This window comes from Hibiscus syriacus, unplaced genomic scaffold, assembly GCF_006381635.1.
Source record: "Hibiscus syriacus cultivar Baekdansim isolate YM2019G1 unplaced genomic scaffold, ASM638163v2 tig00110813_pilon, whole genome shotgun sequence".
In the NCBI taxonomy this organism is placed as follows: Eukaryota; Viridiplantae; Streptophyta; class Magnoliopsida; order Malvales; family Malvaceae; genus Hibiscus; species Hibiscus syriacus.
Window position 1 is genome coordinate 144222 of NW_024062871.1, and position 72089 is coordinate 216310.

Below are 72089 nucleotides of genomic sequence, written 5' to 3' on the forward strand. Positions count from 1 at the left end.
AAAGTTTAGAACAGCAAGGAATCAAAAGCACGATCAATGGATGCAAATAGACAGATCGACGGCTCTGATTCAATTGACAAGCCAACTTTTCTCGCCATCCTAATTGCAATTATTGTTCCCCCCCCCCCTAAAAAGATTGAAGTTGAAGCTTGAAATTTCACTTATCGAAACATCTTCAAATGTTATTAATTGATGAATCAAGGAAGAGTTGAAGTGTGGAGGGAGAGTGCATTGTTATATACAGAGGAATTATTTTACAAATCATGTGCTGTATTAAAATAATAAAGTGATAGTTTGGTCCTACAAATATCAGTTCAACTATTTGCTCAGATACCATGAATGCATTGAGATTACAGATTCAAGTTCGGTGTTATGAGTAAATCACGTTAGGAACTTTAGAAAAAGAGAGAAAATCAAAGGACAACCACCAGGGCATGGAGTTGAACAGATGTTTTGGATTTGGTTAGAGAAAAAGAGGAAAAAGCAAAAAAAAATTAAAAAGAACCCGACAACGACCACCAAAGACAGATTGTGAGATTAGGAAGAATTGGAAAAGAAAGTTCATGTTCTTAATCATTGAAAGGGCAGACCGTTATTATGAAGTTTGAAGCATCTGATTCAGAAAATTATATACAATAATATATATAAAAAGTAAAGTCATATACAATAAATAATGGGCTTTTGAGAGAAGTGGCAGGCCAAATTCGCCCATTACGACACCTTGGTAAATTATTTAGCCTATTAGGACACCCAAGCATTTAATTTGGGATCTTCGATAAATTGAACAGTTTTCATGAAACTCGTCACACATTTTTAATGGGCAGTTTCAGTGGGCCTCACGGCCAGAATAAAAAAATATCCTGAGGGACTCGTCACTCCGGCGTGATGAGTTCCAACGACTATTTTCAGTTTGAAAAAACTAGCCGTTGGGTAGAGTAATATAAATAGAAGTTTGTGTTAGATATATTTTTCACTTGTAATCAAACATTCTACTGAGAGCAAAAACCTTTGTGTTGAAATGACATCAAGAGATGAAATGTTACGTCTTGATGATGTTCATATTTCGTCGATCGAGTTGACAACGGTAAGTTTAATTTGTTTTATTTCATTTTAGTTTTGACAAAATTATAGTATTAATAATAATTATTTGAAATAATTGTCTTAAATAATTTATTTTCAAATTGTAGCGAGAAGAACAAACCATTCGTCATCGAGGAATGACGAATGAAGAGCCACATCAGCGGATGGTGATATATCTTTCATAATCCGAATTATATGGAGTGACATTTCTTCGCGGATTTAAGGTGATGTCGGCATTATTATCGGCGTTGATTGAGCGTTGGAGACCTGTTACGCATACGTTTCATTTATCTTGTGGTGAAGTGACGATAACTTTGGAAGATGTTGCGTATCAACTTGGCGTTCCGATTAATGATATGCCATTGGTGCTTCGCAACACTTATAAGGTAAATAATGTTATTTCAAAATTATTGGGAAAAGAGGCTCCAACCGATGTCAGTGATGGGTTACGGGTACGAATGACGTGGTTGGAAAGAGAATTTAGAGTAGATGAACAATCAACGAGCAATAGGTGATATATGCAGCTCGAACATATCTTTTGATGTTGATTGGAGAGATCTTGCTACCAGATAAATTGAGCAATTTGGTGCACACTCAATATCTTCTGGTAATGAAGGATTTCGTTGTATGTCGTCAATATAGTTGGGGTTCTGCAATTTTGGTGTTTTTGTATCGTGAACTATGTAAGGCGACCGTAGTCATTAGAGGAAAAAAAGCAGATGCAGCGGGTTGTTTAGTTTTGCTCCAATCATGGGCGTAGTATCGTCTCTCGTTTATGACGCCTATTACATCCGCTCCTATAGTTTCCTCTCGCCGCAAGGTAAATTCATATATTTAAAGTTTTCACATTTTATAATATTTATTTAAATATTTTGAAAATGAAATAAATAACATAACTTTTTTAGATGGCGACACCGAATAATCGATACAAAGTTGTCAGGTGAAACCAAAGTAGATATTCTGATGAGAATAGATATCGCCGGTAGACATGCGATAAATTTTCGTATTTTTGCATTAACTTTTAAATTGTAATATTAATTGTTTAATTATACTAACATTATACTTTTGACAGTTTAATTATATGTCTTATTATGAGTTGGATATCCAATAGTGTCTACCGCCAATGTTCTTTGGAGGAGCGAACACATGGTGTGCCATAACACCATTGCTCCATTTCGCAATTGTTGTGATTTATGCCGCCGATACAGTTTTGCAACAATTTGGGTTTCACCAACCCATAGAAATGTCAATACATAACATTTACGATTTGCATAAAGTAGATGTGCGTGAGAATCATAGCGAAGATTGGCCGAGGAAGCATGCTACATTCATATATGATTGGAAAAATAGACATTTACGATTGCCTAATTGTTCCGAGGTACAACCCGAAGATTTTGATTTCAATGTTTCTCCTTACTTCCAAAATTATGAAGCAAATGAGAAACCATACTTGACAACGCCGGAGTAGCGGTCCGAGTGGGAAATAATAAAGTAAAAATATGGGGGGAAATCATCATCTTCGTCAACATCTTCATCTTATGAAGCCAATTATTATCCATTGCAAGAAAGTTATGGTAGATATGGTGCATATCAACCATCGATGAAGAGTCGAGCGGCGTGGGAAGGAAGTGGGTGGGATCAAGTGCCACCTTCACAACAATTTTTCTCAGAATCAGAAGAAAGAAGTCCATGGGATCATATTCTTTATCACAGACAATCTCAATTTGAGGCGATGACGTCAAATACCTTGAGTACTCCATCGTTTTCACCCGAAGATGTATATCAAAGTGGTGGAGTAGTGTTCGGAACACCGAAACCAGAAGAAGAGGAAAATGAAGAAAGTGAACGACCACGATGAAATCGACGAGCACTACATCATTACCATTCTACCACGCTTCGACATTGACAAGAATTGTGCAAATATAAGTAATAAATGTGTTTATTTAAGGTTTTGTAGTCAATATTTAATTGTATCAAAAATTAATTTTTAAGTAATAAATTTGTTTATTTTTTAAATTATAATTAAATAAAGTGTATTTTTGCAAAATTATAAAAACTTTAGAATTGTTTAAATTTCATTGATATTTACTGTAATTAATAAAATTGAAAAATATTAATTTTTTAAATTTTGAAGTTAAAAATAATATGAAACTAAAAACCTTTTACAGATTGTATCAATACTCCTAAAGGGAGTATCGGTACTACCTTTGTTATTTTTAAATCAACTAGTCGTTACTACCCGTTGGGTGATAACATGGGAACGTAAGTTAGAGAGAAAGAAATTCCAAGTTTCCTTTGATTCATTTTTAACAATGGCGAAATCAATGGGGAAAATATTTATGTCTCCATCTTGTGCAACGGCTATCATCATGATGTGTCTGTAGAGCCCATACAGAAAAGTGCCATCAACTTGAATCATTTGTTTGCAAAATCTAAACCCTTTGATAGCTGGCTTAAACGCCCAGAACAAGCCACCAAAAATTCTCTTTATAGGGATAACATCTCCCTCATGCTTGACTGCAGGATGAGTATAGTATCTAACAATGGTTCTAGGGATGAAAAATTATATTGCTTGCAGCAGACGTGGTAGCTCATTATATGACTGATCCCAATCGCCATACAACAAGGTCATTGCTTTCCGTTTAGCCATCCATGCCTTGTAATAAGTCGGAATATAACCAAATGTATTCCGAATGAATGCCACTAACACAGAAACAGACACTCTTGGATTTTTTCCCCACCAACAACTTCACATAAGAGCATATGACATTTGAATCTAAATGTATGTGGTATTGTGTCAAAGAGGTCATTATACATGCGTGCTCTGCATTGAACCTTGTGACTTCCCACAACATCTTTCGTTGTAGGTATGATACTTGTATCCTCTATTTACAGCCAACATTATGGTGTATACACCTTACGAAATAAGTTTTTTGATCCGACTTCGCGACATAGAATTTAAGATGAGTTTTGATACAGTACTTCTTGATTGTTAGTTGTGCCTCTTTTTTTTCAAACTGAGACCCAATAGCTAACTCAGATGACCGCTCGTCTGAATAACCCCAGTGGGTAGTAGATAACTCTTGCATATCAAATATTTCAGGATTCTGCATAGTATCGTAGTTAATGTCATGCATTGCAACTGCATAATGATACCGAGGTAAGGCTTTCACCGAACCGTCCAACAAGGTTCTCATCACCATAACTTCCATCCAGTTGAGAGGGTCCTGCTTCTTCTGTTCTTCGAGCTGGTACTGATGACGTCGGAATATCAGTTGCATTCATCGTTTTGACATACATCTCCACCATATTATTATCTGATGATTGATGAAGTCCAACCATAACAACAACATCGTCATCATCATCAAGCAGAACTTTTCCATATGTCATTGGATTTGAGGAGATCATGTTCCGATAACTTAAACATGAAACAGAAGCTCCAAGTTTTCTCTCAATTTTTTGCTTCATTTGGCGATGCGATACATCTACAGGGAACATCATATTAATCGACCTGTCTGACTTAAACACAACACCAACATCAGTTTGTAGAATTTCACCATTATAATGGATAACTGAGACGAATTTGTTGCTCATTGTTTGAAATGTTTTTGGTTAGATGAAAAGAGTTTTTTGCGTAGGAGATTGAAGATGAAAGGAGTGCTAATGTAAGAGATTGAAGATGACGAGTTCTATTGAAATTTTTAAAAAATCGACTTTTATCAACGGTCAAAAATTTGAAAATTATACCCGTTGGAACTCGTCAAGCTGACGTGACGAGTTCCATGGCCATAAAATATTATTTTCTTTTAAAAAATTAAAAAAAATACTTTTTGCGTGACGAGTTCCATGGGAACTGTTCAATTTGCCGTAGATCTCAAATTAAATATTTGGGTGCCCTAATGGCTAAATAATTTACCCGGGTGCCGTAATGGGCCAATTTGGCCGAAGTGGCATGTCCTTAACTCAACCCAAATCAAGCCACCCAGAAGAAAGGCTACGGGTTTTCCGTTTTGAAACTTTGGCAATGCATCCTCTCCATTTTTCTCGAATCTATCCAGGTAGCCTCAGTCCTTGAGCAATCTGGCCTAGAGAGCTTGTGACGAGATGGAGACGGTGATCACTCTAGCATATAGAAAAATGTGGAATTAGTTGGTTTAGGTGTATGATAACATGTGATGTGGAAGTTCACAAGGAGATTTTATCGTTGACTTATAACTCTCATCTTTTGAATTGAATAAAATGTCGTTGCACAAGGAGATTTTATCGTTGACTTATAACTCTCATCTTTTGAATTGAATAAAATGTCGTTGTTCGATATAAGTCTCATTAAAATAATAGAGATAATTCTAAAAGAAAGTGAGAAAGAGAGGAGACATAGTTCCTCCTCTAAACTAGAAGATGTTGATATTTATTTTCTCTGTGCACGATGTTACAAGTGACATAATAATGTAAGAGGGAAACAACTCTCCTTTGACAAATTTCGTATAGGTCACAGTGGTCTTATCCTTTTATCGTGTTATTTATCTTGTAAGAATGTAGCTTCTCTAAAATGATCTCTTTACATAGGAAGAGAAATACAACACTTATTTTTTTTAATTAAGCTAAGATGATTACAAAGTAATATATGTTTTAAATACATTCAAGCATATGACAATAAACGCCCAATCACTGATGTTCGAATCTATAATCTTTAAAGATAATAATGATTCCTTTAACTACCGAGGTAAGTTGGTTTGTGCAAAAATACAACACTTACCCTCTTAATATATGTCACGTTACATATTAATGTGACTGTTAATCGTCTATAAATTATTAAATTATTTAGATCATGTGAAGTGAATGTATATTAGGCTCAAAGATTATTTGAGATGATTCTCGAATAGTTCATTATGAGTAGGATGTCTAAGGTAGAAGATTCATTTCGTACTATAATTTTAATGTTGTTGATCCCTCTTTCTTCAGTTTCAGTTGCGGAATATTTCACGAATTGATATCTTCGATCACATTATAAGATAAGTTTTCATCCTTTTCATTTTCTATCTTGCTCTATTTCAGTTTATAAAATACTAAAGAAAAGATACCAAGGATGTTGCGGTGAAGCAACCAAAATGAAATAGATAACCCGTTGTGGTTCAAGAATCGATGGTCGCTGTAAAGTTTGAAAAAGTGGCTGAAAATAATGAAATTAGAGAGTTGTTTAAATATCGTGATCTGCTAAAATAAATCATTAGTACACCTTCAAAAGGGTTTTGGGTAAACACTGCCAGTGGAATTAGGGGTTCATATCGCGACGGCGATAGAGGTTGATTTTATCTACCCTTATATTCACTCTTGAGGCTGGACTTCACCTACCACCTAATGAATTCCTTAACAAGGTGTTGCAGTTTTATGGAATAACTCACCAGGATCTCTTAGTGATTACTTATCAATTTTGTTACCCTTCATCGGGAACGAGGTTGGAGGCCCTCTTTGAATGCCTTGAGAAATATGTATTCTCTCATCGTCTCCGGCAGAGGCTTTGCAAACAAATAGTTAGTTTAAAACTTTTTAATTAATGAAATGAATTTTCATTACGAACTTGCATACATCATACTGTCAGCACATTTACTTTATTGCCGGTAAACATAACAAAACGATTCACTGCTCAGTTACAACAACAAAAGACTACCTTAGGATATCCAGTTGCCTGACCAGTTTTGCAACTATCAGGTTCAACTTCTAAATCCAGAGAAGATAGCCGTAGCCAAATGCCTGTGTCAGCAATATGATTCAATTTAAACACTTCAGCGAGGCCATACCCCAAAATTATTGGAACTGAAAAGCATCCATTCTCTGTAAATCCGCATATCATAACAAAATTATCCAGTAACATTGAATCCCAAGAGAATTTTCCTAGAAAGGAATTATCGACTCCTATGCAGTTTTTGGGACTTTATCAGGGAGAACATTATCAGGAAGGATAAGCTCAGGAGGTATCTCACGAACAACCCCAAGCATTGAATCATACTCTTCGTCACGACGAGCAAATTTCTTGCGCAGCACCTTCTCAAATTCAATTTCATCAAAGCTCTTGGCATTTTCTGCTGCATGAACTCGCGCTAAATTGGAATAATTTAAGGCTGACTGTGAAATGAAGGCCATCTCTTCTTCCGTCAGCTTCCTTAGGAACTTTGCTGGGTTTCCTCCCCAAACCTGTAAATTACAAAGGCGAAAATCTGTTACCAAGTGTAGAATAGCTGGATCAAAGCATACCATTAATAATGGCCTTCAAAGCTTCATGCCAGAGTAATATAAGGTTTCCTATCCCTCCAAAACACCCAAGATGTATGTAACCTTCATACTAACTGGTATGAGAAATGCAGGTTGTGTCACGCTTCCATTTCAAAGCAGTACAGGCAACCAGAACAACAGCAATCTCGACCATTTTGCCAATAAATCTTATCTATTGCTACACACCTACTCATAGAGTACTAACTAATGCATCTAATTTCAAAAGACCCGTTATGTCTATTTAAAAAATAACACAATTACCTATTTCATATTTATATAGAATCTATTATATTTGAAGCAAGATTAACACCCCGAATGTCAGTGAAGAAGTGTCCACAAACCTCTCCAAATGGGATCCTAGTGTTCTGCCTCACAAGAGCTCCAGCAGCAACCATGGCATGCTTCTCAACATAAACTCCATCTAATAGGGTAGCCCCCATACCAACAAATGCTTCATCCTCAACGGTGCATCCATGTAAAACAGCACTATGACCTGTCCAATTTTTATCAGTAATTACATCTTCAATTAAAACTGCAGATAAGCACCACTTTAAAGGACAGGTCACTCACCCACAGTAACATTACTACCAATAATAGTTGGTAAAACCTTCCCGCTCAAGTTAGATTTTGCAACATGAACAATCTTGGATATTTGTCCCAGATCCAATGCTGATGCTATTGACATCACCTGCACACATAAAAAAGTAAGGTTCAGAAAAGAAAAATCAACATTAACTTAGCATGCGACAACACACAGAGATGAGACAACACTGGGAAGATACAAACTAATTACTCGGAAAGCTTACTGGGATATGAAATTGAGAACATTTACATCAATCTCATTTTCAATAGGGGAAACAAAAATGGAGGGATCAAGTTTCGGTCATGAATTTTTGAAATTTCTTATTACATTCAAAAGCTAGATAATTTCTAGTGGGTTTGTACTTATATTCTTCTTAAGAACAATATGATCCAACATGTAGTGAATTATATCTGACATCAAATGAACTTAACTATTTTGGTCGTTAATTACAAGTTTCTAACAAACTACAGCTAACTTAACTAATTCGGTACTGAGAGCTCAACATAAAAGAACATGGATATCATGTGCTAAGACACATTCTTTCATCTAACCACATTATTGCGTTAAATTATAAAACATCATCAGTGTTCTCAAACATGGATCTTGTTAGTAAAATGTTTCATCTTATGAATGCGACACGCAATACATCATATCCCTTAAAAAGAAATCATGATAAGATTCAAATCTCCAAAAACATTTGTTGCGCCCACAAAAAGGTAACAAAGCACCATTAGCTTCAGTTTCCTAAGAACGAGGCTAGTTGAACTCTAAGATAAACGAAACTCTAAAATTGGACAAGAGCAGTAAATATACAATTGGAGTGTCAACCTTTCATCAATTAGTTAAAAAAAATACCGCTTACCTCTCAGTACGCATCCGTACCAGATAGAAGAACCTCGTCCGACCTGAACATCGCCGATGACAGAAGCGCTAGGTGCCACAAACACTCCCTATCAACAGCAGGACCTTTGTCAAATACGTTCATCAGCGTCCGATTGATGAAAGAAATGGTTATAATATCACGAAATAAAAGAGTTGCATCTAAAAATGAAGCACAAATTCGTAGGGAATTCAATCCAAAAGTAAAATTGAATGAGAAGGTAGGGTTTTACGGTACGTACGTTGTTCTTGGAAGTAGTAGTTTCCTTGGAGACGGCAACCAAGGCGATCGAGGGCTTGGCCGGTTTCTCGGATCCAGAAACCAACGGTGTAGATTGCTTTTCCCAGTGTTCCCATTTTGTTCTTCTGATGCTCTACTTCAGATTGATGGAGAAAATTGTTTTTCCTTTAATTTTAGAAGACGATTTGAGGGGGGTTTCATAAAAAAAAATTCAGCTGAGAAAGTGACGCTTTGTAACCGAAGAAAAATGGAGATAGAGTCCCAGCCTTCAGCGACCACCTTCTCGTTCCACACGGTTACTTGTCCTATAGTTCTCATTGCGAATCAGTCACTTTCTGCTACGTGTTTTCTTCTTTCAGTAAGCTGCGATATGTGAAAGATAAAATAACTTACGGAAAATGTATTATAATATATTATTTTAATTAATTTTTTTGAATTTATAAAACTAATCAACGAATTTACAACGTGATTTTAAATTCATAATATGAACTCTAATTTTGTAATACAAGTAATTCGTAACGCGAATTTAATTCGGTTTACCGAAATTATCGTAATTGAGTCGCGCTTTGCAGGATTCGAGTTGCGAAATTGGCGAATTCGAGTTGTGAAATTGGCGAATTCAATTTTTTCTACCGTGTTGACCTATATCGATAATTGAGTTGCGAAATCAGAATTCGAGTTACGAATTTGGTAAATTCGTGTTGCGAATTTAGAAACTGTGTAGCGAAATTGGAGTTCGTGTTGCGAATTTGAAATCGCGTTGCGAATTCGTTGGTAATTTTTACAAATCCAAAAAAAATTGGTTAAAATCGTATATTATAAGGTATTTTCGATCACTGAAGTTATTTTTTGTATGTGAAATGCTATACGTTTGTTTTTTCCTTTTAATTTAAATATTCTTAAAGGAAGATTTATTTAGACTTAATATAAACAATTTTCTTTTTTAGTGTTTATATTATTTTTCGATTCATTTAGGTGATTGACGTTATAAACGTTACTATTTTAAGTGTCTGACTGTAACGATTATTAAAAAAATTTGTTTAGTGACATGTGTCATATTTATATAATACTAAAATTTAATTTAAAATACAAAACTTAAAATTATAATTTTAAAAAAATATAAAATTTGAAAACTTTAATTCCAATCCATATACCAACTCCAGTCGCTTTCCTTTGTCACCGTCGTTGTTGTCAACTGAATCTATCCCCGACTGCGCCTCTACCAGACGAGCAACCACTCTACCCGCCCGACGAACAACCACCGATGAACCCCAATCACAATTAAAATCCGATGAACGGAATGAAAAAATCGTGACATTTGCAAAACTTCAAGAGACTCGAAAGAAAAATAATTTAGACACATAAATGAGAAAAATATATAATTTGAATGATTTTTTATATTAAACATTTTATTTAAGTAAAATCTGTCATTTTATAAAATTAAATATTTAAATATATATTATGTCAAAAAATTAATTTTAATTGATGTAAAAATATTTTTTAATTGAGTAAGATTCAATAATAGAGTATGACGAGAATTTATTATGATGCAATATAGATATAAAAAAGTAAAGATCATATAAAAAATTAGAGAAAGACTATTTAATTCTTGAATTTTATATTATTGACTTCAGTTATATCTATATAATTTTCAATTTATAGAACCAAATAGAATCAAATTATAATTTTGATCTATGTAGTTTTACTTTTTAAGAGTATAGAAAGGCGCAACTGATTAAGAGTGTTTTTCATTATGATTTACTGATTGAATTACTATCTAGGACTAATGCATGCATAATCAAATATGGCTTTTAAAAGTGCGACTATTTGGACAAGTTTTTGTCTTATGTGCGAGATAGGGTGTCATTTTAAAAATTAATCTTAACAACAACAACAACAAAACTCAATTCTCATATGCAATGGGATAAGGGGAGGTAGGGTAGTAGGCTGCCCCCAACGCCAAGTTGAGAGTAGCTTCTGTGGAAGACCTCCGGCAGTCAGAAAATAAAAAATATAGAAAAAAATGTAATGCATATATAAATAAATACATAAATACATAGTTGAACAGTATTCATATGTAGTCATTAATATCCTATGCGCGTCTTTAATGTGAAGTAATCCCTACAAATAAAACCCTGCGAAAACATCTCTGCATATAGACAGTAAAGTTAGAACCGGCTAAATTTAAAAGAGGAAACATGAAGAGAATGATACACAGAAGCCAACGATAGCAAGCCCAGTTCTAAGCCTTCATAAATACCAATAACATAAACGTATAAAAAGTAGAAGTCATGGAAATTACTACAAAGGCATTAAAAGAAGACAGAGATGATACACCCTAATGATGTGACCCACACTACTCGACTACCCTAGTCTTAAGTCTTCATACTTTCCTATCAGAGGTCATGTCCTTGGTAAGGGCTAAATCCATCAAATCAGATCTCAAGCAGTCTTCCACTTCCGCCTTGGTCGTCATCTCCTTCTGGCACCGTCGACTGTAATCGACTCTACCCTTCTGACCGCATCCGACGGTAGTCGCCTAAGGACATGCCCAAACCACCATAGTTTTAGAGGTACCTTCTTGTCACACAAAACTCCAGTAGCGGCCCTCGCTTTAGCCATCCCGCCTTTATACGGTGTGTAACGTCATCATCTACACCCCCATCTTTATGTATCATAGACCCTAGGTACTTGAAACAATCCTTTGAGGGGAGAACGTGTCATTCTATGCATACTTCTACATCTTCATCGTTTTGGTTCCCACTAAAATTTGAACATAAATACTTTGTCTTTTCAATATTGATCCTTAGACCTTTTTCTTCCAAAGTAGTCTTCCAGGTAGCCAGTCTACTATTCAACTCAGATTTTGTTTCAGTAACTAGGACAATTTCGTCAGTGAAAAGCATACACCATGGTACATCGGCTGGTGTCGCACAAAAGATGTCGTCCATAATCAAGGCGAAGATGTAAGGGCTAAGGGTTGACCCCTGGTGGAGTCCGATTTCCACCGGAAATGCCTCGGTGTCGCCAACTGTAGTCCTGACGAATGTAGTAGATCTACATTACATATCACGAATCGCCCAGATATAAGCAGTTGGGATCCGTCTCGTTTCCAAAGTCTTCCAGATCGTATCGCGGTGAACACTATCATAAGCCTTCTCAAGGTCAATGAACGCCATGTGAAGATCTCTAGAATTTTCCCTATATTTCTCCATAAGCCGTCGAAGTAGATAAATCGCCTCCGTGGTAGACCTGCCTGGCATAAAGCCAAATTGGTTTTCCGAAACCCTAGTAACTTGTCTCAACCTTGCCTCTATCACCCTTTCCCATAGCTTCATGGTATGGTTGAGTAGTTTAATACCTCTGTAGTTACCACAACGTTGGGGATCTCCTTTATTCTTATAGATTGGTATCACCGTAGACTCTCTCCACTCCTCTGGCATCTTGGAAGTCTCTAAAATAATATTAAAGATGTTGGTCAACCACTTAACTCCCTCTTCTCCTAGGGCCAACCACACAGTAATAGGAATTTGATCAAGACCGACAGCTTTGTCCCTTCCCATCTTTCTAAGGGCCATTTTGACTTCCTCAAACCCAATCCTACTTGTAGGGCAATCATTGGCCGTAGTATGATGGTCGGCTGACCCATCCACGGTACTATCTTTACAGGGAGAGGCACCGTTATTAAATAAGCCAAATAAGTAACTACCCAAACCCTCTTAATATCATTATCTTTCGCTAAAAGAACACCATTGTTGTCCTTAATAAACCTAATGCTACGTAGATCATTTTTCCTATTCTCCCTAGATTTTGCAAGCCTGAAGATGCCATTTTGTCATTCCTTGGTGTCTAATCTCTTGTACATTTCCTCGTATGCCTTATCCTTTTATTTAGCCACCGTTTTCTTGGCTTCCCGCTTTGCCTCCTTGTATCTTTGTTTAGCTATCGACCTTTCTGCGTCGTCATTGCATTGTAGAAACTCCTTGAAGCAAGTTTGCTTTGTCTTCACCTTAGTTTGAACTTCGTCGTTCCACCACCACGATTCTTTATGTTCCTTGGGCTTCCCTGTCGACAACCTCAGGGTGTTTTTGCCCACCTCTCTGATGGAATTTGCCATATTTTTCCATAACAAATCTGCATTATTTGAGTTTGTAGTTCCAAAACCATGTATTAGACAAAAGCTTACTCCTAAATTCATCAGTTGTCGCTTCATGTAAGTTCTTCCAAAGGATCCTAGGTTTACCAAGTTTAGCCCTCCTATGAGTGCTCCACCCGTGGGGTACGAGGAACACCAAAACCAACAATTTGTGTTGTGATGCACATGCCTCTTCAAGGAACACCTTACAGTCAATGCAAGCCCATCGATCCCAATTTCGAACCAGGATGTAGTCGATTTGGGTACAATGTCCCCCGCTATGAAACGTAATCAAGTTCGCATCTCTCTTATTAAAGAAGGAGTTAGTGACCACCAAATCGTGTGCACAGCAAATTCAAGCAACGTACGCCCCTCATCGTTCCTGCTACCATAACCGAAACCCCCATGAACACCGTCATACCCGTCGGTTGCACTACCTATATGGCCATTAAAGTCTCCCCCTATGAAAACTCTTTAGTCCTCCGGAATGCTCCTAAGTACATCATCTAACTGATCCCAGAAGCAACGTTTCTCCCCTCCCCTAGGCCAACGTGTGGGGCGTACACTGAAAAGACATTCACTACTTCCGCTTCTATAATAACCTTAATCATCATGATCCTATCCGGTATCTATAAACTTCAACTACATTTTCCTTGAGTCTAGAGGATACCAAGATACCCACCCCATTTCTAGCGTTATCTACGCCTGATACCACAACTTGTACCCATTACACTCTCTGGCGCGAGCCCCTTTCCACCTAGTCTCCTGTATACACACAAAATCTATTTTTCTATTATTAAGTACGTCGGTCAGCTCCAGCAGCCTGGCATTTAATGAGCCAACATTCAACGAGCAAACTCTAAGTCTAGTCTCATTGTCACCACTTTGTCGAGCCCTCCCCCTATACGCCCCATTTGATCTAAGAAATAAATTTTTAAATGCTAATATTTGTGTAAATAGGTCTTTCTTACCATTTATTGGTTTATATTTTTCTAAAATATCTTTAAAACTCGATCAAAAAATTAAAGGAAAATGATTCTGATATGTAATCTTCATCGTTCGACTAGCGTAAAAGCATGATAATGATATATAACATATCTCTTCCTTCTTAGTCTTCACATTGCTGAGATTTAAAAGAAAATATTTCATAGTCAGACAATAAAAGAGAATTTAGAAAATCAAGGTTTTTTACATAAAAAGGTTAAGACTCTTTCGTAAATCCTTTTAGAAAATAAATGCTCAATCATAATAATATTAATTATTTCATTGTTGGGTGATAAAATATAGTAGTCTATCTTTTATTTATTTTTATCTAATAATAATCATATTTTAAATATGATTATTAATATAAAATGAAGCTTTAAATATTTTTTAAATAAGAAAATGGGTTATTAGGCGAGACGGATCGGTAGAACGTTGGGCAAAAGAGGTTTGATTACAAACTTTGCACGGCCCCCAAGGAAAGGCCACAAGGCCCAAAACCACACGATTTTGGTCTCTCTTTGATTGTCAGTTTGTCACGTAGCTCCTAACTTTATTCATACAGAAATTTGGGAACCCTTTTTCACAGTTATTTGAAAGAAAAAAAATGGCCTTGTTACCATATGTACCTCAAGGGTTAAGAACCTTATTTGAAAGATGATGGAAAAACCAGAGAATCCAGAAAAGTCTTGCTGAAAAATACTTGCCCGATTTCAACTCGAAACCATAACATACGTAACTCTCAAAGACTCAAAACTTTCTACCTTCAGACCACTAACTTTTGTGTCTTTTGTTATGGAGGGGTCGGAAAGTGACGGCGGTGTTACGCCGATTGCGAAGTGGAAGAACGACTTCTCTAGGACATTCCAGTATTACCTCGATAGGTCAACGCCGCATACGATAGAAAGGTGGCTAGGGACGTTGGCGGTGGCGATGATCTACGTTTTACGGGTTTACTACGTTCAAGGGTTTTACGTAATTTCATACGGTTTAGGGATTTACGTATTGAACCTCTTGATTGGATTTTTATCTCCCAAAGTTGATCCCGAGCTTGAAGCTTTGGATGGTGCTTCGTTGCCAACCAAAGGTTCTGATGAATTCAAGCCCTTTATTCGTCGCTTACCTGAGTTCAAGTTCTGGTAATTCCTTGTTTTGCTGTTTTCTTGCCCAACTAAGATTATATTAGAAAATTCCCATTTTGACATGATAAATCAGCATTATGTTTCGAAATTTGGACGCTGCTAATTGGAAATTTTACTATATCAGTTAGAGGTGAAATTAGCTGTTTTGTGTATAGACGTGAACAAATTAGCTGTTTTGCTTGTGGATTGATTTGATTTATTCCATTTACGTAAGTTTTAAAGTTTTCCGATTTCTATTCTTTTTGCTTGTACACTGTTTTTTTTTGTAGTATTTTTACGCTAATTTTTAATTTTGGTCTCAGGTATGCCATCACAAAGGCCTTTGTAGTTGCATTTGTATTGACTTTCTTCTCCATGTTGGATGTACCTGTTTTCTGGCCAATATTGTTGTGCTACTGGATATTTCTCTTTTTCCTCACAATGAAACGCCAGATTCTGCACATGATCAAATACAAATATGTGCCCTTCGATATCGGAAAACAGGTATTAACCGACTAACTTCAATTATTGCCTTGCGTTCGGTTTCAGTTTTCCATTCTTCTTGGAACTTATAGTATAACATCTATCCGTATTGGCAGAGGTATACCAATAAGAAGTCTGCAAGTAGTAGTGGTACACAAGAAACTGAAGGGTGATCACTGATCATAGAAGGGAAAACTTTGGATAACAAAAGCAAAAATAGAACATGCATGTATTGGAGTTTAGAAACTGTCTGGATAGATTGCTAAGGTTTTAGTTCGGGGTTCTCATGTATGTAGTTGACCAGTTGTACTACTTACTGATATGTGGTGAAACTAGGCAAAACATATATAGCCAACATGAAGGTTTTAGTTAACCACTTGTACCTATACTTTTCTTTCCTTGTGCACAAAGTTTGGGTTTGGGTGGAAATCTTAATGAGACTTGATTGCCACCATCATCTACTATGTTATTCACACTTTCATCATATTTGTGTCGGACATAAACTCGAGTTTGTAACATATATATCATATTTGAGCTCGATCGTTCTTATCTTATCCAACGGATAACATATTTCTACGAGAACAAAGATTTTCAGTATTTACTAATTGCAACAAAATGATTTGAACAAAGGCATAGTTAGCCCCAATGTTACACACACTGACCATTGGCAGAACTCTTCCTATGTATGCCTATAAACTTGGCCACGAACTCTGCCAGGAGAAAAAGAAAAAGGAGCATAAACAGAGGATTCTTCTCAGAATTTAAGGCGATGAAAAAAGAAAGAAAGCATCATAAGAAATGACAAAGTTCACCTTCTAATTTCAACAAAGCACTTGTTCCCGCTGGGAGTCTCTTTTCCTGGAACAAATAAACTTTAAGTTACTTTTGCTTGTCTGCAAAACAATGCGACAATTTCAGGAACTAAACTTACGTAGTAAGCATGCCAGTAATAAAGTTCTCTTTTTAAATCGGCTTCAACTTTCTTTAAAAACTCTTCTACCAGTTTCTGCGGCTTGGAAGAAAACAACTATATCAGAGCAAAAAATTAGAATTCTTAGCAACTTTTCCCCCCATTTAATGGTTTCAAATTCATCACCTGAAGGATCAGTTTAGGATGAACAAAAGCCCCAAGAAGCTTTTGAAGCTTTGTCCTTCCAGAAGGTAAGCTGACGATAATATGGAGTGTCACTGCTGTTTTTTTTTTCTTTTCTTTAAAAGCCAAGATAATATTTCAAAATATAAAAGCTAAAAAAAACTTGCCTTTTATGCGATGGATCGGCCAGGATTTCGGTTGCAAGTTCCTTCACGACCTCTTCCCATCCAAGTGGAATAGGCTGGTCATCGGCAAAAGGATAGCTGCAATGGCAGAGTATACCATTCACACGTAATAAAAAAATATGGAGCCTTACATGGGTAAAATGGATTACTTCTGTCTATTTATTGGAAACCTAGAATCTAGTCAGGATTTGCTAAGTTCTTACTTGTGTGCTTTGCAGGCTTCAAGAGCCATGATTGCTTTCCTCAGGTTTTGCTTTGATTTGGCAGCAATCTTAGCAGCAAAGTTCATAGATAGCTCAAAGTCTTCTTTCCTTGCAATCTGAATTAATACCTCCATGATCTGCGAAATCAGCAATTTTAACGATGACTCAATTAGATTTAAAGCACTTAGTAAGGCATGTTCTTATCTGATCAACCCCATACACAACATTTCATATGCCTGAACTTAGCTATAAGAATTTAATTAACTGCAGAACTTATAGGGATACTTACCTCATGAGTTACCGGAGCATTGACTTTAATGACTCTGCAGCGACTCGTTACCGATTCTAAGATATTTACATCATCTTCACAGCAAATAATGAATTTACATGAATCCGAATGACAGTCCATGATCCATTTGATCAAGTGACGAATATTGTCTGGTGCCTTGTCAACATCATAAAGAACCAGAACTGAAATAAACATTGAACCTTATTAGCTTTAAGTTGATTACTTTAAACTATCAAAAGGAGGTTTGATTATGCATATGGAAGAAAACTAAGAAAAAAACACAAAACCTTTGTAGTTTGTCTTGAAATTATCATTGCTGACTTCTGGGGTAGTTGTATAATTGGTGCTTATTTCCTTAACTAATCCCATTAATGCATATTTAGCATTTGTTTCCTTGGTCACATTAAGCTCAACATGATGAGCACTTGAAGCAATTGGGATAATAACTTGCATTGCCCTTTTTTCCTATCAACATATTCATATCACAAGGTGTCAAATTCTAAAATCAATGGTGATGGTCATCTTTAGGCTTGACTTAGTATTCATTAACTTTGAGGCTTTATTTAGTATTTTCTACCTGAACGTGGAATTGTCTCAATTCATGAGATACCTGTAATGAAAAGGGGAAAAAAGAAGAAGCTAGAGTTAGCTTAGGCATCTAACGAACTTCCAAATCTGCGAAAGAATCCGGTATCGTTTTGTGTTGGAAAAAAACGTACATTCCAGCTAGGGTCTCCGTATATTTCACGTAGGAAAGCCATTGTTAGTGCTCTTTTCCCAGAACCAGATGGTCCTTTGAACAATATATGAGACAACTCTGATGAGATACCTAAAAGTTTACAGTAGAAAATAATTTTTTCCATCTTCCGAATTACTTGCATTGCGAACTAAACATTATTGGATCGAAAATTAAGGAACAAAAATAACTTTTAGGCGGACTTACAAGTTGCTTCAGAAGCTGAGCTTCTTGTTTGTGACAGGTGAATCCATTCAAAGAAGTTGGTTGGTATTGATCAGCCCAAAATTTCCTCAGTTTTTCAACAACGAATGCCTTCCCGATGAACGAGGCCTCATCGAAGGTTTTTTCTCTTTTGGGTGATTTCTTTGAGGTTCTGCAGGATCCTCCTCTCATCACACACGCAAACCAGGTTTCGCTTTGGCTCTTTAGCATTTTGGCGGCGAACTTGACTGAGTTTAAACTACTCTCACTACCATCACTTATCTTGCTATTTTCAACACTGAGCTTACTACTACTCTGTCTGCTAGTAGCTGAACTTTGAGTCACAGTTGTTCTTGATAAACCAGTGCTGGATGACGATCCTCGAGCTTTTAGATTGACATTTCGGTTCGCTATCGATCGTTGATGGGGAGGATTATCTTTCTTTTGCTTTGCCAAGGCCGCAGCATCACGAGAAAAGAATATATCACCAGGTGAAATGGACTCTGTGCTTTCGTACGTAGGAGCAGTATATATAGGACTTTTAGAAATCTTTGCATTTGCAACCATTTCATTGATTTCACCTACCGATGGTTGTTTCACTGGGGGAGCTTCTCTTATCTTATGAATAATGTTCTTTCCGATTGGGGACGGTGTCCTTTCCCCTCTTTGTCTCGGTGGTGCACTTGTTGATCGATGACTATATTTCAAATCTTCACTCCCTCTTCCAGCCCCAACAAGCTGCCCAATCGTTTTTATTTCATCTCCTGTTGGACTTCCACGACTTTGCTTCCTGTTCAAGCCAGTAATCGCGCCATTTCCCTTTTCATCATTCAATGCATGCTCCACTCTCCCGGGTTTATAAGGAGAGACATGCCGTCGATATTCGGATTTCGGCAAGGGGCTTATGTTCCGGCTGTCATCTCTCCTCGTCTTGTAAGGAGACTTGTTGGCATGTCTCCTTGGGAGGGGAATTTTTCTAGGTGGAGACCCTTTATCATATTCAATCTTTGAAGGTTGTCTTCGGCTGAGTTTCGCAGGGCTAATGTTTCTCGGCAAATTGGACTTAATTTTGCCTGCCTCGCCAAGATCAGATGTTCCGCTGTTTTGGTTATAATGATCGTCCCACGGACTTTCATGCCATTCGACCTCTGTATCCGATGGCTCATAACCACTTCGCTTTAGCTTCGACGGAGCCGATGAATGAGGCTGAGAAGCTTTCTTGTTGCTTCTTGATAAGTTCTCCATTTCTCCAAAACTGAAACCAAAACTCTAAGCCAACTGAATCTTACAATGTTTTTAGAACAACGTTTAATAATGTCCGAGAGATTATCTAAAGAAACAAGTACTAAGATGATTGCTAAATTCAAGGAATCCGGTGGTTACAAAGCAAATGCATCGTCGAAAACTATGCACTTGAAAGGGACTGTCGAAAGGCTTTATTAAGCAAATTCAGAGCTTCCATTCTCTTTGTTTACTGTAATCTCTAAGCTGTCTTCGATGATGCCTTTTTGTCTCATACCTGGTGATGGACAAATAAGCTTTCTAGTTAGAGTTCAATTCCCGAATCTACTATGTGCCATTGTCAACTCTTAAAGTAGATTTCGAACCAGTTGGGCTTAAATATATTTAGTATTTTGTTGGAGCTCAGAAAACAAGGTCAGAAACTTTTGGCTGCATTGGTTAGTGGCTTTTTTAGCTGTAGACAGTCAAAAACATGGACGAATTTTAGCTGTAAAAATGTTTGTCTACTCCTGTACAGAACCTGAAGTTCTTTTATTTGTAGCGTCTGGAATGTAAGAATCTGAGAAATATATATGCGAGGTTTGTTATAAAGGATTTGCGTGTTCTTAACTCCCAAGTAACCAACTGAAGACTTTATGAGAAATAAATTCTCTAAGTTCGTTAGTTATATAACATTTAATTCTTCATTTATGAGTAGTATTATAGAAAGTTTATAAATTGAGACCTGTGCGAATATCATGAGGAAAACTTATATGATATATGTATTGTCTATTTAGGTTTATGTGTATTATTCAAGGTTTAGGGTTTTAATGTTTAGAATTTGAAGATTTAGGATTTTATTATTTAAGGATTTGATTTTATGACTTAAGGCTCGGGATTTAGGGTTAGAGTTAAGAGACTAATAGTTTTAGATTACATTCTTAATGTTCCCTCTCCTCCGGCATTAGTCGGTATTAAAGGGATTAATTTGTTTGGAGGATCCGTTAGTCGAGTCCCATATTAATCAATCAATCAGTACATTTGTTGCCTTCTCACTAAATGTGCCTAATCTCGTTCATCCAACTTCCTTTAAAAATTTGTCACAACCGTTTACTAAAACGTTTCCTAATGTTCCTCCCTGTTCACCATTTATTCGCATTCATCTCTACGACCAGCTTTATCTCTGTCTCCATTGCAGTCGTTGTATCCCTTGCCAACTTGTGGACATAACTCGTCACCTGATTTGGGATTGTTCTCTTGTTTGTGAACACCGAAATCATTTCTATTCTTCCATAGGCTTCAAATAGCAGCAGAAAATAAAATGCCCAAATATATTTGATCCCCGTTGGTTTTGTTGGTTTAATCATTCCTTAAATCCATTTGTTTCAAACTGATCGTCTTGGTAACGTGCTCTGAACTCTTCCCGTACTTATTTTGTCATGCAGCACTTTCAAAGGATATGAAAATGGAACATTCTTTTTTAGAAATTAACATATATAGAATCATTAATATTTGACCACTCAAAAGAGATCATTCAGCTGGTAAGGTCAGGCCAGCCCTCCTAGTCCCAGGATCTTAACCACCGCGGTATCCAAAATTCTATACCAAATTGATTTACTTCACCTTTAACATCAATTTTTTAGTAGTTTAAAATAATTAGATTATAATATATGTTCATAATCTATTTGACTATTGATAACGTACACATCAATTCAGGACTTCAAAAAAATAATACTCCTTTTTATTAATCAAAATCACTCAATAAATTCACCATGACAATACATTTTGATCTTCCAATCGAAGTGATAATAATATCATTGGATAACAACTGCTTTTTCAAAGATTGGAATGCAAAGAAAAGATTGGCAGAAACAGCCAATGAACTTTTAATACAAAACTCAAATTAGTTCAATAGAATATGCTTAGTTTCCTTCCATAACCAGTAGCCAAGAATTTAAAGAGACGGACTCCAGACATGGGTTTTGTCGCTTTTTGCAAATCAAATTTGTTTTGTCAAGATTCAGAAAAAAGAAAGATAATCGTTCCTATGTTTTTCTTTCTTCTCTTTATTTTAAGATTTAATATATAAATAAATAATTAAATTATAATATTTTATCATAATTGTCTAATTTTTTATATTAAAATAACTATTTAATGTTTTATTATAAGCTTAATATGAAAAAAATATGTCCAAACTATATCTATTTTTTCAATAGACGTTTAATTTTTTTTATCAATTTATGCGTTTAACGTTTCTAATGTTATCATTTAGGTATATACGCCGTAAATATCATTAAAAAAATTTGTTAAAAACTAATCAATCAATCAATATTTGACACGTGACTTGATTTTATATTTCCTTTAATTTTATAATTTTTATTAAAAAAACCTAAACTTTTCTTATTTTTCATAAAACACCTCAAAACCTTCAATTTCGACGCGGATAAAATTTAGGAATTTCGTGTGTTGGTCAGTGAGTGATTGACCAATGGTAGTTCAATAGCATAAGGGGTGTGTGATAATAATTGATTCATTAACGACAATGACAAGGATTTATTAGTTAAAGAGTAGGGGTTTTAGGGTTTTTTTTTAAATCAGAGATTTATAGGTTTTAGAAAATTAAAGATTTTAGATTTTTAAGAGAAAAATAAAGAAAAATAAAAATTAGGTCACTGTCTTGTATTTATTACTTATTTTTTATGGATATTTTAAAATAGTAACAAAATGAGATGTTAAATACATATTTTGATAGAAAAATATTAGATATTTAAAATAATTGTTTCAAAAAAAATCCTGTATAATCTAGATATTTATTTTCAATTGAGCCTTAAAATGTATACATGGTTTGAACGTAAATTTCGGATATGTTTTTAAGAAGATAATTCATAGAATTCTTTAGGTTAAATATACAAAAGGTGTCCAACGTATGCTCGTTTTCCTGTTCAATGCCTAACGTTTTTTCGTTTCAGTTTGGTGTCTAACATTTATTCTGTAACTCGAAATGAATCACGCCGTGACAGACCGTTAATTTTGACCGTTAACCCATTAAAAATGCCACGTGGCATATTTTTTAATATTAAAAATAATTTTGCAAATAAAAATGAATTAAAATGAAAAAAACAAACGTTTTAATGGGGGAAACCAATTACCCAAACCCCCCCCCCCATTTTCTATGTGTGTATCCCCAAAAGGGCGAAGCTCTTCGCCCTCCGATCAGGCGTCTCCGACCGTTGTGGAGGTGCCCTGTCATCGCTAACGGCCTCAACAACGACTGGTGACTCCTGCATATTCGTCTCTTAATCTTAATCTGTAGCAATCCACACCCGCATCTAAAACATATTAAAAATGAAAATGAAAATGAAAACAAATGAAAAGATAAATCAAGTAAAAATGTTACCTTTTTTTGAGTTTTTGAAATGAGGTGAAAGGGTTTTAGCTTTGAAACAAAAGTACTGCTCCCCCTCGTTTACATTTTAAATTCCTTGCCCACCAGAAAGTATTTTTTGTGACAATAATTGTTGGTATAAATGCTAAAGAAACCGAAGATGATGGGTGGATGGAATATTCTATATGCATGTTGAATCATAGTGCAAAAAAGAATGGAGGAAAAAGGAGAGTGAATAACATTCCGCTTAATCTTAGCTTCTTCTTCTCCTCTTGCATAGTTGTTAAATATGTTTTGTTGTCAGGCCAATTTTCTTCTTGCAAAGTTGAATCCTTTAGCGACATATAATTCAGATGGTCCTCGCCCAGGAGGAGACATAATCTTTACAGACGATGTAAGCCTTGAGGTTTTCTTGGATATTCTCCAGAGATTAGCAATTCAATAAAATATGATAGTAGAGCTATAGGCAATTCACAACCCCGCACTCTAATCGTCTTATTTAGCCGTCGTCGTATCTTAATCGCAAGGAGAGTTTTCGGCTGCGAATCGTCAATCTGCATTGAAAAATAATACAATAAAAATAACTGGAAATCGGATTAAGAAAATGAAATGAAACGATGTGAGTAATGCATAAGATGATTTAACTTTATAAAAGATAAAGAGGAACATTAAAGGTTTTCAAATCAAATAAAGGGGTATAATGCAGCTATATTTGCTCCTAGTTTAATAGAAACAACAATGTCCAACACTCGAACCCCCAAATACATGAAAACCTTTAGAAAACGAAAATCCCCTTCTCGTACACGGATGTGTTCAACACTCAGACTTGAGTCCGAGTCTCGTAGAATTTCAGACTATATGCTTCTTAATGCTATACTCCAAACATATGATACAAAGAACCATTTGAAGTAGTAAATAAAAAGACCATTGATGAACCATAAACAACAAGGTTTTATAACAGAGTTAAAGACTTAATCATCCATTTGAAACCAAGAGAAGAGAAAAGATAATCCACAAATCAAGACCTTTACGAGAAACATCCAAATTAAGTAAACAAATTATCCTTTCCACACTAAGTTCCTTGGACTCGATTGCGACAGGATATAGGAATGTATCCGAACATGGTCCTTTTAGATTTTTCGGAACATGGAGGTCATAGCTACATGTTCCGATAGCAAAAGTAGCCAGTTTTGAACAAAATAAAGCAAAGTCAATTTTCAATTTCCAATGAAATCTTCAAGAAATCCTCTAGGAAAGCTATCAATGAAATCTTCAAGAAATCCCCTAAGAAAGCTATCAATTAAAACAAAAGCATATAAAGCAAAATAAATTTCAACAAAATGAAGCGAACCAATTCCAATACTGATAAAATGAAATGAAACCATTTCAAAAAAAGAAAGCTCTCCTTGCGATTAAGACGCGACGACGGTCAAATAAGGCGATTGAAGTGTCGGGGTTGGGTCGACAGTCATTGCTGAGGTCGTTAGGGTGACCCATTTTGAGTTACAGAATAAAATATTAGGCACAAAATTGAAATAAAAAAACGTTAGACACTGAACTGAAAAAACGGATATACGTTAGACACCTTTTATTTATTTAAGCCAATTCTTTAAGAAAAAGTCACATGCAAGGTGGCATGGGGGGGAGTTAGACTTGAGAGAATGGATGCCTAATGTTGTCGAAAACAGCCTACCCAGTTTTACACACAAAACGAGGAGATTTCAAGCTTCAGAAATCCTTTCATCCACGTATTTCTTAATCTTATAAAATATACAGCATTTCAGAGATTTTATTCTATACTTAGGTTATCTATTCAATTACTAAGATTTAATTAATATTAATTTAATATTAATGTAGGCTTAAATATTATTTTATAATTAATCCAGATTATTTAAAAAAATCAAACATAATAAAAGTACTACAACCATAACTTGACCGATGAAGAAAGAGAATGAAGGGCAGTGGGCATGAGGAATGGGCTAGAGCACTTGCAGTGTTGGACCAGTCATCAATCTGATACGGGACTCCGCCCACCAGTTGTGGGTCATCCTCGCATGGCTCGAACCATATGAGCATGACCCTACCAAAACATATTAGGGTTTTTATATAGGTCCCGCCTAGGGATGTAAACGAGCCGAGTCGAGTTCGAGTATTGCTGAGTTCGACTCAACTCGAAAACTCTGAAATAAAACTCGACTCGAACTCGAAATCCTAAACTGAAGCTCGTGAGCAGCTCGAAAAGGCTCGAAATGAAATTTTTTTTCTTAAACTTAACTCGATTGAAGCTTCAAACTCAAACTCGAACATAGACCTTAAATACATAAAAAAATCTTACTGTATTTTAAAAAAAAATCATTACAAAAATATTAATATTATTAATAATTTATTTTCTAAAAAAATAAAATCTTAATATATTTTATTTTCGAGCTGCTCACGAGCTTTTCGAGTCGAATATCGAGTAGCTCGTTTCTTCTCGTTAAGAACTCGACTCGAGCTCGAGCTCGAGTCGAATCCATTCGATCCGAGTATTTATCGAGCCTTAATCGAGTCAATCTCGAGTAGCTCGCGATCTGTCTCGTCTCACTTACAGCCCTAATCCCGCCACCGTCCACCCAACGCTGGCCTTGGGTTCTTGCTGCCACCTTGGATGGTGGTCAGGCCACTCCATGGGTCACCTCTCTCTGGGGATTGGATTTATAGACCAACCACACATTTTTCGATTGTTTTAATGATTATTTGAAGACAAGTCGGAGACAGTTTATGGTTTATTTTAATTGTTTGTTCATAGAAATCATCAATTTCAGCTTTTAGTTTTAATTTCTCTTTTGTAAACTTTATGTGCCACATGAAATCTGTATTGTAATTTAGGGTAAATTACACATTTAGCACTTAAACTATTATTTTTGTTTTGTTCTAGTACCTAAATGTTATCTTTTTCTAAAATTATATCTAATGTTTAATTTAAGTTTCATTTTGGTACCTTACCGTTAAAAACATAACGATAGTATTGATGTGATACCATAAGATAATATTACGTCATCATTAAAAAAATAGAAAAATATGACATTAATAATTCTATTAAACTTTTAACAGTGAGATATCAAATTAAAACTTAAACTAAACATTAGGTATGTCAAAACGATTTTTTCAAGTGGGAGCGAGATTTCAAAAACCACGTCATTTTTAATTTCTCTTTGCGATTTAATTTTTAATTAAAAACAATGTGATTTTAGAAAACTCTTGTTTCGAAAAAATTGGAAATTCCTTTACGATAAAAACAACATACTGTTCGAAGAGTCGCCACCAATCTTTGATTAGGGTGTGATTGGGCACCCAAAAAAGTTTTGTCATTTTAAATAAAAATTAATTTTAATTAAAACAACAAATTGGAGTCTCCATTACCAGAAAATGAGTTAGGAAGTCGATTACACGTGGGAAAGGATTAGCACCCCACAATGCCCTAAATCGATACCTAATAGATTAATTAACGTCTTTGCAATAAATTTTACAAGTTCAACTTTAATTTAATTTTTGATCCCTTAAAACAACAAGAATGTGAATTTTATAATATTCAAAAGCAACGAAATAAGTTACATTAAAATTACCAAGCCATTAGAAAGATAAAAAATATTCGATTATTTAAAAATATTGAGACCAAATCTTTAGGTCAGTTCTAACGACCTTTTCTCAACAAATTTAAATAGTCGAACATTTCTTTTTCTTTCACTCCCAAATTTTAAAGTGATGGATCAATTTTTTAGGTGTCACTAATGGATACACTTTTAATTTAAAATCAAAAGCATATCTCTAATCAGTTAAGACAACCCACTTAAAATAATTTTAAATTAAAAGGGTATTACCCTTAATCCAATTATGTAAATAGGATCAAGTTATGCACATGAGGATGTTGTACGTAACAGGAACGATGTGTATATACATTTGTGCCATATGGAAAACAATGATGATAAATGGCAAGGAACCTTGCACACTATAAGGCACATGCATTTGGCATGAAGTAATTATACATAGATACATTTACTTGCAGTGCACCACACGTAATTTGGAAAGCAAAGAATATAAAAATGCACATGAAATTAACACATATCATACAAAATTTAATTAATAAAATTATGCACCATCCTACTCATTAAATAAATGATATAAAGAATGTAAAAGTAAATGCAAGTATACATATAATATAATAAAGATATGTTAAAATTGATCATGTTTGTGGTTGATTAAATATAATATGTACTCTAATAATTTTAAAAGAAGTAGATACTAATCCATACTGCTAGCATATTTAATAATTTATATAAAATAAGACAAGAACCACACTTACAAAGCACTAGGGTAGAGCCAACTCCCAAACATGATAAACACGTGCCAGACCAAAAACCAAGAATTCAAAGTTAATGGAATTTCAAAGGTAATTATTCCATTCACCACACTTGTATTCACCTAAGGCTAAACACTGCCGTTTTATAACTAAAATGAACCTAAAAACTAAACATCATATACTAAAAAATGAACCTATTCCAGCGTCGTTTTCCCATTGTCTCTCCATCTATTTTCTTCTTCATTCGCTGTAAACACCAGATAAGGAATCAGCCGCCGCTCCATCGCTACTCAACCTCGGTGACCACTCTCAAGACTAAGGTAACACTCTCTTCCCTCTTTAATTCTAACCTCTGTCAAAAACCGAGAATTCCCTTGAATCTTGTCGTTTCACCTCTTAAAGCCCAATAAATTACCCCGAAACTAACATGCAAATCTCGAAAAACAGACCAAGGGTTTTGGTTTTCTCATACTACCCTCATCGATGAAGAAACTAACGTCTTACACTATGTCTGGATCTCTTCCCCTAACAACGAGACCTTCAACGGCATGGATGGAAGCCGTGAAGCCCTCGGCCTCGATAACCACCCAACGACCAGGTAAACTCACCTCTTATTCTCTCCTTAAACTTTGAGTTTCATATTTATTTCACAAATTATTTAAACAAATAAAAACATGACTGTAAATAATAATGAAGAAAACAAAACCTTGTCTGAATTGGGTTTTCTTTGCACTGATTTAATTCTTTGAAAAGGATAGGCCCTGTGTTTTTATTGATCTTCGAGTGGGAGGAAAAACCTCATTACACACTGTATTTGTTTTGAATAAGGTAGCCCTGGTTCCTCTTTTACAAACTGTTTCACTCTTTAAAAAAAACGAGAGCCCTCTTCGAATCGTTTCCCCCTCCGTTGTTCGATGGATTTTTCCGACCGAGAGCCCCCTGAGCTTTTTTTTTATATATAATAGCTGCTTCCTACTCCTCCCTGGTTCTCACCGAATGCCCTCCTTCTTTATTTCATTTCCACCGAATCCCACTTGTCCTTTTGCATCTTAATTTCCTTAGCATTTGGTGAGGTTTTGATATGTTTAGGTATGATTGATTGACTTTTTCCTTGATTCAGTTCAATGTTGATGATTTTGTTGTAGGTTTCCCTGAAATGTTGAAGATGCATTATTAGCGCGAGCATGTGTCTTGTTCGGTGGGTGACAACAGCACGTGGGAGGTATAGCTTGGTGATGACTTGAAGGTCAAGTTGATGGGTCTAATCCGGGTCTTGAATTTGTTGTAATTTGGGTGAGGTTATATTGGGCTTTGGCCAACATTTGTAAAATACAATAATTAATAATAATAATAATAATATATTTAATATTTATAATAATTTTTAAATTCGATCAAAAACGGGTGTCTACTATAATTTTAAAAAATTACATTTTAAATATCAGAACGGTACTAAAGATGTAGTTTATCCTTTATACATCAGTACTTTGCATTGACGAATTATTATATACTGATATTTTAAGGGTAAATTATATGTTTAACATCTAAACTATTATTTTTATTTTGTTTCGATACCAATTTTTTTTTAAATCATACTTAATGTTTAGTTTAGGTTTCATTTTGATATCCTATTGTTAAAAATTTAGCGGTGATATTGACATGTCACCATAATGTAATGCCACGTCATCATTAAAAAATTAAAGAAATATCACATCATCATTTTTGTTAAGTTTTTTAACGATGAGGTACTAAAATAAAATCTAAACTAAATGTTAGATATAATTTAAAAAAATAAAATTTGAGTATTTATTATGTAGGTGTTTGATTGAGTTTTATTTTTTATATTTATTTTATTGTGTTTTTTAGGATTATTTTTTATAAAAAGTTTTCTATATTATATTTTTATGTTTTTTTATTTGTTTTCTTAAATAATTCAATATGATATTTTGTTGTACAACGTATGCATGTAGTATAAATAAAATAAAAATAATGTAGCAACTAACACATTTTTACACCAGTGTAAGTATGTACATCTCCTAATATCTTGGTACCTAAAAATAAACACATCATTATATTAATGTAAGTACATCTCTATATTTTCAAAGAAATAAAAAATTTAAAAAATATATTAAATTAAAAATAATATAAAATATATTTTCTATAAACTTTCATGTATATATTTTAATTTTAATATTGAAAATTCAATTTGTTAAAAAAGAAAAATATTTTAAGGTCAAATTGGTAAAATATTTTCTTATCTATATAGCATTTCTAGTAATATATTAAGTAATATAACATTCCAATAATCTTATTAATGATATTCTTACATGCCATGAATCAAATTACCCCTTAATATAATAGGTAAATTATATAAATAAACTTTAAATGTATTTTCATTTTGATCATTAAATTTTTAAAATTATAATAAATTATGAAATTTTTAATTTGATTTAATTATAGTTATTGTCACTAAAAAATAATAACATTATATATTAAAATATTTTTCTAATAAAATATTGAAATTTTCTTTTAGAATTAGATAATCGTTACTTAAATTACTTGCACAGTCATTGTTATACATTCTTCTTCGCCATCATAGGTGTATCTAATCTTAGCAAAGCATTATCATTTGATACCTCATTTAAAAAAAATATTGATAATATATTTAACATAAAGTTTTAAGAATACACATCACTTTAAAAATATTAATATCTTTTAAAAGAAATTAATATCTCAAAATTTACCTCCAACCATTTATAAAATCAATTTTATAAATATTATTATTATAATTATAAAATTAATTTTAAAAATTAAAAATTATAATTTTTAATTCCCTCTTATCATCACTAAACACAATACCCTCCACTAAACATAATATTAAGGGTAAATCAAAGGTTGAAGAAACTAGAAAAATGGATTGTGAAACTAAAATATCTGCCAAAACTTGTTGACTTTTGTCCTAAGTTATTGAGTGATATTCTTTTAATGTATGTACAATTATCCTCTTATTATGTTTCACTGAGCAAGGTAAGAGAGCCTACCAGTATGCCTACAAGGCATATGATAAAGAATCACTTACAGAACACTATAACCATAGGCTGCACAAAATGAAAAAAGGTGCACCGGCAGGTCATGAACTACAGAACACAAAACAACCCCATAACCATAACCATACCTCCCACAGAGGACAAAGGGAAGAGAAGAGGGAGAGGTGGTAGATAATCTGATCAATCAGATGTTTTTTATGAGACCAAACTCAAGGCCTTGCACCGTCGCACATAAGCCACTCAATCCTGCATGTTGTTGTTGATATTATGATTGCAACTTGAAAAAGGTTTATTCACAAGGCATAATAATAAAATATCTTGTAACATTTAATTAAATAGTCACATTGACATATATATTTTTAGAGTATCTTGATACTCTAACGTTTCATTTTAGGATAAAAAGACTCATTCGTAAATATATACCATTAGTCAGCAAACAATCAACGTTCTAAAATAAAAATATTTTTGCCCTAAACCAAAATATTATGGGTCAAAATATTATAAAAAAACTAAAGTAACTATTTAGTCAAATGTTAAAAATATTTTTATCTTAAAGTAAAACATTGAAGATTAAATACTTCAAAAAATAAGTACTAAAATAATTATTTAATCAAACACTAAAACTACTTTTTGATATTATACATCATCATATTTGTTTAGTTTGTGACCTTTATAATTGACATCTTTTGTTAGAGTTTGACTCGGATTCAAAGTGACACAAATTAATCAATATATAAATATTGGAAAAGTAGGAAACCCAATTTGATTAAAAGTAGAAAATTTTATTAAAGTATATTTCTACTTTATTTAGTTTTCCTTTGTAATCAAATATATATCCCTATAAATAGGTACTAAGGGTCAGGGTTAGATATCAAGTTCTTTTCTTTCACCAAAATCTTCTTGTATTTTCTTTCTTCATATTAGTAAAATTCTTCTCCTTTGCCCGTGGTTTTTCCCTTTTGGGTTTTCCTCGTAAATCCTGATATTCTTTGTTTTCCTTTTTGATCATGTTTATTTGTTTGCCGATAATCATCGTTTCGTTATTATAGCAAACTGGTATCAGAGCTTCGGGTTCAAGATTATAGCAACAATGAAGTATAATATTCCATTGTTAGATCGAAACACCAGGTTCTCGCTATGGCATGTAAAGATTCGACATCTTTCTCCAATTTTGCCTACAAAGATGCAACTTTGTATGCAGAAATCATTGACCGGCAAGTTGCACCTAAAGCAGTGTCTTTATTCACTTAAGTTGGCGAAATGTTCGTCTCTTGAAGAGCAAATGACTGCATTCAAGGAAAATGTCTCTGATCTGGAGACTATAAAAGTGAAGTATGATCAAGAAAACTTAGGACTGATCCTCCTATGCTCGCTGTCGTATTCCTACTCACCTTTCATAGACACATTATTGCACAGTCGCTAAACTCTCCTTCTTGAAGAGGTGTACAATAGCGTGCACTCGTTCAACAAGATGAAACATCTTGTATCTAACTCCGAGCCCCAAGCAGAGGGTCTAATGGTGCATAGACCGACTATCTCTAACCCTAGAAAAAAAGACGAGCGTTCTTCTAGTAGTAAAAGAAGGGGCATATCAAAATCTTCAAACCGGGGTAAAACTTGTCACTTTTGTAAAAAGAAAGGCCATATTAAAACAGAGTGTTACAAGTTACAGAATAAGATAAAGAGAGAGGTTGAAGAACAGTCCACGGAGAAATCTAATGTTGCGAATATTGCAGAAGATGTTGAATGCGAACCCCTAGTGGTTTCTGATGACAATGTAAAGGCGAACGAGGAGTGAATCCTTGATTCTGGGTGTACCTATCACATATGTCCTAACCGCGATTGGTTTGTAACCTATGAAGTTATGTCATCAGGTATTGTAGTAATGGGTAATAATGCATCTTGTAAGATTACAGGAATTGGCAGTGTCAAAGTCAAGATGCATGATGGAATTGTCAGTACCCTGAGTGATGTTCATCACGTTCCAGATTTGAAGCGTAACCTGATCTCTCTAAGTACTCTTTACACAAAAAAGATACTATATGAAAGTGAAGTTTTAAAGGTTAACAAGGGCTCACTTGTTGTGATGAAGGTAAAGAAAAAGAATGGAATGTTGTACATTCTCCAGGGGTTTATGATTACTGGTGATATTGTTGTTGCATCATCTTCACTATCATAGGAAGATGTAACTAAGATTTCGCATATGCGCCTAGGAAACATGAGCGAACTTGGCATATCAGAGTTGAGTAGAAGAGGTATCCTTGATGGTCAAGGAATTTACAAGCTAGGATTTTGCAAACACTACGTATTTGGCAAACTGAGGAGAGTGCGCTTTACCAAAGGGATTCATAATACTAAATGTACACTAGATTACGTTCATACTGATCTATGGGGACCTTTTAGAGTATCCTCTCATGGAGGTGCATCAACATGTTATGCATCAACATGTTGATAATCATTGATAACTATTCTAGAAAAGTTCGGTCGTCATTCTTGAAGCAAAAAAAATGATGTGATGGGAACATTCAATAATTGGAAAACAATGATTGAAAACAAACTGGAAGGTAAGTTAACCGTTTTCGTACTGATAATGGTCTAGAATTTTGTTCTAGAGAATTTAATGAGTTATGCAAGAAAGAACGGATTGTGAAACACCTGACAGTCCGCCAAACACCATAACAAAATGGTGCTGCTGAACGAATGAATAGAACAATAATGGAAAAGGTTCCCTGCATGCTCTTTAATGTTGGTATACCGAAGTCATTTTGGGCTGAAGTGGCTTCGCTGGCATGTTTTCTATTTAACATGTATCTGTCTATGGCCATTGACAACAACACTTCGCAAGAGGTATGGTCTGGTAAGCCTGTAGATTATTCTGATTTGAAGATATTTGGTTGTCATGCGTATGCTCATGTAAACAATGGTAAATTGGAGCCTAGATCCATAAAGTGCATCTTTATAGAATATAAATCTGTAGTAAAAGGCTATAAGTTGTGTTGTCCCGAAACTAGAAAGATAGTTATTAGTAGAGATGTGATAATTGATGAATCTGCTATGTTGTGATGATCACCCTTTAATGAATCTACCAAGAATTTACATGAATCAGAGATCGATCAGAAGAATTTAGAGATTCAGTTTAAAGTAGGGTTCGCATCTAAGACACTAGCAGAGAATAAAACTCCTCCACAAAAATTTGATTCGTCATCGTCTATTGCTCATAATAAACCTAGAAGATAAATGAAGCAACCACAAAGGTACGTAGAGATTGATCTAGTTGAGTACGCCCTAAGTGTTGCGGAAGACATTGATACGAACCAAGAGCCATTATATTATTCAGAGGCTATTAACTGCAAAGACTCAGACAAGTGGATGATCGCAATGCAAGAGGAAATAAAGTCACTTCACAAGAATAAAATTTAGAATTTAGTAAAATTTCCTAGTGAAAAGTGAGTCATTCAGTGTAAATGGGTGTATAAAAAGAAGGAAGGAATTTCGGGAGTTGAAGAACCCTTATACAAGGCAAGGTTGGTTGTGAAGGGATTCAACCAAATCCCTGGTATTGACTTCAATGATGTTTTCTGTTGGGACCATCGGCATACCCCACGGCGTAGCGGAAACAAAACTCGACGTCTCATCAGCGATCCAAGTACGTAAAACTGAAATCGGGAGGAAATGATACGAATACTTACAATGGGTTCCTTGAAAAATAGCAAAGAACACAACAACTAATGGTGATCATGAACGGTTCAAATCGTAAACCTCTACGAAAACACGTCTCGACCTCTACTTAGTTCACCCTATTGAGAGCAAAATTTTCTTTTCCCAAAATCAGGTTTGAGAAAAACGGCTGAAGTAAAAACGGTTGCTAGACCTTACCTCATTTAAATATATCAGTTACCCTAACATATTAGGGATTTTAAGTTATTTCAAATTAATAATAAAAAACTTATTTAATTAATTCAAATTAAACATACATTAAAGACTTATAATCTGAATTAAAATCTTTAATGTTTATTTAAAATCTTATTTAATTATTCCAAAAAAAAATATCAATTAAAAGAGTTGTATCAAAATTACATTATTTTAATGTTTACTTACTATATTCGGGATAATTAAAATAATATGTATATCAAATATACATATATTAACTCTAGATATATTTTAGTAACATACAACAAATTGTACATCTTTGCTCATTTCAATCCTAAGGTGTGACCCTGTAGATTCTTGTAACATTAATAGTAATTATTAGAACGATTCTAATATTACATACAATGAGTGACATCTAGCAATATATCATTGTCACCTAAGTTACAATAAATTATGATTCAACATGTCATCTTCGTGATTAACTCTTTTATGTATTACATCATTTTGTCCTTTATATCTAGAATAGGCACAAGTCTTGGAATAATCACACTTGTATAACTCATCTATTGTTTCTTGATATCTATTGTAGACTTTAATTAATGAATAGTTTGTGATATCTCATATCAACTTATTCAAGCATGGCCATGCGTTTCTAGTCTTACTTAATCAAGTGGCCTGTGATATATTTCCTATTATGTAGAAAGAAAAATCCTATCTTAATCATGCACACCCACTACATATATTGAGATATATTCAATAACAGTCTTTATAGAGCAACCAATTATGGAGCTTGTTTAACTGCATCAAAATATACAACAATATATGTTGGAATAGTATTTATCTCAAGTCTGAGAATCATACATATAGTCATCACCATGAGCAATGTTATGATAATAATCCAAGGCATATGCTCATGGTGGGTCAATCCAATGCATTGTTCTCTAACAATATAATCATGTATCAATTATGACATCTCTATGTCAATGAGAACTCGTTGTCTTCAATCAATAACATGTTAATCTTAAGCGTATTATTATTGTATTATTATTATTCATGCCCATAATAATACTTGACTAGGGATCTTTTAATAATAACAATTATGTTATTATATGGATTTTATTATCTTCCAGTTTATGTTAAACACATATATATAACTGAAAATAATAGCGACAATGCCTTCATTCAATAAAATTGATAAATAAATGTATTATTACAATCATCATATGATTGGTCTTTGGGCATACTCTAACATTTTCTTCGATGGTAAAACATATTTCTATTAGAGCTTTGCTTGGGGGTAATAGTTATGCGAGACCTTGAGCTTGAGCAGTTAGATGTGAAAACAACATTCTTGCACAGTGAACTTGAAGAGGACATTTACATTGAACATCCGACGGGTTTAATGTTCTCAGGAAAGGAAAACCATGTTTGTTTGTTAAAGAAATCTCTTTATGGACTTAAGCAGTCACTTATACAATGGTATGAGAGGTTTGATACTTTTATGATTTCTCTTGGTTTTAAGTGAAACAATTTTGACAGTTATGTTTACTTCAAAAAGAATCGTAAGGGTTCACCTATATATATGCTTCTTTATGTTGATGATATGTTGATAGTTGCGAATAATAAAGAAATGTTAGACATGTGAAAACTCACCTTAATAAGGAGTTTGAGATAAAAGATATGGGACTTGCGAAGAAGATACTCGGAATGGAGATTAAAAAAGACAGAAAAGAAGGTAAATTGTACCTAAGTCAAAAGGGGCACATTGAAAAGGTTCTTCACATGTTCAATATGCAAAGTGCGAAGCCTGTAAGTACTCCGCTTGCAACTCACTTTAGACTTTCATCAGACTGTTCACCAAAATCAGATGTGGAGGTAGAGTACATGTCATGTGTTCCATATTCTAGCGTAGTGGGATCTCTGATGATGATATGGTTTGTACGCGTCCGGACTTAGCGTACGCAGTAAGTTCAGTGAGTAGATACATAATGAATCCCGATAAAAAACATTGGAAAGTTGTCCAATGGATTTTCAGGTATCTTCGAGGTACTAGTGATGTTTGCTTGCAGTTCGGACAAACTAGAGATGGAGTCGTAGGGTTCATAGATTCTGATTTTATGGGAGATCTTGATAAAGAATATCATTTACAAGGTACATTTTTACGGTTGGAGGATGCGCCATATGTTGGAAATCTACTCTACAGAACATGGTCGCCTTGCCAACTATTGAAGCCGAATACATGGCGATCACTGAAGCTTGTAAGGAAACGATCTGGTTGAAAGGACTCTTTGGTGAACTTAGTGAAGACCTTCATATCAATACGGTGTTATGTGACAGTCAGAGTGTTATATTCTTAACGAAAGATCAAATGTTTCATGAGCAGACAAAACATATTGATATTTGCTATCACTTTATGCGTGACGTAATTGCTCGAGGTGGCGTTATTATGAGCAAAATCAGTACTCATGACAATCCTGCAGACATGATGACCAAACCGCTCGCTACAACCAAGTTTGAGCATTGCTTGGACTTGGTTGATGTCCATTACTAAAGATTACCCCTTTGAGGTGTGTATTGGAAGAGGTATAGAACTTGTTCGTTGAAGTGAATAATTGTTTTTGTTAAGTTTGGGTGTCACATAGAATTTGGTGTTTTGTCTCGAACCTTTGCACTTTCAAAATTCGTGTCAATATGGAGATTTGTTAGAGTTTGACTCGAATTCAAAGTGACACAAATTAATTAATATATAAATATTGGGAAAGCAGGAAACCCAGTTTGATTAAAAGTAGAAAATTTTATTAAAGTAGATTTCTACTTTATTTAGTTTTCATTTGTAATGAAGTATCAATCCCTATAAATAGATACTAAGGGTCATGGTTAGATATCAAGTTATTTTCTTTCACCAAAATCCTCTTGTATTTTCTTCCTTTATATTAGTAAAATTCTTCTCCTATGTCCGTGGTTTTTCCCTTTTGGGTTTTTCACGTAAATCATAGTGTTATTTGTTTTTTCCTTTTCGATCGTATTATTGCTTGTCGATAATCATCGTTCTGATATTATAACATCTCGAACAGTGAACAACGCTATAATGAGGATTTACATTTTTGCATAATATCAAATCATTTCTAACTTTGATTAAATAGACATCATTTTATAAAATATTTTAGCTTTAAACATTTTATTTTGGGATAAAAAGTCCCTCCGTAGATTGAAAACTGTTAATTTACAAATAATTAATACTTCAAAATAAGGATATTTTTACTCCAAAATAAAATATTAAGAGCCAAAATGCTAAAAAGAATAAGAGTAAAATGACAATTTTAATGTCGGAGACTATTTAACAATATAACTTAATTTTTTTAAGGATGTGATTATTAGTTTGAAAAAATAGCCTCAGTGACAAGATATTTTCAGTATCAGATTTTAGAATTTTTTTGAGAATCGTGCTACGTTAGGTTCTTTTTTATTTTTTAACACAGAATATAGTAATAACAACAATAAAATGAAGTAGAAATTTAGTGATTATATTGTGAATTTTAAAATTTAAATAACCAAAATACAATATCATAAAAGTTTAGAGAACATTTATATAGTTTACTCTAAATAATTAATCTAAAAAAAATACTATTTTTAAGTTTTAACGTTCTCTAATTAAAAACTTCATAATAGAAAGGACAAAGTATCTAAATGCTTTAAATATATTTATAAGGTGATTATCACATTACCAAAATTATCTTTTAATCATAGATCAAAGCAATAATTTAAACAGAAGAACGAGCCACAAGTTTTGCGTGATGATAATATACCAAGTTTGGATGGGTATCCTTTCCTATACATCAAAACATATTGTATAAAAGATTTGGAATTGTTTAATATAATTTTATAAATTATTTATTAAAATAGTTTGAGATATTAATATTTTTTAAGATTAATTTATTGTTTGAATCTTATGATGTATTCAAAATTAGTAGTGTATTTAAAATGTACAAATAAATATTAATTTAATTCAGAGAGTCGGATCAGGACTAGCTATTGAATAAAAAGGGAAACTTCGATCCGTTTTAAGTGAAATTTAAGTGAAGAGCTATTGTCTCGAACCACGAGAGAGAGAGAGAGAGAGAGAGATTGCTTTGGCTGTGACTGATCAGAGGACCAAACTGATGGTGATGGCGATTATTGTGGTGGCGGGAACATAGAACACCGGCACAGACTGTGGTGGAGGTGGCAGCACCGGTGTTTGCTAGTATGTAGCCCATTTCCCGTTAATGGAGAGAAAAGTTTTTGCACTTTTTTTTTCTTTTTTAAAATAGCATTTCCAACATTTTCTTTCATTATGATCTGATTTTCTCTTGGTTTATGATGTGATTGAACAGTGGGGGACGATGTATCGGAGCTGGTTCAGTTCTGGGTTGATTTGAACCATTAGGCTTGGAGCGGTTTCCACTTTATGTAGCTCTCATATTTGTAGCTTTTAGGGGTTGATGGATTCAGGTGAAAAGAGACTCGTTTCTATACATATTTACATCATTTAATGGTTGTTGATCACGGGTGTTCTTTTTTTTTTCATTGTTCTTTTTTGTGTGTTAGTTGTCATTAAAGCTTCAATATTATGTTTTATAAGTTTGATTTGATTAAATATTGCTTGTATTTGAGCTTGAGATTTGGGGGTTTTGTTTAATAAATTGATATGTCAGTTATTTGCAGTTAAATATTGAGAGATTGGATTTGGAAATTGGAATGCTTATAAAAGATGTCACTAAAGAGTATTATGCGGGAACTGAAGGAAATGAAAGATGGGATTGGTAACATATCAAAGAGAGGAGGGGAAAGCAAGCTTTGGCGTAGCCATACTCAGATCCCATGTTGCTCCAGAGCGCTCACCATCCGAGTCTAAATTTTTCGGCCAAAGCCCGTGGGAAAATCTACCGCCTGAATGCTCTTGGATATCATCCAAAGGGTTGAAGAGAGTGAGACAACTTGGCCTGCTCGAGCTGTTGTTGTGTTTTGTGCTGCAGTTTGTAGGTCCTGGAGGGAAATTACAAAGGAGATTGTGAAGACACCTGAGCAGTGTGGAAGGCTTACATTTCCTATCTCATTGAAGCAGGTTATAGTCTTTCCAATTGGAAATATCTCATTTTTTATCCCTTGAGATTTTACTACTGGATATCTAAATCTTTTTGCTAAATTTAAATCAATGGTAGGCGGAATGTTTGATCTTTTTTGTATGCACTTTTTTCATGAACATTATTGTTCTCAAATCTTCATATCTACTCTGTGGCTTTTCTACCATGAAAATAACACTTACTGATAGTTGAATACATGATTTTCATATGTTTGCTTTCAAAATGCATGCATATAACTTATAGAGCTAAGTCTAAATTTTCCTAACCTGCTGTGTGTGTATCCATAAGTAATAGGATAGGCTATTTCTTATTCTTCCATCTATAAGTTCTTCTGTTTGTGCTTGTTAACAGCCGGGTCCTCGCGAGTCTCCAATTCAATGCTATATTAGAAGGGACAGAGCAACTTCCACTTATCTTTTGTTCTATGTTTGGTGCCTTGTAAGTGTCCTCATTCTGCTGTCCTTGTAGTTACGAAATGATTGATGACAACTTTAAAACTCTAAACCTTTATACTGTCATTCTTAGATGAAAATTTATGCTCCAATTATTATTATTTTCACTGTTACTGGATTTGTGAAGATTTTCTGCTAGGGGAGTCGAAGAGTAAGTGTGATTGCTTAGGTTTCGTGAATAACCGAACATGTTGGTCTTTATCCTTTTTATCAGAAAGCTGTGAAACATAGTTTGCATTTCTTTGGTAACCTACTTTGTGACATTATGAGGTTACTCAGCTCTGTGGTTATGTTGCTTTATTGCCATTCTCTAAGCCAATAATGTATTCGAAACTTAGAAACCTCGTTGGACGTATAACTATCATGAAGCTTCCTCGCTTTCTGAGGGGTAGTTACTTGTTTGCTTATTTGATTTACAGGTGAGGGAGAGAGCGATAAATGTTGTTAGCAGCAAGGAAGGTCAGAAGGGCGACATGCAAGGACTTCGTTATATCGTTGGCTGCAGATGATTTTCTAGGGCTAGCAACACCTATGTTGGAAAACTAAGGCGAGTTTTGCCATTGTATTTCTTACGTTTCTTTGATCATTCTCTCTCCTTTTCAACGATGAAACATTGAGATCTTTTCAGTTCTAATTTTTTGGTTCACCATACATGACAGTCAACCACCGTGTGATCAATAATCCCATCAACTTCTCGATCAAATCTTAGATTCCACTCCAAGCAGGTTTCTCCTATATTACCTGCATGCAACTACAGCATAGGTACCATTACCTATGAGCTCAACGTTTTGCGAGCACGAGGACCAAGGAGAATGCATTGCCTTTGCATTCAATTCCTGTCTCTGCTATCCAGGAAGGAGGCACTGTCCCGTCACCATCAGCATTCCTCTATTTTTTCAATGAACAACTTTCTCCCTAACAAAATCAAGGTAGTGAGCCGGTGATAGATACCAGTCCCCAAGCCTACCAGCAACACCAGCATTCTCGATGGGATCAGGAGAGCCATTAACCCTAAAAAATAAGGCTCCGAGATGGCATGAACAGTTACAGTGCTGGTGCCTAAACTTTAGGGGGCGTGTGACAGTGGCATCTGTTAAGAATTTCCAGCTTTCTGCGGCTGTTGATCCACCAGATAATGTATCACTTGAAGAGCAAGAGAAGGTAATCTTACAGTTTGGAAAAATTGGAAAAGATACCTTCACCATGGATTATCAATACCCTCTATCTGCTTTCCAAGCCTTCGCTATCTGCCTTAGCAGCTTTGATACCAAACCAGCTTGTGATGACCACCGCCTTTGGGAGATCCATTGATTTGACCCCTTACTTCTATTCCAAACTGACCTGTGAATGACAGCGTGTCGGTAGGAAATTCGTATCTTTCTGCCCTATAATTCTTCTTTGTATATTAGCAAATTTTACCCTTACATTATTTCGGTCTTCACAATTAATCGGAGCAATTCTATCCCAACAAGGATTCAAATTGCAGCCGCGGTTGTGTTTTAGGTCGCGTTGCGTTTATTGTAGTCGCGGACGTAACGGATGTTATCGTGGCCACTGCGGATATCGTGAACGTGATTTTTTTTAAATTCGCACAACTTATTATAAAATATAATAATTATAATTATAAAAATCACTTTTAATAATTTTAAAGTATTTTGTAACATTTATAGATTTTTATTAATACATAAACATAATTTTTACCATCATTAATTATTTTTTGTATTTATTTATAAATTTCTTAAGAATATTATATTAACTCATAACAAATAAGAAAATATTAAGTAAATAATAGATTTAAAATATGAATGTGACAGTTAAAAATAATGACCAAATCTACTGTCGATACTGCCTTTCGGATCTTTCTTAAATTTCTCACATCTAATAGTTCAGCATCAAACCATTTTCTCACGCGTTTATCCAAATTATAAATTTAGCTGACCCTATTCTCATATGTAATGAGGTAAGGGGTAGGTAGGGTAGTAGGCTGCCCTCAACGCAAGGTTGAGAGCAGCTTCCATGAAAGATCTCTGTTATGAATTGCACTCAGTGAGACATTTATCCAAATTATTTAATAATTAAAACGAATCTACCACACAATTATTAAGCGGTGCATCCACGTGCCTTTTGTTCTGAATTGTAATTAAAACCAGTGTTTGACTCAACTACTCACCGGCAATTCATCCACCATACCCACCCTTCGAAACCCATTTTTTCCTAACTCGCCTAATCCAGTTGGGTTGTTTGAACCTTCTCGCTTTCAGAGACAACAATTCTTCAGCTGATTTTTTTGGGAATAACTCGGTTGCGGCCTCTGATGCCTACTTCCCTAACTTTGGAGTTGCTGCAAATTATGATTATTTATCGCCAAATATGAATATTTCTCCTTCTAGTAAGAGGGTAGCGAGCTTGAAATGCAATTCTCCCACAGTTTCATTCTCAATTGGTAAGCTAAGATATAATATGGTTTTTCTGTCTTTGAATTGTCTGTAAAAAAGAAAAATACGTTTTTTAAGTAATTGTGTTGTTGGTGATGTTTGGTGTTGTAATGGAGATTAACGGGAAAAACGGCCCGTTATAGCTGCGATCGACCGTTACCCGTTAAATTACGGCCGTTATGGGTTGATTCTGTTTCACACCGTGATTTCGGCTGATATCGGTAACAGGAGCCGCTGATACCTCGATATAACAGCCGTTATACCGTTACACGGCCTTTTTTGAATCCCTCCCCAACCTAGCCTGTGAATGACAGCGTGTTGGTAGGAAATTCGAATCTTTCTGCTCCAGAAATCTTCCTTTATATTAGTAACAAAAGTATTTATGTTCTATGGAGGCATTTCTTGTATTGCCCTTCCTGGCTGATTGCATGGCTTTGATAAAGCAATATGACTTGCATGTTTTTATCATCTTGAAACCAAAACTTAGCCAACAACATTGTCTACATCTAGTCCCATTGGTGACAAATTCTACATTTTTTTGGTACTTCCTTTCCTTGTTACATCCCAGCCGAAGCCTGTTCGAACCGAAAATGAAACAAAAGTGCAATACCATCAGCTGCACTACTGAAGCAATGCCTGGAGCAGTGACCTACCATAATATGCGAAGGCAAATGAATCATATTCCGAAGTACCAAATGATATTTTCCCAATATCAAATGGAAACTTTCATTGAAGAGGATTTATTCCTCAATGACATAATGTAAAATCAATTGCCTTTTTCAACTACATAATGTAACCATGTCTGAAAAAATCCCTGACGTTTAAACCATTTGAACAGCACAAGCACAAGGGAGTGAATGCAAACAACATCGTCTCATTCTCTTCCTACCAATATCGAGAGATTTACACAATGAGAAGCTCCTCATAGTTGTAATGAGTTCAGTTCTCTTCAGACGAGATATTCAATATTCCACGTTTCACATGCCATGACCTGTTCTACCCAAAGCCAGGTCTCCTCTATTACCCTAACAGGGATGTAATGAATTCCCTTGAAGTAAACTGGAACGGTTGGTGAGGAAAGGGATTCCTGCAATACAGCATTTAAACACCAATGAAGTATAACTTAGAACATCGGCTATAAGAGAAACCAACGCATAAGAAAATGTCTTTTCATATGGTACATACGGTCGAGGTCCATAAACATTGATCCGGCGAACACGAGTATTCCTCCCACTAAGGTGATTCGACAAAACCGCAATTTGCAGCAAAAAGAATTGACAAAAGTTTCACTGCAAGACATTTTCATTGACCAGTAAAAGCCAAATCAAATCTCCCCTTAGGTGCCCCATCAGCAACTGTTTATGTTAACTAACGCAGAAAACAATATAGAACTATCATTTTGCCACTAAACCGAGGATCATTTCCGGACAATGAAAGATAAATCCAACCAGTAGGCTTGACAAGTTCCAGGGTTTAATCTTCTACAGAAACAATCATATAGGAATTAAATAAGAGAAGGAATTAAAATTGTTAAATTAAAGAAAACGGATTAAATTTCAGAAAGTAAAAAAATATAAGGATTCATCTCCCTAGCGTTTAAGGTGATTAAAACATTTGAATTTATTGAATTTCATGATAATAAGTATTTCTAAAAGATAACTTTTATAAAATTAACATAACAAAAGAGTGGCTACAACTAGCTATTATTGAGGACCGGACAAATTTATATGATATTTTTTTATAATATATGTAAGTAATATTTAAAATGTTATTTAACAAAATATTTCTTTTTTAAAAAAGTACATTACATTAATACTGTTTTTAAAAAAGTTATTTTTACTAACACAGTTTATTTATATTATTCAAGACGAGATGAATAAAAGAAAAACAAATTAAAAAATGAATATATATACATTTTCTTGTTATCATTTTTTTATTTTTTTATAAAATTCATAATATTTTTATATCATTAATCTTTTTTATTTTTTTTTCATTTTAACCATGAATAATACAAACATTGAAAATTCTTAACTTAACCTTCTTTATGTCAGTAAAAATGTATTGTCAGATGCTTCCGAAAACAGTGACTAACATGGCATCATTTTACCGTTCAGTAAAGACAAACGTGTCCGGTCAGATACATCTCTCTCAATTAGTAATGAATAAGATAAACTACACGTTTTATTTAAACTATCTTTTTATTTTAATACATAAATTTTATTTTTTTAATTATACTAATATTTAATTTAAGTTTCAATTTATATTCACCGTTAAAAATTAATAAAACTATTAACATGTCTTTTTTTTTTTTTCAATGATGATATAATATTACCTTACGACGATATGTTAACATCATTGTTAAGTTTTCGTAGCGGGATACTAAAATGAAACATAAACTAAATTTAAGTATAATTTAAACATAATAAAATTTATGTACTAAAACGGAACAAAAATAATAATTAAATACTAAAGGAACAAAAATAATAGTTTAGGTACTAAATGCGTAATTTACCTTATAATCAATCAGTGCCAAATACCAACTAAAGGTTTATGAATAGAATCATGCAAGCGCTAGAATAGAACATAAGGAGTAGTTTGAGTGACAAGGGTGACATCTCTTTTAAGCAATTCGGATTCGAGTATCATTATCTATACAATGAATGTGTACGAGTTTATCCAAGCAAGAAACGGAACAAATACTTCCATAACATCACAAAAGAATGCTAGAAAATAACTATAGTTTGAGCATGGTCCACCAGTTTAGCCATCAACATGAAAGCATATTTTAACTACCACTAAATTAGCCATATAACTATCATCGCAAACATCTGTCTTTGCCATGGTCAAAAACACGCTAACATGGCTTAACGAAAGTAACTGATTTCCTAAAATCCAAGGCACTACACATGTTTAACAAATGCATGCTTAACACACGACTTAACAAATGCGACTAACGCACGTAAACAACGAAACATGTTTGTCATGATTATGGAAAACCTGCAATCTGCCATCAATATGTACTTAGAACACTAGATTGTGTTGGCTAAGGGAAAGATGATGAGGATACAAGGAAAATCCAAAGCTAGCTAAAAACTTTACATTCTGAAGAATTATACAATCAGAAAATGATATATCATACAAATAATGAAAATCAAACCTAGGAACTAGATAATAAAGTTAGTGTAGGAGCCAGACAAAATCATTCACCAAATACTACATTTGGTTACATTATGATGAGGTTGTTCCCAAATTCCGATAAGCAAATCCATCCCAGGGAAGGGGAAAGAATCTTACCAGGGAGAATATTTGATAACCCGGATGCAAAAGAAAAGCAGAAAATCCAAGTTCATTTCTTCTTTTTCTGTGCACTGGATCTTGAGAACATTGACAATTTCACTCTGAACATTGACTTGTGAGACTTCTTGTCTTTGGGATAGTTGCTAGCATCTCCGGACGTTGACATAGTCATATTGAAAGGGTCTTGTTCCTCATCATGATTGTTGGTATCTCTAAGTAGCCGCAACAATTCCATCGCACTCGCCTTCCTTTATCACTTCCATTAACAGAAACATCGAAAAGGGAAGGGAATATATCACATTATCATCACTATTGACAATATTCAACACGTTGCGAGCACAATGTGAGGAGAATAGCCAGTGCATGTTCTTGGTCCTCATGACTGCCAGTCTCGATTAACATAGCAATAGAAGTAATGCATCCCGGAGTTTCAGTAATAGAAAGCCGAGCCTCTTGGTTATTGCAAAATTTCTCAACACTACTATGCAGTGCTTTGCAAGAGTAGCGTCTTCTAGGAATGGGACAACTTTGGAATGCATTCCAAAGATGCTATATTGGAACAAATGTCATGGCTTGAGGACAGATTGTGCAAAATTTTAATGACTTTCCTGGAACTCTGATCTTTGAGTCAAGAATATTTAAAATGGAAATAAGAGCCCCAGATCAGCAATCTTAGATTTGCAGCTGCTTTGGGCAGACAATATTTCTATAATGTCAAGAACCTCTTTAGTCACTCTGAGTTGAGAGACAGTGACAGCAGGCTATATGCATCTTCATTTAAGTACTGTATGCCATTCCTGCAAGAAGCTCACAAAGAAATGAAGAAGTCACAAATAATCCCACCTATTTCAAAAGCTCCATGCGCATAAGGTAAAGTATAACGGAGACGATCAAATATGGCCTCAAATGATCAAACAACATGCAATTCAGTGACAGACATCACAGCTTTACAAGGAAATTAGGGAATAGCACATACAAGAAGCGCATTGAACTTCAGCACAGTTTAGAAGATAGGAACAACAAAAAACAATCCAAAGTATGACATCTCACATCATAAAACATGTACTATACCGCAAATGTAGGGACTCGTTACCTGGTTTTGCTCAGAAACGTCAACAACAACTGAAATCCAGCTTTTTGTGCTCTAATATCACGCATATCATGAGCAAGGCTCGAAAATCTAATCAAAGGTTCAATGAAATTCTTGGATGACATGGACATACAAGCTAATCGTCACATTTTAAGTGATTGTTCATATCTTCAATAATCTCGTATTGTGATTCCCAATCAAGCTCAGGAAGGCTACATAGAGACTCCACATCCATTTTGCATGCATTGCTAGGATTTTGATATTGGCAAAGATCGTCACTAGTCTGCTTTCGTATCAATCTTAAGCCATCTGCAACCTTGTTTCGTGATCCATCAAATTATAACTGGTATCTAAAGATCCAATTGAGAAATTGCTGATATCCACTGGAAAGCGCATATCATATAGAACTGCCGAAACTAGCTATGGATGTAGAAGAATTTTCCAATGAGTGAAGCATATCTGATTGCAAGCTTGGGTCCTGAATGAAGATACCGTACTTCGTACACCACTTTGATATCAGATCCTTCATGACAGCATTTGGTGTCAATGACAGATGGGCCAATTTCGTTTCAGTTTTTGGGCAAGTATCATTACCATCATCAAACCACTTCTGGATCCAAACCCTTTCAAATGTTTGTCCAGAAGCAATGACAACAGGATCATACATCAATCTTGAAGATATGGGGCATCTAAATTCCTCAGGAGGTGAAGCTCCACTTACTTATCAGCTTGAGCATCATACTGCTTATACTCCTTACGAGATTCCACATCAACAGAGTGAGCAGATACAAAATTAATACCAGGGCTGTTAACTGTAATACTCCATTATTATCAACTGCATTGTCTGTTGCTCTCTAATAATCAAATGACCGTACTTCTTCAACAGATACAAAATATTTTAAGATTTTCTTCTTTGTAGGTCAGTATCGCCAACTTTTTCCAGCAACTTCTTGATCGATCTTTCTCCATCAAGATGGCTGTTGAAGATGTGATATGAAGTTGAGATGCTCTGCAGTTTGAAGAGCTCTCGTTTCAGCATATTCCAGTGAATCTGGTGTTGCTGCTCCCTGATGAAGCAAATCTCTAACAACCTTCCCAGCCTCAGCATCCAATTTATCAGGGACAAAATTTGCAGCTCGCAAATCATCAACTATTTGAGAGATCTGCACTGACATTTAATTATCAGCTTGATCAAAGAACTGGACTTATGGAAACAAAGGTATCTAAAACTAAAAATACAATTGATTTGACAGTAAGTTGATTCCAATGGGGCCTGGAAGTCACAGGCATCTGACCCTCATGAGAACCAAAACGTATCAAAGAATACAGATTCAAGGTTTCTTTCAGAAACTTTTAAACTTCGAGCATGGAACAGGTTAAAATTAAATCAATAAGCGAGAAAAAGCAAGGCTTTCTGCAAAATATCCAAGTTTACAAATTATCCAAATTTGATATTTTTCGACAATCCTCAATCACTACACTAGGAACAATTCACCCCATATATCAGGGAATAAACATGCATATACAAGGAGTTCAGTAGGTTTATTGAAAAAATTGCCCAAGATAAAAGCAAGCTATTTAAAAACACATGGGATCCGGTCAACATTTACCGGCCACTTACTCAGGACAATGGGGAACAAAAATAAAAGAAATTATAGAGAAGGACAAATAGATCAATAAGATATGTAATTTGACAAACCTCAACAACCAGCATAACTGGAACCATACTCTGAATCTGGCATAAGACTTGTTCCAATAAGTTCTTTGCTTTTTTTACATCTTGAAACTATGGCATCTGTTGTTATTGCCTGAAATTAATTACAGAGAACTATCAACTAAACGATATTAGCTATAGATTAATTGAATTGAATGATAAAATAAAGAACGTAATTTTCAATTTAAGCCCACAAACACCAACAAAACATTCCATGGAGGATCTATCTCCATAAAAGAGGCCAATAATGCACATCATCAGATATAAATATAACCACACAACGGCCAGATATTCCTAGTTTTAAAATAGCAATAAAACTTCCCTTCATGATAAGTGAGACAATAATCACGAAAACAAGACTAACTACAAAAACGCACCAGATACAGTTTACTTGACTCACTGCAGTACTGAAAGCAGCTTTGCTTTCTCAATTGCATTATTCAGTGAGCATAGTGCCTTTATTCCCGACGAGCATCTAGGTCGAGCAGCTTCAATCTCTGGAAAGATCCTTATAATTCTATCAACAAACTTCCTAAGCTCCATGCACATCATGTGGTGAACCTACAATCAAGCATTACCATGTTTTGGATGGTCAAAATCTTAAAACAGACATGGTATGGTAATATGATCCTTTTATATAAAGTAAAAACATAAGAAAGTTTAAGCATATCGGAAATGTGTGTTATTACACTCGGTAACAATCAAACTACACAGCTATGGGTTTGAATTGTAAATATTATAGCAAAATATATTTTGTTCAAATACATAGGATTCAGACCAAATATAGTTACTTGTATTCAAATTCCATATTAGAACAGAAATAGAAACCACACTCGGCAATTGTACCTTAAAAGAACTTGATAGGAATAAGACGGAGTCTCTACATCTTCGATAGTATCAGACCCATTCAAAAGATATATCCTGATAATAAACAAAAAACACAAGTCAAATAGTTAAACAGATCAAGAACTCCTAACCAACTCGTGTTCATAAGCTCTCGGACTTATCATGAATCTATCAAGCTATAAAAGATGAAAACCCTTTTTCTATATTGATTCTTCATGTGAAATTTTTAGGTGTAGCTCTATGATTTGCATTAACTTTGCATCTTTAGCTCATACCACACAGACTTTGTGCTAAACTTCAGTTAAAAGAAAAAGATATACAAAACATTTCAACTAAGCGTCCACCATCAATTAGCCTTTAGCCTGATAAACATAAAAATGAAAAATGATTTTGACTATATCTTCATTAGGATGTAATGGCTGTTAATTTTTAACCTAACCTGATAAAAAAATTAACAGAATTGAAAAAGATATTAGACGGAAAGGGTAAGAGAAATAACCTAAAAAAGAGGCAACCAGATAAATGATAGGAATTTGTTTATGGATTGCGTATTTTTAAGTTATAGAACAACACCAAAGGTAGAAGAACTTGAACCAGCAGAGACAAAGAGCAAAATAAAGACAACCGATTTTAACACCAATTCAGAAGTAAAATTCTCGCAGCTCGACCATAGATGAGCAACATGAAAAAAAAATAATTCAGAAAAGCTTTAAAGATAAGCATGCTGATTGCATAGTCTTCTTGCTCAATAAGCAGTTTTCTTTTTCTTCTGATAATCCTAACACTCAAACTCCTCTTGATATATTGATAATTTAAAGACACTCCAGAAATGAAAGAGGCCTTCAATAACCCACCAGAAAGAAAATGATTGCCAATTAGAAACTTTTAGCTCTTAGAGCCCTTGAAGATAAGGCAACCAATAAACCAAAATCCAATAGGAAACAAAAATCTTAACATCTGGATATCAAAGTAGCCTATGTGGTTCTTCTTTTCTAGACAACTAAAGCCTTTGCAAAGAAGCAGCAGAAATAATGAAATTAGAAGACAGAAAGAGTTTCTCAATTTTGATTTTTAGGCAATGACAAAGCAAAATAAAGACTCGTCAACGAGCTATCCCTATTCTTCTACAACCTCCACTGATAGTATCAGATTCTTCCAAGTCGAGTTTAACTTTCGCCACTGACTTTTTAAAGAGTAAAGTTTTCAAACGTTCCTAAATCCCCCCAAGCTTGTGGTGTATACGATTATTCACAGCCGTTGATCTTTATCGTGCTCCTACTTGATTGAATCCAACGGGCAACAGAGGGTTTAGGGGTGACTGGTGATACTCACCAAAGAGACGCTGACGTTTCTATGCTGGGACAAGCCTCTCTTGAAACGGCCAGCTGCGAGGTAATTTCGTACTTTGTTCGTATATTTATATATTTTTGCATGTTATAATATTTAAAATATATATTTACAATAAAACTTTATACAATGGTTGTTTGTTTGTCTTTAATAGAATTCACGATTATAGTTACTTGTATTCAAATTCCATATTAGAACAGAAATAGAAAACCACACTCGGCAATTGTACCTTAAAAGAACTATGATAGGAATAAGACGGAGTCTCTACATCTTCGATAGTATCAGACCCCATTCAAAAGATAATCCTGAGTAATAAACAAAAAACACAAGTCAAATAGTTAAACAGATCAAGAACTCCTAACCAACTCGTGTTCATAAGCTCTCGGACTTATCATGAATCTATCAAGCTATAAAAGATGAAAACCCTTTTTCTATATTGATTCTTCATGTGAAATTTTTAGGTGTAGCTCTATGATTTGCATTAACTTTGCATCTTTAGCTCATACCACACAGACTTTGTGCTAAACTTCAGTTAAAAGAAAAAGATATACAAAACATTTCAACTAAGCGTCCACCATCAATTAGCCTGCTTAGGCCTGATAAACATAAAAATATGAAAAATGATTTTGACTATATCTTTCATTAGGTAATGGCTGCTAATTTTTAACCTAACCATGATAAAAAAAAGGTTAACAGGAATTGAAAAGATATTAGACGGAAAGGGTAAGAGAAACTAACCTAAAAAAGAGGCAACCAGATAAATGATAGGAATTTGTTTATGGATTGCGTATTTTTAAGTTATAGAACACCAAAGGTAGAAGAACTTGAACCAGCAGAGACAAAGAGCAAAATAAAGACAACCGATTTTAACACCAATTCAGAAGTAAAATTCTCGCAGCTCGACCATAGATGAGCAACATGAAAGAAACAGTAATTCAGAAAAGCTTTAAAGATAAGCTGCTGATTGCATAGTCTTCTTGCTCAATAAGCAGTTTTCTTTTTTCTTACTGATAATCCTAACACTCAAAACTCCATCTTGATAGTATTGATAATTTAAAAGACACTCCAGAAATGAAAGAGGCCTTCAATAACCCACCAGAAAAGAAAATGATTGCCAATTAGAAACTTTTAGCTCTTAGAGCCCTTGAAGATAAGGCAACCAATAAAACCAAAAATCCAATAGAAACAAAAATCTTAACATCTGGATATCAAAAGTAGCCTATGTGGTTCTTCTTTTCTAGACAACTAAAGCCTTTGCAAAGAAGCAGAAGATAATGAAATTAGAAGACAGAAAGAGTTTCTCAATTTTGATTTTTAGGCAATGACAAAGCAAAATAAAGACTCGTCAACGAGCTATCCCTATTCTTCTACAACCTCCACTGATAGTATCAGATTCTTCCAAGTCGAGTTTAACCTTCGCCACTGACTTTTTAAAGAGTAAAGTTTTCAAACGTTCCTAAATCCCCCCATGCTTGTGGTGTATACGATTATTCACAGCCGTTGATCTTTATCGTGCTCCTACTTGATTGAATCCAACGGGCAACAGAGGGTTTAGGGGTGACTGGTGATACTCACCAAAGAGACGCTGACGTTTCTATGGGACCACAGCAGCCTCTCTTGAACGGCCAAGCTGCGAGGTATTTCGTACTTTGTTCGTATATTTATATATTTTTGCATGTTATATAATATTTAAAATAGAGAAAATCGTCTCAGTGACCAAAAAAAAGTTATAATATACGATTTTAACCAACTTTTTTTGGATTTGCCAAAATGACCAATAAAATCGCAACGCGAAATAAAAATCGCAACGCGATCCCCAGAATCGCAAATCAGTTTCCAAAATCGCAACGCGATTCTTTAAAATCGCAATGCGATAGTACAAATTCGCATTGCGATTTTCCAAAATCGCAACGCGAATATGAAATCGCAACGCGAACACATATCGCAACGCGTATCCGGAAATCGCAACGTGTATCCGTATATCGCAACGCGTATCCTAATCGCAATCGTATCCGTATATCGCAACGCGTATCCGTAAATCGCACGATAATCCGTAAATCGCAACGAGAATCTGTAAATCGCAACGATAATCCGTAAATCGCAACGAGAATCTGTAAATCGCAACGATAATCCGTAATCGCAACGAGAATCTGTAAATCACAACATGAAATTTTGGGTATATAACACTGAAATCATAAACTAAATCCCTAAATCGCAACTCATTCCATCTCCATCTATCACTCTCTCGACATCCGTTCCTATATCCAACGATCCTTCCCATCCGGCAACAGGTTTTAGTTTTCGCAGCTCGTCTGTTTAGTAAATTAATTTACAACCATGAATCATCTAATGTTGATCATGTTTGGATAGATTTGTGTTTTGGAGGGTCATGGGATAATGTTCATGGTGTTTTACAATATATGCATTTACCCATGAATCTTCAACTAAAATTGTCTTTACAAAAGTTAACTTATGAAACTCTAATGCTACGTGTTCAAATAAATTGAATTTAGAGCCCCTAAGTGGATTTAGGCTATCTTATCAGAGAAATGGTAAAGTTTATTTGTTAACCGACAATGAAGATGTTGAACGATTCATTGCTTACATTAGTTTTCACAAGATGATGTTACATTGTATGTTGTTGAACCTAGAAGTAGTATTGTTGGGTCAGTAGCGGTAGTAATCAACTGTTTTTCTCAAAACCACAACCTTTCTCTAATCCAAATCCCAATCAACTTTCAGCACCAAATCCAGTTTTTCGTATGACCAGTTAGACGATGAGACCAACAGAAAAAATGTGAGTACTAGTCAGTATTCGAAATTTGGTCTTGGTCAATATCCGGACTTTGATATTGTCAATACACTGATTTTGATGATGTTTCAGAAGAAGAAACAGACCCTGCGTGTAATGATTTTGATATTGTCCATACCCGAATTTTGATGATGAAACAGCCGTTGCCGAAGAATGTATTGTTGATGATATGAGGAGGAAGTTACGACTGTGAATGAACATGTTGAACATCCATTCTGTAATTCATATAATCCTGAAGAAGAAAAGAAGAAGAAAAAATCCCCGAAGAAAGAAAATGCCACGGGCGTATAACTGGAATATGCCAGAATTACTTCAGATACCGGAAGAAGATTTGGTAAAGAAAGCAGTTGATTGTTACACAAAAGTTATTCGTATCAAGAAGATTGTTTTTGATACAAAGGAAGACTTGGAAGATAGCTTTGTATACGAAATGTGTGGAAGATGCTATCAACTAAAAGTTAACAAATCAAGCAAAGATCGTTTCGAAACAAGGTGTATGATTGACAAAACTTTATGTGGCGATGATTGCAAAGAGAATAAAGATTGCGAAATGTTTCAAGTTAGGACTTTTATTGATAAACATACATGTTCAAGAACCCAAGTTTTTTCCTCACCATAGACAGGCAAACAAAAAGGTGTTGGGTGGTTTTTCTGGCTGAGTTAATGTTTTTGAATGGCAGGGTATATCGGGGACATGAATTATGACTGACATGAATGCTCGTTTCAAGATAGTATATCATATTCTCAAGCTTGGAGAGCCAAATGTTATGCCTTGGAATTGTTGAGGGGGTCGCCAGAAGCATCGTTTGCCCAACTGCCGCTTATTGTCACAATTTAAAGCTGAAAAATCCTGGGTCGTAACTCATATCAAACAGATAGAGATGGACGCTTTGAGTTGTTTATCGTTCAAAACAGATAGAGATGGACGCTTTGAGTTGCTGTTTATCGTCATTGGTGCTACGGTTAGTAAATCAATATAATTTTGTTGACTCATTTTTGTTAGTTACATGCATTTCACATTTAAATGATTATATTTCTTGTGTATATTATTTTGTAGATTCGTTCGTTTATTACTTGCATGCGCCCAGTTATTATAGTTGACGGAGCACATTTGAAAGGTCGATACCTTGGAGTAAACTTATTAGCAGTAGCCATGGATGCTAACAATGGGATATTGCCAATAGCTTACGGGGTTGGCAAATCTGAAACTCTGATTCATGGACATGGTTTATGGGGCATCTTAGGGATTGCATAGGTCCTATTAGCAATCTGACAATCATATCCGATAGGGCAAACTCAATTGACAACGCTGTTAGAAGGTCAAGAGTACATCAACTTGGAGCAAGATATGGTTTCATGACGTCTAATAGTGCAGAATCAATCAACGCTCTAAGTCGTCATTCCCGGAAATTACCCATTACTATGTTAATGGAGTTTTTCGAGCCTCTATTCAACAGTGGTACTACAAGAAAAGAAACCATGTAGGTATTATTTCTTTGAATTCGTAACTTATCATATTTATATTTTACTAAGTATTGTTTATTTAAATTTACAGGAACATTGGAACATCGTGTTACACCATGGACTGAAAAAAAGATAACGAAACGTGTTGTGAAGTCAACGTCATGGAGAGTTGAACAATGTTCAAACACTTTGTTTCAAGTACTGGATAAAACTTAAATGGGCTAGTCGATCTAAATGCAAAGACGTGTAGTTGTATGAAATGGCAAACATCTGGTTATCCGTGTGGCCATGTTATAAAAGTTGCTCTTCATTTAAACCAAGATGATTCAAGCGCATACGCTATGGAGCTACACTACAGAAGTTTATCGACAGACTTATGCCGAGATTGTCTACCCTATTCCACATCCTTCTGAGTGGGACATACCAGATGACTTAAACAGTTTTGCCACCAGCCATGGACAGAAGGCTACCTGGCCGACCAAAAAGTCACGATCGTATACCGTCTAAGGGTGAAGAGAAGAAGAGATCGACATGTAGTCGGTGCAAGGAAAGTGGTCATACAAGGTTGACATGTGGATCACCAGTGCCATCAAAATCATCTTTTCCTCTACCAAAATATGGATCCTCATCAAAATCCAAAGCTCATATGGTGTCAAGCAAAAGGCAATCATCTTTAAAATCCCAATCACAATTGGCTTCACCTTTTGGGACTGTTAACTTAGGTGATTTTTAAATGCAAACGTTGTATTATGTGGATTTTATGTGTGAACTTTTAACATTTTCAGTTGAATTAATGACTCAGGCCAACCATTTTGACTTAACCAACTCTTGTTATTCAGTTGTTATCACTATTAGGCATGCATTTGACTATCGCAACATGGAAATTACAATCGCAACGAGAGAATCGCAATGCGAAATGAAAATCCCAACATGAAAATCGCAATGCGGAAATGAAAATCGCAATGCGAAATGAAAATCGCAATGCGAAATGAAAATCGCAATGCGAAATGAAAATCGCAATGCGAAATGAAAATCGCAATGCGAAATGAAAATCGCAATGCGAAATGAAAATCGCAATGCGAAATGAAAATCGCAATGCGAAATGAAAATCGCAATGCGAAATGAAAATCGCAATGCGAAATGAAAATCGCAATGCGAAATGAAAATCGCAATGCGAAATGAAAATCGCAACGAGAGAATCGCATTGCGATTCTCCCGTTGCGATTTTCATTTCCGCATTGCGATTTTCATTTCGCATTGCGATTCTCTCGTTGCGATTTTCATTTCGCATTGCGATTTTCATTTCGCATTGCGATAGTCAATTTTGCCTTCAACATAATGCAGATTGAAATCAACCATTACATTTCATTTCAATCAATTAAACAAGCACAAATAAGAATTATATTCGCATCAATTACACAAATCAACTTTTACAAATCATCTTTTACAAATCAATTAAACAATCAAAAAATAAGCAATAATTCTTATTTCCGATCATCTACTATTGAATCAACTTTTACAAATCAATTAAACAATCAAAAAACAATCAATTAAACTATTCAATCAACTTTTGCAGCCATACATCATTTTCACGCAGTTCACTTCTGAGATTAACCTGCAGAAACCAAACATTTGCTCAAACAACACTTTCTACACATCTAAAACCTACAAACAGCAAATTATTGAATTCTAGGTACTTAACCAAACATTTTCAAACCAAAAGTATATAAACTTACCAATTGTTTATGGACATTTTTATAACGCGGATGCAGGTAGGCAGCGTCTCGTATATATCGATTTAGCCATATAATGCCGAAACCACAAGCCTACTGCAGCTCTATCTCTATCGGTGGGAGGTAGATACTTGATGATTCCCGTCGTCAAACGCTCCAACGCCAAGCATACGAGAGGACCACAATCTCCTCTGGCTCGCTCGTTTGTTGTGGCGCGGTCTCGTCTCTAATAACTGTAATATTGAGCTTCTTTGGCTTCTTGTTTCCAGAACGAGTCCAATAATTGATCGCATCCAAGAATTTAGCCAAATGAGAGCTCCATCCCTTAATAACATCTCTTAAATCAGCCAATGATATGTAATTTATCATGCTGTCATACACTATTGTCTTAAGGGATGGGAGCTGAAGCTCGACGAGAATCCAATGTTTACGTTCCAAAACAGGGATAAACACCTGCAATCATAAGTAATAATTCATTCATTTGCGCATTATTTCATAAAACCTTTAAACTCAATCTAAAATAAATACTAACCTTATCGACCTCCCACCATGCAGGATAAAGTTTAGCTTGTCCATTGCCCAAATCAAATGATTCATCTCGTGCATTCTTCAAGTGAACGGCGTGAAAAGACGTCGGCATAATTGTATATCGTATATTTTATTTTTCTTAAGTTTTCTTATTATTAGAAGACGTGTCACCCACGCATCGATATGTTGTTTTACAAAAAAAGACATATATTAGTGACTTACATAAATTTAAAAAAAAAATTAATCAAATTGAAATATAAGAAAAATATAAGACTTACCCCCCATCGAAATAGCCATTGTCTTCGACCCCTAATAATCCCCACCAAGACCGATCAAGCAACAAATAGATATCATCGGTGAGCTTGCATATGTCAGTGAAACACCCCTGGCTCTGCTCATGTAGATAAAAATCAACAGCGGTCTTAGCCCAAAGGGTGTTATCCAGAATTGTGTCCGGTAGTTGTTCCCTCTCCTCTTCAGATACCGGTATGGTACTGGCCGGTAATCATACGAGAGCCAACTTGAATCCATTATGTCTGGCACGTCAGAGGGTTTCTCAAGAAGCCTACATATGACGCCATGTGAATCGGGCTCTTGAATGGTGGGAGGGACCTCTTCAATGATGACAGTGGCCTCTTGAACGTGGGAGGGGACTCTCGAGGAATGATAGGGGGGGCCTCTTCAACGATAGGAGTGGACTCTTGAGGGATGACAGGCGAGTCGGGCTTCTTCTTGCGGGTCTTCGCACTATTGGGGTGTACGGAGACTTAATAGCACGTGCACGCTGTCTGATGCGTGAACTCCGTCGTGCAAGCATAACCCGACGTAAAGCATCCACTCTATCGGGCCGCTAAATAATTAAATACAAAAATCAGTAAATAAACAGACATGATATTTAAACAGTGAAAACAAAGACAAATATGTTTCAAACTTGCATTGTATTCACCCAAGTCATTATTCTATCATAGTTCACAAAATGCATCAGATAACAAAGAAAAATATGTTTCAAACTAATACCCTGAAGTTAGTATTTGTCTTTGTTTTGTCTATTGGTTGAAGTAATGCAATCCATTCAAGTTTCAATTTGCAGAAGAAGAAATAGTTTACTTTCGCAACACGAAACTTAAAATCACAACGCGAAACCAAAATCGCAACGCGAAATGAAAATCGCAACGACAGAATCGCAATGCGAAATGAAAATCGCAACGAAAGAATCGCAACGCGAAATGAAAATCGCAATGCGATTTTGGTTTCGCGTTGCGATCTTGTCGTTGCGATTTTGGTTTCGCGTTGCGATTCTGTCGTTGCGATTTTCATTTCGCGTTGCGATTTTGGTTTCGCGTTGCGATTTTAAGTTTCGTGTTGCGAAAGTAAACTATTTCTTCTTCTGCAAATTGAAACTTGAATGGATTGCATTACTTCAACCAAAAGACAAAACAAAGACAAATACTATTTCACAGTGTTAAAGAATACACAGTTTAGCAGAATTGGCAGCAACCGAACACATTTACTTTCAACCAAAAGACAAAACAAAGACAAATACTATTTCACAGTGTTAAAGAATACACAGTTTAGCAGAATTGGCAGCAACCGAACAAATTTACTTTCAACCAAAAGACAAAACAAAGACAAATACTATTTCACAGTGTTAAAGAATACACAGTTTAGCAGAATTGGCAGCAACCGAACAAATTTACTTTCAACCAAAAGACAAAACAAAGACAAATACTATTTCACAGTGTTAAAGAATACACAGTTTAGCAGAATTGGCAGCAACCGAATAAATTTACTAAGCAATCTAAGTGAAATGGCTAATCTAAGTGAAATTACGAGTAAATTTATCATTAAGTTAAATATGGAAAATCTTAAACTTACCTCGTTGCGTAGAGTATGAACCTCATTCTGCAACGATACTATCATCTCACGTAGAGCGGCAACCTCACCACGTAAAGTTGACACCTCCACACGCCATGCACCATCGTTTAGAGTACCGATCTCCTCACGCAAGGCATTGACCTCATCACGTAACTCCCTTGACTCATCCCGTTAAGGTGGAGGTGGAGAACAGGGAGATAGGAGTCGTGGCATCTTTGCCGGTCGCCTATCATGAGGTGATGGTGGAGAAGAGGCTCGATGATGTGACGGGATAGGTGATGGCTCTCGTTCTAGAGGTGTATAGTCGGGGCGATCGGGTGATGGCTCTAGGTGAGGTGATGGCTCTCGAATTGGAGGAAGTGGATGCTGCTCATCATCCGTGCCATCAAAAAAACTCTGACTAGCTTGCCACCATCAGTGGCAAGCTCTTCCTCCGTGGGTGTCAGTCTTTGTAATGGAATGTTGGCCTCCTAAAATATAAAACTCAAACAAAGTTAAACGTCTACTATTAATAACTTGTTTATATATTATATGAAAGTATTTGTGTTAACTTACATTATTTATTGTCGCATATGGTATTAAGTCTTCCCAATCCAGCAGAGTTTTCCTCTTCCAGGAAATAGCCCTGGGAATCATTTGACGTTTTTATTGCATATGTACGCATGCTGGGGAAAGCCTCGAATATCCAAATCTACAAACAATATAATAACAAAATTAGTAATTGTTAAATAATTAATTATAATTTTAGAAACATTATAGAAATTCTTACCTTAAAGGCCCAAACAAAGCCTGACAAAGTGTATTTGGACCCATCGCCCCGCAAACTTTTGCGGTCATCAAAGGCAGACGACAACTTAGTCCAGGTAGCTTTCCATATATACGAACCCCACGGAAACAGATTCCATGCATTCAGTCCTCTACCAATATATTAGCTCCCGATGAATAGGTTGTCTGGCCTCTCTGCCTAAAAAGCCGGCATACACAAGTAGTAGAAGGCATACTCGGACAACATCGACGTCATCCATCCGAGTGAAACCAGCTTTCTTATTAAACAATTTCTTCAGGTCGTCGACATGTAGGTTCGGCTTCTCCATTGACTCATCCGGAAAAACCCGGGATAACCATGATGGGCGGGCGATATGACGAGTGTACCGACCTACATCATCGTGTCCGAATCGTAGACCAGTGATTAAGCAGAACTCCTTCCGCCCAAAACAAGTATACGCTGGTGGAAAATGAAACCATATCTCTTCCTCACCACGTTGTATACTGTCGGGTAGATTTGATGTCATGGTCTGAAGCCACAAATGGGTCAAATTAGCATCTCCACCCGGATGCTGTACTCTCAGCCATGGCCCGAAGCAGGTTTCCTCAAACAATTGTCTTTGAGCAGGTGAAAGCTTCGAAGCAATTGTAGTGGCCAGGCTGACTTTATTCTCAAGGTCAATTGAGCCGAAAAAAATTTCTACAAAAACAATAAACATACCAAGTTAGATATACCAAAAACTACACTGTGAAGATATACCAAAAACAATAAACATAAAAAGTAACACTGTTTTGTCTTTTGGTTGAAATGAAAATCGCAACGAGAGAATCGCAACGCGAAATGAAAATCGCAACGAGAGAATCGCAACGCGAAATGAAAATCGCAATGCGATTTTGGTTTCGCGTTGCGATTCTCTCGTTGCGATTTTCATTTCGCGTTGCGATTCTCTCGTTGCGATTTTATTTCTCTCGTTGCGACAGTCATTCTCTCGTTGCGATTTTCATTTATCTCGTTGCGACTCTTCTGCAAATTGAAACTTGAATGGATTGCATTACTTCAAAAAAGACAGAACAAAGACAAAGACAAATACTAACTTGAAAATCGCAACGAGAGAATAGCAACGCGAAATGAAAATCGCAACGACAGAATCGTAACGCGAAATGAAATCTAAGTGAAATGGTTAATCTATTATTGAAATGACCAGTAAACTTATCATCAGTTTCAATATGAAAAACCTACAATAATGCAAACATTTCAAAATAAAAATAATTAAAAAAACTAACCCTCGGAGGTTGATTTTCCATTTCTGAATATTGTGAGGGATTTCTGACCGTGAATGTTGTGAGGGATTTCGCCGGAGATGGAGACGGAAATCTTCGGAGATGGGGGGACGGATTTCTTCGCCGTAGAGAGTGAGAGATGGAGATGGGACTGAGTTGTGATTTTAGGTTTTAGGTTATGAGTTGCGATTACGGGATTTTGTCTTAATATTGGTTTTGTAATTTGAAATAAAATACGCGTAGCGATTATAATGGCGCTTTAATATCGCGTTGCGATTTACGGATACGCGTTGCGATTTTATGTATTATCGTTGCGATTTACGGATACGCGTTGCGATATACGGATACACGTTGCGATTTACGGATACGCGTTGCGATTTATGTGTTCGCGTTGCGATTTTCATATTCGCGTTGCGATTTTGGAAAATCGCAATGCGAATTTGTACTATCGCATTGCGATTTTCAGAATTTTTGCATGTTATATAATATTTAAAATATATATTTACATAAAACTTTATACAATGGGTTGTTGTTTGTCTTTTAATAGAATCATTCAGCGATGAATGTTAAACCGTTCAACATTCAACACGTTTGTTTCGTACCTCTAATAATTCAGTGCTGACTGATTCAGCAAAACATGCTGACTGATTCGCACAGAAGTACATTCTGAATAATTTATAGTCATTATCAAACAACATATCACATTCAGAGCTAATTCATACAAAGCCTCTGAATCATTCAGCAATTGAATCATTCAGTATTGAATCATTCAGCGCTTAATCATTCTGAAGTAACAAACAACCCCCAAGTCATGTTATCACAGTAAATTTTTTTTATTGAATCTTATTTCAGTTAAAATATTGATATTTACATTTTCTGAATATCTAAGCTAAGTAGGATTTTTGTATTTCTTGTTTGACATAATTTGAATTTAGTATTTAATGTTTATCAAAATGATTATTTTTAGAATATTTGACGCTCAAAGTTTTATTTGATTCATCAAATCAACGTCAATGAAAAGCTAGAAAATTTTTTATCTTAAAATAAAATGTTAAAAGCTAGAATAATCTAAAAAAATAAGAGTCAGAATGATTATTTCAATAAATATTAGAATTAATTTTAACACTATGCTTTCGTGTTTTAATATTTGAAATATCATGTGCCGTTGGTGGAATAAATAAAATAGTTGTTGACTTTGACTATAATTATAGCTATACTTCTCCGCCCATTATTTGTCACATAAGAGAATTGATACACATTTGATTTATTAATAAAATAATCTTTTTAATTTGGTACTATTTTTTAAAGCTACGGGCTAAGGCTGTCTGGGTTTGAGCCTTCTTGAAGATGCTTCAACATCGTTGTCCGGGATTTGGAATGTTATTCGTGTACATGGTACACAGATGCCTTAGGATAGGTTGGTGTGGCATTCAGGTCAAAAGAATTCGATGATTGCATAGATGACCATCTTGGATAGACTTTCGAGGAGGTGTCTTATTTCTTTTGACTTCAATATAAATGGTATGTGTTGTAGTGTTGAACGAGCTTGAGACTTGTGATCACCTTTTTTTTTTTATTCTAGATATGTTTGAGAGTGGGTTTTGCGTGCATGTAATGTTTCGAGATCGGTTTGAGACGGGAGCAGAGTCGGGTTTGCAGCAATGCAAAAGGTAAATCGTGCTGCCGATGTGTTTCGTAGAGCTGGAATGGTTGCAATGCTTAATTTGGAAAAAAGGAAATACTAGGCATTTTAGCATGGTGTGAGAAGAGGAGAGTCTGATCTTGTTGACTGCCAAGGAGGTGGTGCAGTGGAAGCTAGTTGGCTTGCGTGGGGTTTAGAGACGGAAATTTGGCGTGGGAAATATCAGTGAATGGGGTTTAAATGTCTAGTGGTTTGATTTGTACAATGACATTGTTTCTTTGGATATAATAATTGTCATAACCATTTTTTTATTAAAACAATTAAAATATTATTTTAAAAAAATTTATGACTTGATTTTGGAAATTTGATGATTTTGAATTAATTTGCATTAAATTAAAAGAGAGTCGTCATCGACTTTGAGTTAGGTAGTCGAATACCTAATAACGTCTTTTAAAAAAATTTTAAGAAAAATCAAAAATGAATTGACTGCTTACACGTCGTAATGGTGGAAATCATGAATCGAATATAAAGTAAAAATATAATCCATTTATTAAAGTGTGATTAATTTGCTTCGAATTATTTATTCAAAGAAAATCCTTTAACTCAATAAAAAATCTTGAAATTTGCAATCCTATGTCGGAAAAGCTATCTCAACTATTTCACATTCGTAAAAGAATATTCTATCTTCGAATATATATAAAAATGCAAATTGAATATAAATTGCTTATCGACGTTTTGCAAATAAATAAATTACTATTTAAAACATGCATTTGCATTGTTCAATTAAAACAAAAATGAATTAATTAGCAAAATTAAATTGATATATTTCAAGTTCCTATTTTGTTAAAATGACGTATCGGATCACATCACTTCGACCAAGTGATGCTTTCCACGCTCATTATACAAATCGGTTCTCGAAATATTCGAATAACAACAACAACAACAACAACAAAACCCTATTCCCATATGTAATGGGATAAGGGAGAGGTAGGGTAGTAGGTTGGCCCTAAACGCAAGGTTGAGAACAGCTTCCGTGGAAGACATCTGGCAGTTAGAAAAATTAAAAATAAAGATAAAATGCAATGCATTATAATTAAATAAATAAATACATAGTTGAACATTTTTCATATGCAGTCTTCATATGCGCGTCTGTAATGGGGAGTAATCCCTGCAAATAAATCCCTGCGTACAAATCTCTGCATATAGACAGAAACGTAAGACCGGGCTAAATTTAAAAAGAAGAAACCTGAAAAGAAGGATTCACAGGAGTCAACGATAGCAAGCTACAAGAAGGAATAAAGTCAAATGGGTTAAAACCTAAATTAAGGCAACACCACTTCGCTACCTTAGTTCTAAGCGTTCATAAAATCCAATGAAAGAAATTTAAAAATTAGAAGTCATGAGAATTACTACAAAGGCATTAAAAAGAGAACAGGGAAGTTACACCGTATGACTGTGACCCGCAACTACTCGGCTACCCTTGTCTTAAGTCTCCATACTTTCCTATCAGAGGTCATGTCCTCGGTAAGGGCTAAATCCTTCAAATCATATCTCAAGCAGTCTTCCCACTTCGTCTTGGTCGTCCCTCCTTCTGGCACCGTCGACTGTAATTGACTCTACCTTCATGACCGCTTCCGACGGTTTTCGCCTAAGGACATGCCCAAACCACCGTAGTCTTCCCTCCTTCAATTTTTTGGATACATGCACCACCCCAAGGACCTCCTAGTAGCAGAGTTTGGTGTCATGTCCGACAGAGTCCTACCACATGGCCATCGAAGCATTCTCATTTCTGCAGCCTCCATCCTCCTTACGTGATTTCTTGATTGCCCAACAATCTGATCCATACAGCAGTGCTGGTCTTATTGCCATTCTATAAAATTTTCCCTTAAGTTTTAGAGGTACCTTCTTGTCACACAAAACTCCAGTAGCGACCATCCACTTTAGTCATCCCGCCTTTATACGGTGTGTAACGCCATCATCTACCCCCATTTTATGTATCATAGACCCTAGGTACTTGAAACAATCCTTTGAATATCACTAAATAAGAAAATATGATAGAAATAAATACGATTGTAAAGGTAAAATAAAATATTTACAACATAAAATTAATAACATTTATTTAATGTTATACATAAAAACATCATATGAGAAATGTATACATGCATAAGGGATTGAAATAAAAATAACTGAATATTACAAACCAAAATACAATGGACAAAAAAGTAATCATTTAGTAACTGCAAGGACCAGGATGGGAATAACAGTAACTTTAAGGATCAAACAATAATTGCAAACAAATTAGAGCCAAGATTGAATATATCACATAATACAGGCGCTGGAAATGTAAATAACCTGAAGATACTATAGAGGACTAAAATGAAATAAACAGAACCATAAAGGATCAAACAAGAATTAAACCAAATGTCAAACAGTTACTAAAATAAAAGATATACAAATGTCATGGCCAAATTCTAACATCTAAGAAAATATCATAAAACATGAAATCAGTGACTAAAATGAAATAATTACAAATATTATGACCAAAGTCAAATATTAACCAGGATGACATAATATTTAAGAACATGACTAAAACATAAATGTTGAAATATAAGTGCTCAAAGTCAAATACAGTAAAACTTCGTTAAACAACTGAAAAGTAAGATTTCAGAATCAGAGGGACTTAAAATGGGATTTACCCACGCGTGAAATTGCCAAACGGTCCCCCTTGAAACTACGTCGTTTCGTGGGGGACATATAAGCCTAAACGTAAGACTTTTTTCCTTCACTCTCTTATTTGTTTCGTTTCAGAATTCAAAAGGAAAGAGAGAGTCTTTAAAACTCTCTCAACCCTCTTATCGAGAAGGAAAAAGATCACAGCTGTCGGTGGCGCACATGGTGACTGGAGAAAGGTAACCACCTCTGGAATATTCCTCTACCTCTCTAAGCCCGAATCACAACCCCGTTTCACCTAAAAAAAACCTTCTAAAGCCCTAGATCTACTATTTACCTTTCGAAAGAAACAGAAAACACGGTGACCTTCAGGCTTTCACAGCTTCGAACCAAGGTAAGAACCCTCATCTCCTGTTTTCCTTGTGTTTCTTTCTTTTTTTCTTTCATCGACTCTCTGTTCTCTCTTTTTTCTATTTGGGTTTTTTTTGTTTTTTTCTCTGTTCGATCTTTTTTCTTTTTCCTCCCAGATCTCTCTGATTTTCTCTCTCTATTTTCTTCTATTTTCTATCTTTTTTCTTTTATAAACCCCGAATCTCCCCTCTATCCCCGATATCTTCTCTTGCATGTGATATAATGGTGATAGATTTTCTTGGGGATTGATTTAGACTCATTTTATTATTTTATGGGGATTCCTTGATTTGTTTGCTTCTGATTGATGGGGTCACTGTTGGTGCAGATGGGAACAGTCGGCGGCAACAGTAACCATGACAGGCGGCAGTAGCAGCTACCTAGAGTTAGGGTTTTAAAAACCCTAATTAGACCGAATCAGATCTTCTCTTTGGGTCGGTTCAGGTCAGCTGTTGGGGCAGGTTTATGGGCCTGGTGCTTAATTGAGGGGTTAGCTGGGTCTGAACCAGGTAGGCCTGGTTCAGTTGCTGGGCTTGCTTGTAATATGCTACTGGGCTCCAAGTTGTATTGGGCTTCGGTTTGTATTGGGCTTTGGGATTGAGTCTGCACCAAAATATGTAAAAATGTACATTAATAATAATAATAATAATAATATAATTATTAATATTTTTTAGACCTGAACAAAAACGGATGTCTACAATAATACTGCATTTATCAAAAAAATGTTTTCTAATTTTTATTTTTATAAACATAAAGAGTAGTTGTTATATAAAACCTAATCCTAACAAATATAAAATTTTTAATAATAAATTATATTAGAATCATATTTGGTATATAAATTTTAATAATAATAGACATTCATAGTCACTGTGTAATATAATAGTCTTAATAAATATAAAGTATCATATATTCATAATTTTTTCACATACACTTCATAAACGTAATTGCTTAATCTTGAATACTCTAAAAAGAGTAATATTCCTTTTTATTAGTCAATAAATTCAAGCAATATATAAATAATGAAATATAAAAATATGATACATAAATATGCTTAAATGACTTAATATATTATTATATATTTTTATTTATTTATTTATTTAAATAAATAAGACACCTAAAGAAATAAAGCACCTAATTTTTTGTACTGGTCAAAGGCTAACGGAACGAAAAAAGGCAGAGAGAGAGAGAGAGAGAGAGAAGTAAAAATGTAGTTTTAATACATTTAAGAAGAAGAAAGACAACAACCAATTTCAGGACGAGCACAGTCTTTTATCATGGGAGAAAAACGAAAGTAAAACTTAAAGTGTTCCATTGAAAGCACAAATGGTTAAAAATTAATTTTAAAGGGATACATTTAGAATATAATGCTCTCTAATAGCTCAATGTGGAAAGTAATCCTACTTTAATTTTTAATTTTGCGTTGTTGTATATTTACAAAATTGATAATATTATAACTGTTATGGTATTAGTTTATATTATTTATTACATATCAAATAATTATATTTATAATAATTACATTTACCCCGTCTCGACACTTCGATTTAAGAAATGGTTATGTTAAAATCAAACACACACCATGCCTTCGTTTTAAAATCTACTTTTCAAACCTAAAGCTAGAAATTGTCAACTTAAAACTAATTTATTAAAAATAAGGAAAAAAATAACTTAAAGTCTATTTCTGAATCTGAATATAAGATATTTCCCACTTTTAAAATGCAAGGTGTGACTCAAAATGGAAATTAAAATTAGTTACCAAATTAAACGGGAAAGAAATGGTCTTCTTTCAACCATAAGCTTTCTTGGACAAACACAAGACTTTGACGGTATTTATTATCGTTTTTTAAATTTATAAATTTATTTCTCCTTAAAATTTTAAAAATTTATCCCCCACATATTTTTTGTTTTGTTTATCTCTACATATTTCTAATTTTCCGAAAGGACTAGTTCCAATTAACGCCCGACTATGCCAATGTTTGAGAGCACAATAACAAAAATTATCGAAGGACTAACCAAATATTTGGGGTGGGGGTCATAAAAAAATTTGTAAGTGTAAAGGAGTAACTAAGTTTAAAAAAAATATCTAATTATTTAAATGCTAAAACATAAATATCATGATGTCAATTAAGTCAGTAAGAGAGACTGTTACTGTTAACATATATATCCAATAACATTGAATTTTGTACGCCGAATTTTTTTACCACATGTACAGGTTGACACTGATTAACTAGAAGCACCCAAAGTCAAAGTAAATGAAACAGATTTTTGGGGATTATTTCCAGCCTTTGAAATTACCTACTATTTCCATCCTCACAAATATTTACTAATTTTCTCTGTATTTTCAACCTTTGTAAATTGTTTGAGGTCGACCCTTCGTACTAGGACTTTGGCGAAGTTCATAACATGTTTCTCGTTTTTTTTTAATCTAAGGTGATTATAAGGTATATATGTGCTAATAATTTTCTATCATTTGACAATAAAAATTTAAACATTGTAATCTCTGGTATTCAAATATAAAAACTCTAAAAATAACAATCATCCCCTTAACTTTATAAGATATTAATTTGTGCCTTTCCGCCGCATTTCTCAACGTCGTAATTAAGATCAATGTATAATTTTTACATATTTCCTTATAAAAGTAAGTAAAATTTATACATATACTTACGTTACTAGAATACTAATTAAGTGTGATGTAACAAAAAGGAGTACCATAACAAAATAAATGAAGAATGGCTACTTCACGTGGCTGGGACAATGATATATGGCTTTAATTAAGTGGCAACGTACTGATTCATGAATACTGATTGATACTTGAAACAATACCTGCATGCACGACAACTCATCTGTTTAACTTTACACTTTAAAGCGTTGTTGGATGCTTGACAACTGATTAGCTCATCCCATTGCTTAGATGCTTCGGCCCTCAAAATTATATTTCGCGCTTTAAATTAGTTATCTAATTCAGTTCTCATAAATTTTGACATTAAATATCTGTTTGAATTTGTTGTGAAATATATTTAAAATTAACAAATGTAAATATGTATATAGCATCGACAATCTGAAGTTAACATGTTAAAATAAAATAACACTCTAAATTTTAATAAGAGTAAACTACATTAACAGTCTCTAAACTTTTAAAATATTTGTATTTTAGTCATCAAACTTTTAAAATTTGTATTATAATCATTAAACTTTTAATTTATTTTAGTACGTTTTAACATGACATGCCCACATGTCATTTGTCTTATTAAATTAATACTCTTAAATAAGATAAAGACACATGTCATCGTCTTATCGATAAAAGTTAAGGAAATAAAATGCATTTGATGAGAATTAAATTAGAAAGCTTAAAAAGAAGGTTGTAGAACGTAATCACTTATCCAAACTAAAATATTATTATAACATTGACAAACATAATAGAACCTAACCATTTATCCAAGCTAAGATGTTATCGTAACATTGACAAAAATAATATTTATATTAAACAAATAATAAGTTTAACAAATGCAAGTGTTAAGTTAGTAATTATGGAATCATCTTGTATGTTTAGCAATAGGTCTATATAGGATTGATATGCATTTGGTAAGAACATGCTCCATTTGGCATGAATATATTCTTAAAGTGTAGCTAAAATGGTTGGACTGATTGTGAATAAGTCTTGGTATCTTTATTTAATTTGAATTTTATAAACATTAAATTTCAATTTAATATCGGTACTTTAATTTAATATCGAGACAAGATTAAGGATATCAATACCCTTGTCATAAAATGTTCAACTTTGTTATTTGATATTTGAAGAATTGTTTGATTTGCTTAAATGCCATGACTTTTTAAATTTTTTAAAAATGATCCTTGTACCCTTGTTTGACGCTTTGTTATGAATCTAAAATGTATAATTTGAATTTTATCATAGGCATTGCTACTATCATTTTTCAAAGCAGCTTCGCCCACCTTACCTCACCCCTTAATTCGCATTACGCATGTGAGTAGGGGTGTAAATAAACGAAGTGTTCAGTGGACTGTCGTATAACGTTTGTTTATGTTCACAAACAAGTTTGTTTATGATATCGTTTATCGACTCGTTCATTTATGTTTATGAACAAGCTCGTTTACCCAATTATCATTTTCCTTTTATTTTTTTATATTTTAAATATTGATGAAGGTATGGATTAAATTGAACACATGATAAATATTAAAATTTAAACTATAAATTTTAAAGAACTTAAGCACTAGTAGCATAGTTTTATCATTTTTATTTAGCTTAATAACGAAAGGATACAACTAAAAATTGAATATATAAACAAACAATAAATAAACCCTAAATAAACACATTTATAAACATATAAACGAACACGTTTACGAACATTAAAGGAACACGTTCGTGAACAATAAATAATCGAACACGAATACAAAATTAAAATTTTAAACGAACATGAACCGAACAAAAAATACCTTAAAAAATAAACAAACGAATATGACATTTACATTGTTCGTTTAAACTCGATTCATTTATACCCCTACATACGAACGATGAATTCAAAAGCAGAGACGAAGTCACTGCAAGGGACTTGACGCCCATTGATTAATGAGAAATTTGTAATTTTAGTCCCTCCTAATACTAATCATTTAATTTAAGTCTTTCAACCTTTAATTGAGTAAAAGATGTACTTTCGACCCTTCTAAATATTAGTTATTTAATTTAAATATTTAACATAATACATTTTTTCTAATAATATGGAGTGATTATAAAATAATGTTTGCTGAAAATTGTTGTTACTTATTAACGACGTATATACACCCTGTAAATATAACTGTCAAAACTCAAAATCTCTAAAAAAAATAATATTTTTTCACTAAAATTGCTCAATGGTTTCCAAACATAATATATTGTATCTGACATTTTACCTTTGATATATATATATATATATTGAGATAATATCTTGTTACATATTGTAAAACTCATTTAGTTTTACATAAATTTATGATTGTTAGATGAGTGATAACAGATGGTTGAGATTAACATTAGAAAATTGGAAGATATTCACTTGATAAAAAAACGAGTTAATCTAAACTATCTATTTTCACTAATCCAATAATCTTAAATTTATGTAAAACTAAAAAGTTTTATATTGTATGAATGGATCTTATCCATATATATATTTATATATTGTATGACATTCTATCTCGCATATATATGAGGTGGGTGACAAGCTTACGTCCATGAACTAGACGTTTAGATTGTTCAAATTAAGTTGTTGTATAATTTTTATTTTAAATAGATATAATTAAATTCTATTCAAAAAAATAAATATAATTTAATTAAAATCCATGTATATCACTAAGATAATATTTGTTATAAATGGTACCTTGGAACTGTGGGCCATAATCGATCCAAATATGTTGTTGCAGCCAATCTTAGAAGCCTCGAAAGGCTACGAAGCCATATGCATGGCTACCTGTGGAACATTTTTTATTTTAAAATTTTAATTCTTATTCGAATAATAATTATAATATCCGTTAATTTAGATTTTTTATTAATATTTATATTATTTTTTAATTTGTAGATTAAATTGTATCTCCTATTAAATCATTTCTAAATATTTCTAATTTTATTATATTTATCTTATTATTTAAATCAGATAAAAATTTAAATTCTAAAAAGTATAATAACTCAAATTAATTTAATTAAAGTATATAGATTAAATCAACAATACACACCATACATGTAACGTTAACCTTTTCTTGGATGCAATTTTTTCAATCCTTTAATACCATTTCCATTTGTTAAGCTTTTCTAAAAAATTACAACAGGATATTAGTTTAATAAAGTAGAGTCGCCCGCCTGGGGTTTACAAATTTTGTTGAATAATCTGGAGTAATTATATTATTGGTCATTAGATTATTATCGTTTTTTATTTTAGTTATCAATTTGATTTTTTTATAAAATCATCATTATATTATATTTTTTATGATTAATGGTTAAATTTTATCAAAAGTTAATAAAGATGATAAGATGACATGTCATAATAATAATTGTAGTCTGTAAAAATTATGTATTCTATCAATTTGATAATAATTCAATAAATTCTTAATATTTAAAATTATGATTAATTTAGTTCTCATTTTAAGTTTACTCCTATTCTTTGTACATTATTAGTAGCATCTGAGGAATGCATTACGTTGACCATTCTTGTTTGTAAAGCCCATTTTTAAGTTGGCTTACGCTATTAGATAGCACAGTGATCCTACTGTATTCTTCTCTGTTCAT

At 34.4% G+C, this 72089-nt stretch overlaps 3 protein-coding genes and 3 pseudogenes across 3 annotated transcripts; 2 read left to right on the top strand and 4 right to left on the bottom strand.

Moving 5' to 3' along the window:
* Positions 1–6644: 6644 nt before the first annotated feature.
* Positions 6645–9276, bottom strand: LOC120141833 (annotated as a pseudogene).
* Positions 9277–14795: 5519 nt separating this feature from the next.
* Positions 14796–16224, top strand: LOC120141689 (protein RER1B-like). The gene is made up of 3 exons (XM_039156486.1): positions 14796–15308; positions 15614–15794; positions 15890–16224. The coding sequence occupies exons 1-3, from the start codon at positions 14965–14967 to the stop codon at positions 15944–15946; spliced, it is 582 nt and encodes a 193-aa protein (XP_039012417.1). The 5' UTR covers positions 14796–14964; the 3' UTR covers positions 15947–16224.
* Positions 16225–16984: 760 nt separating this feature from the next.
* LOC120141690 (replication factor C subunit 3-like) lies at positions 16985–17411 on the bottom strand. Its single transcript, XM_039156487.1, has 2 exons — positions 17255–17411; positions 16985–17129 (listed from the first exon to the last, which is right to left on the bottom strand). The coding sequence occupies exons 1-2, from the start codon at positions 17386–17388 to the stop codon at positions 16985–16987; spliced, it is 279 nt and encodes a 92-aa protein (XP_039012418.1). The 5' UTR covers positions 17389–17411.
* Positions 17412–18102: 691 nt separating this feature from the next.
* Positions 18103–19728, bottom strand: LOC120141786. Its single transcript, XM_039156584.1, has 3 exons — positions 18471–19728; positions 18263–18372; positions 18103–18153 (listed from the first exon to the last, which is right to left on the bottom strand). Exons 1-3 carry the CDS (start codon positions 19726–19728, stop codon positions 18103–18105), a joined length of 1419 nt encoding a protein of 472 aa, XP_039012515.1.
* Positions 19729–38452: 18724 nt separating this feature from the next.
* LOC120141714 lies at positions 38453–41503 on the top strand (annotated as a pseudogene).
* Positions 41504–45497: 3994 nt separating this feature from the next.
* On the bottom strand, positions 45498–51453 carry LOC120141721 (annotated as a pseudogene).
* Positions 51454–72089: the final 20636 nt, after the last annotated feature.

Excerpts from the sequence above, each read along its gene's own strand:
- LOC120141689 (XM_039156486.1), top strand. The coding sequence starts at position 14,965 with ATGGAGGGGTCGGAAAGTGACGGCGGTGTTACGCCGATTGCGAAGTGG. Across the intron at positions 15,309-15,613 it reads TTACCTGAGTTCAAGTTCTG|GTATGCCATCACAAAGGCCT; the intron begins GTAATTCCTTGT and ends TTTTGGTCTCAG. Across the intron at positions 15,795-15,889 it reads CCTTCGATATCGGAAAACAG|AGGTATACCAATAAGAAGTC; the intron begins GTATTAACCGAC and ends CCGTATTGGCAG.
- LOC120141690 (XM_039156487.1), bottom strand. The coding sequence starts at position 17,388 with ATGGAGGTATTAATTCAGATTGCAAGGAAAGAAGACTTTGAGCTATCT. Across the intron at positions 17,130-17,254 it reads GAAGCCTGCAAAGCACACAA|CTATCCTTTTGCCGATGACC; the intron begins GTAAGAACTTAG and ends CTGCCATTGCAG.
- LOC120141786 (XM_039156584.1), bottom strand. The coding sequence starts at position 19,728 with ATGGAGAACTTATCAAGAAGCAACAAGAAAGCTTCTCAGCCTCATTCA. Across the intron at positions 18,373-18,470 it reads ACTTGTAAGTCCGCCTAAAA|GTATCTCATCAGAGTTGTCT; the intron begins GTTATTTTTGTT and ends GTAAACTTTTAG. Across the intron at positions 18,154-18,262 it reads ACGGAGACCCTAGCTGGAAT|GTATCTCATGAATTGAGACA; the intron begins GTACGTTTTTTT and ends TTTTCATTACAG.